Source organism: Ipomoea triloba, chromosome 9, assembly GCF_003576645.1.
Source record: "Ipomoea triloba cultivar NCNSP0323 chromosome 9, ASM357664v1".
Lineage (NCBI taxonomy): Eukaryota > Viridiplantae > Streptophyta > Magnoliopsida > Solanales > Convolvulaceae > Ipomoea > Ipomoea triloba.
Window position 1 is genome coordinate 28715727 of NC_044924.1, and position 72089 is coordinate 28787815.

Sequence of the window (72089 nt, forward strand, 5' to 3'; positions counted from 1 at the left end):
AGTGACCAATTTGCACCTTATTCTTTTATTTAATTATTTATTTTTGTACTCATTTTCAAATACTTTTCAAGGTTGGATTGTAAAACAATGAAGCCTTTGAAGAAGAAAATGTGGAAAATTCTAAAGAAGAAAGTGTGGAAAACTCTAAAGAAAAAAAGTGGGAAGTCTCTAATTCCATGTATTAATTTAATTATTTATTTTTGTACTTATTTTCAATTATGGTGTGCTTATTATTGTAGCGGAAAAAGAAGACTGGATCACTATAAATTAAGAGTCAAAATTGTCATTTTGTAATTAAATATTTATCAAAGTGTACCAAAAATTGGCAAGTTGGTAATGGTGAGTTGGTGACAAATCATGCGTACATTTTATTCTAACATTTATATTCATAATGCATCTTTTCTTGCTGTACTTCCATAAATTATTCAACAATTAACGTAACTCATATCTCTCATCTCTCTCAACTTCCATTTCATCTCATCTGAGTTTCAATTCAGAAACACCGGACCTGATCGAGATTAGTTGAATTGAAGTTGGCATATATATATTTAATTTTCTCTGCTCTGCTCTGCTCTAAGCTACTCCATAAATTCAACAACGAACTCCATCTCCATCCTCATCAACCTAAGGTATGCATCTTTTACACTCTCTCCAACATCACTCATCAATTCCTTTTCTGCTTTCATATATATATATAGTTTAGCATTCTGTTTTGCCCTCTCAATTCCTTTACCTTTTGCTGCTACACATTTATTCACTAACAGTTTGCTCCATAGAAGTCACCTTCCGTCGGGGAAGGCAGTCAGTTGGTCGGTAGATGGCAACCGGCGAGTCGGTCGCCGGATTTTTACCAAAAATGATGTAGGAACTGAAATGACTTTAATAGTAGGTCATTTACAGGTTTTTGGATTTCATTGCGTCAATATAACAGGTATAATTGCACTTTTTAAAAATTTAAAAACCTAATTGACTTTTCAAGTAAAATGTAGGGTTTATTTGACAATTTTTTTTTCCTTTTATTTTCATTTGTAATATAATAGATTTAAAAAAACTCATGGGTGCAAATGATCAAGTCTCTCAAACATAGGCACCGACAACTATATATATATATATAGAGGCTAATGTTCGGTGAGATCACCTCTTCCCATGAGTCCCTTGAGACCTTTCATAAATGCACACATTCTACTATACGAATGCACAGAAAGTATATTGTGTGCATTCATGCGAGGCAAATTGCACACAATGCAATGAAAATGTTTTCATTTCATCATTTGTAATATAGAACATTTCTATATAAACAATTTAATAGCCCTCAGCATACAAACAATTGAAAAACTTGTAATGGTAACAAACTTTGCATTTTTTTTGTTGAATCACATGAATTTTAGAAACTTGCAATGGTTTTGGTGAGTATACTATAATAATTGAGCTAGCAGATTAGATTTTAACCCATCTTGCATTGCATATATGCACCATCTCTGTTAATTATAATCATTCATTCCATTTAATTATTTCCAGAAACACTTTAGAGAATTGAATTGAATGGCTTTAGATGGTGTAACCACTCTAATCAAAATAGTAGAGCAAGTCCTTATGGAGCCGAAACTAGTTTCGATTTTTGATGCTGGAGGAATGAAGGTGTGGCTGCTCGAAACCATCGAGTTGCTGTCTGCCAAGCTCTGCATTCTGCAAGCATTTTTGGAGGAGAGAAAAATGGGGAATGGCAGCTGGTTTGAAGATAACGTTGTTGGAATATATGACAATTCCAAGTATGAAATCAAATCTAAACTGGGACTAGTCTATTCGGAAGCTAAATGCGGGCATCTTCTTGGGACCTTGAAACAAATGGTAACACAAATTGAGAAAATTGAAAATTGGATGCTGATGATAAAAAAAGCAGCTGCTGATGAGGAAAAGAACACCATGGTTTGCGATACCTACCAAAGTGCTTTAGAGCTTGAGAATGAAGTAATTGTAGGAATCCACAATGATATAGAGAAGATAGTTAACCGCCTCTGTTATTCACACTTTATGAGATCAGTTTTCACCATTTTGAAGAATAATAACATTCACAAGTTTCAGAAATACGTTGAAAACACTGTGCTTAAACTACAAGTTATTCCACTCGTTGGGGAAGGAGGCATAGGAAAAACTACATTAGCCAAAAGAGTCTATGCACATCCAACTACTATTGCTAGCTTTGACATTCGAGCCTGGGTAGTTTTGTCTCAGCTTCCTAACCTCAAAGAGATTCTCATTGGTCTATTACGTTGTATTTCACCAATAACAAGTGAAATCTACACCATAGATGATGCTCAAATAGCTGAGAAATTATGCACAAGTTTGATGGGCAAGAAGTATTTAGTTTTCTTGGATGATATGTGGACCACTTGTGCATGGGATGTCATCAAAGGATATTTTCCAGAGAATTTTAATGGAAGCCGAATCTTAGTAACTACTCGGTTCACAAATGTGGCTGAATACTTAAGTGCAGATCCCTACCATGTGAAATATCAAAGTGTAGAGAATCTATGGGAATTACTTTCAAGGAAAGTATTTAGGCAAAGCCAATGGGTTGAATCCGTGGACAACGGAGACATGAGGAGCAAACTTCGTATTGCAAAAAGGATTGTTTTTGGTTGCAGTGGATTACCACTAGAAGTTGTTGTGATTGCTGGACTTTTAGCGGCAACAAAAGAGTCGCTAGAAATATGGAGAGATGTTGGGGAAACTTTGGATAGAGTTGATAATGACAACAGAATTTCAAAAATACTTTCATTGAGCTACAACTACTTACCTCCTCACTTGAAACCTTGCTTTCATTATTTTGGTGTGTTTCCTGAAGACAACGTCATTCCCGTTAAGAGATTAATCAACTTATGGATTGCAGAGGGGTTTTTAATGCCACATGAAAATATGAGTTTGGAAGAAGTGGCAGAGAGTAGTTACTTGCGTGATCTCATTAATAGAGGTTTAGTTCAGATTAATGAGCTAAGTATTTATGGGAAAGTTAAATCATGTAAAGTTCATGATCGAGTGCACGAGGTCTGTGTGAGACAAGCCATAAAGGGGAATGGTTTGTGCATTATCAATGACAACCATGTTCCAAAGGCTAGACATTGGTTAAGCTGTCAAACAAGTCATTGGCCAATCACTCGATCGAGTTATGGGAATTGTAGTCCTGATGAAATCCATTCTGTTCTCTGGTTTGGTAAAGATGTATACCATTCAAAATGCAAGTTGGTATACCCATGTTTGAAATTGCTAAAAGTATTGGATTTATCATTAGTTAAATGGTCACGAGGCATGCCTCGTGAAATAACAGACTTGGTTCATTTGAGATACTTGGCTTTAAATACCATTGGTTCTCTTTACAAGTTTCAGTTTTTTAAGCTTAAAAATTTGCTTACTCTCATAGTTACTTCATGGATGGAAAAATGTCCTTTGCAACTGCGATGTAATATTTTGGATTTGCCACAATTGAGGCATTTGCATGTTGACAAGAGATGTTCACAGTATCTCCCTTGCTTAGTCAAAAAGAATCTGCAAACTCTTTATTGGTTGAAAGTTGCTAGCTCTGACAGAAAACCAAACTTTAGAATGGTTCCAAACCTAAAGGAACTTGGGATTTACATTGAAGGGCAATTGGCGCCTAGCTATCTTGGGAGCCTTGTGCATTTACATCTACTTGAGAAGTTGAAGTTTGAAGTAGGAAGAGTTGAGCGCTTTTGTCTTCCAACAGGATTTCCACCAAACCTTAAGAAGTTGACACTTAGCTATACTTATCTTCCATGGAATGAGATAGACACAATTGGGGAGTTGCCGCACCTTGAGGTGCTTAAACTAAAAGATTTTGCCTTCTGTGGCTCAATGTGGAAACCATCGAAGCAGGGCTTTCGGGAATTAAAGGCACTTCTTATTTCACGATCAAATCTCAAACATTGGTATGCAAGTTCTAATAATTTTCCAGTTTTGGAGCGCCTAGTCTTAAGATATTGTTGGGAATTGAAACAAATTCCAATTAATTTTGCAAAAATTGAAACACTGAAGTTAATTGTATTAGAATGCTGTTATTCTTCTCTTGTGACTTCTGCAACGCAGATTTCTTCTGTAAAAAGCATAATATTAAAGGGAAAGGGAGGTTGTCCACTTCGTGTTCGTAAAGTTGGAACTAAGGTTTCTCTCTATTTCTTGTTCATTATTTGAAACTATTAGTTTTAATTTCTGCCTTCTAATTCCTTGTGTTAATTTAATTATTTATTTTTGTACTCATTTTCAATTACTTTTTAAGGTTGAAATGCCAAATTATGAAAGCTTTGAAGAAGAAAGTGTGGGAAGCTCTAACGAATTGAGTGTGAGGAAATATCTAAAGGAGAAGGTTTCGAAATCTCTGAATGCATTCAAAGAATTGAAGAGGAAAGTGTTGTAAGCTCTAAGAAGAAAGTGACTGAGGAATTTGTTAATTTTGGGCTTAATATGAACTTTTATAAAAGCCAAGGTATGTATATACCTATGAAACTTATACTTAAACTCCATATTAACTTTTGCAATTGCCAATTACTTTCTAGTTTTATTTAAAGAGTTATTTCCAACTTTAATAAATGAACTATTTGATTGGTACTTCCCATCATCAACCTCAAAATCAATAAAAAAAAAATTTGGTACCTGAGTTTTTAAAACTTGCCACTAGCTTTATAGTCCTATAGTCAGGTACTAAATCTAGCACTAAATTTTGTTCTTCTTGGACTAAAAGTGGAAAGTTTTCAAAGTCGTTAGGCACTAAATGTAGTCAATTTTGGAAGTTGGTAACCACAAAAGTGAAAAATCCAACAGTCGTCTAGTCGAGGGACTAAAACAGGAATCCAATAGTTGATAAATGCACCATTTATTGTAACTTTGTCCAAAGAGGTTATTCTGATATGTTGCAATTGAATTTGAGCTTCACTTTATCTTTCAGCTTGTAGGTTCTGGCTGCAGTTTATAAGGTCTTCATTGCTGAATAAGTTTTTTGTTGCTTTCACGAGTTCATGCACGGGATAATGTTGATAAATATAGCCACTTGTCCAGTCCAATCTAGATTGGTGGTGATCTGTCTCTTTGGTTCGGAATTTGCCTAATCACTTTCGGGAGAAAACAAACAGAAAAGATTTCTCGCTGTAATTCTTCAAGTGCAGCTCAGAGATGCATCAATATAAGATGTTGTATTTTTGGTTTCCATTTGATCTCAACAATTCAGTTGTGTGTTATGATGTTTTTGTGCTCCAATGACACCATGGCTAAGTTGTAATAATCCACTGTTCAATTCAATATTCTTTTACAACATATTAGAATGCCTTTTGGTGCCAATGAAACCTGCATTCATGAAGGCTTAAAAAGAGACACTACAAATTGCTTGAGAGCTTCATTCCATAAACTTCTATCATTCCAAAATCTGCGATAAGTCTTTCTCAAGTTATGGAAATGCATAGAACTATGCACATATGCATTATCTACCCTTTGAGTGGTACTTATACTTGAGATCAATTAAACTCTTCATTTAGACTTGAGGATGTAATAATTTTAAAAAATTATTTAACCATTTTTTCCAAATTTTGACAGTTATGTATGTAACTAATTGAGGATGTAATAATTTTAAAAAATTGAATTTTATTTTTCTGGTGACCAACTATTCTTAATCAGAGTTCTCAAAATCTTAAAATTTGTGAACTTTGACAAGAGACTAGGTCCTTTGGAAACTTGAAAAATGACTTCCATAAGTTATTTTTTGAATTTTTTAGTGTTAGCTATCAGCGGACAATACTCATTTAGTCATTTTAATAAAAGAAAAAATGATTTATTTTGGCGAAAAATGTCACATTTTCAACTTTTTTTACTCGAAGACATTTTTATGGATTCTTATCCACACTTAGTTCTCTCTCTTTCTCTTCCTTTTAGTGGTGTAAACTGTCAAATCACAAGTTGAGCCATCATATGTATGATTATTATTTAAATTGAATTGTGTTAGTCTAGTTAAAATATGAATATGATTGGACTGGACTAATCAATAAAAAAAACTTAGCTCAGCTTGGCCTAGAACCCAAAACGTTAAAAACAAAATTTCAATTTCTTTAATTTAGCTTAGAAATATTACATTTATCAATAACCGATTAAAATACAGATTGAGCTAACCCGAACGAAGTAATAAAAATCTTAACTCAACCTACAACATAAAAATATATATATATATTTTTTGTTCTTCAATTTTGTTAGTTAAGAGTCACTACATTTAACAATTTTTTATTAAATATGGGAGTATGAATTTGGCGAGGCCAAACTAACATTATAAAAATCTTGATTTCACCGACCCACATCTTAAAAAAAAAACATTTCTTCAATTTATTCAGTTCATGATTATTATATTTATCAATTTATAAATTTATTATTATTATTATTATTATTATTATTATTATTATTATTATTATTATTATTATTATTATTATTATATGTTAGTATGTTACAAGTTAACAATTATTTTATTTACATCTTTTTTAAGTGTTGTAAAAATCCCGGCTGTGCACCGATTAATCTGCGCCTAGACACTGGCCAGCCGCCTAGCGTATCACCATAATCGGTGGTCTATGCGGTTGGTCGACTAGGCTGCCTAGGCACTGACCACCTAGGCCTCCTAGGCACCAACTAGGCCGCCTAGGCACCGACTAGGTCGCCTAGTTGGCCGATTAACTATTATCCCCTTCTTATTAAAATGAGTTATTTCACACAAAATGATGTCGTTTTGAGCGAAATAATCCTAAATTGTTCAAACTCTAAATATTTTTAAGGTTAATATTTAATATTTTAGTATTAACTATTAAAGCATTAAATATTTTATAATTACCAAGTGTTAAAAATTAAAATATTTTAAACAAATTTTTAACAAAATAAAAAATAAAAAATACACGAGCACTTAGGCACCGATCAATCCCCGCCTAGGGCCCCTGATCGCCCAAGAAATGCCTAGCGATCATGTTTTTTATATATATATAATTATTATTAGTCTTTATAAGTTATAACGGTTAGTTTTATGACTTTTGGGTAGGCCAACACTACCGCTAAGATAACGAGAATATAGGGAAAATATATAGATAATATGGAGAGAATTTAGAGAGAGAATATAGGTATTGTATTATTCAGAATTGCCTCATCTTCCCATGTAAGGGGGTCTATTTATACATATTTTGGGCCTAGTGCCCTGCAAGGAATAAGAATCCTAGACTGCCTCATATTGGGAGTCCTAGTTACATTACGAGTGATAAGCCCTATCCTTACTACAAATATTAAGCCTAATCCTTATTAAACTCTTCAGTGGCTTTGTATTGGGTATCCTTCTTCGACCTTTTTGATCCAGTTATTTTCTTGGGCCGGTCTATGTATCTTAGGCCTAATTTACTATCCATTATCTAGTCCCCAACTTTCTTGAGATTTTGCAAAGTCGATGTCTCAGGAAAGTATCTCAAAAGTCAATTACTTCATTCCAAGACATCTTTTGGATAGGGTCACCGTTCGGTTGGCGGTCCTTTTGGACGCAACTGTCAAACCGCGGAAAGCCATGGTGAGCCCCCTAAGTCAAAGCTGAGTATAGGGGGCTCAGATTATGCTGGTTGCCTCGTTAAAAACCTTAGACTAAGAAAAACCTAGTGGGAAAAACTTAGCTAAGGGAAAAAAGTACAACCATAGGCGCAATATTCAACTAGTGTGAAAATTCCGACCATTGAGTTTGTAAGCCCATCATTGAGCACTTTATTATCCTGCACAAACTTGGAAACTAGTTAAGTTAAAAGAAAACATGCAAGGTGTGTAACTTCCTTATGCGCTCTAACTTTTGGCACTTGAAAATGATAGAAGTAAAATGTGAGCCCTTCGACCACGTAGCATTTCAACATCCTACAAATTTTTAAGATACTAATTAAGTAATAAAAAGCATCTTCATGAGATACGCCCCACCAAGTGGATATGGTCTTGACCAGTTAGTTTTCCTATCCTAAGTTAGTTGACCACTCCTAGTACATGACAGTTCCTCAAGATAAACACTAATTTCATACAAATACAAAAATAGGCACACACGCACATAGAAAAATATTAAAGAAATAATTACTCCGTATAAGATTACGTAAATATCAAGAATCAAGAATATACATAAGATACGAAAAGGCTTGAAAAAGCCTAGTCAGCCGGTCTCGTTGCGAGGGGTGACTTAGGCTAACCACTACACTCCGAGTGGTGCTTCCCTTATGTCTCTAGTGTGATAAGCACTAATCCTTACTATATTACAAATATGGAATAAGGGTCAAATATGCCACTGAACTACACACCAATATGCAATTAGGTCATCGAACTCAAAAACAATACAATTGGGGTCCTGAACTACACAAATTCATGCAATTTAATCCAAAATGACTTGTTTTACCTACTGTGCTGATTACCAATTTTAAAAATAATATTTTAATATAATTAATTAAAATTAAAAATTAAATAAAAAGACTTCCGACCGGAAACAAAATGTCTCTGACGGGCTTCGTCTCCATGGCTGGACACGAAGGTCATCGTCTCCATGGCTAGAGACAAAGATCTTCGTCTCCATGTCTAGGGAGATGAAGGTTCCTTCGCCTTCTGGCCATGGAGACGAAGGTCTTCGTGTCCGGTAGAAAGTTTTTATATTTTTAATTTTTAATTTTTTAATTTTAATTTTAATTAGTTATTTTATTTAAAATTATTTTAAAATATTATTTTTTTAATTAGTAATTGACACAGCAGGTAAAACAAGTCATTTTAGATTAAATTGCATGAATTTGTGTAGTTCAGGGACCTAATTATATTATTTTTTAGTTAGATGGCCTAATTGAATTTTGGTGTGTAGTTCAGTGGTCTATTTGACCCTTATTCCTACAAATATTAAGCTCAATCCTTATTAAACTGGCTCTGTATTGGGTATCTTTCTTAATCCAATACCCAAACATTAAAAAATACAATTTTAATTTTCAGTCAAACAAAAAATTATCATTTTTTTTTTTACTTTAAGCAACACACAAGAGAGTGAAAATATTTCTCAAAAAATATATCATTTTCAGATCAAATAATTATTATTTCGTACTATCTATTTAATGTTAACCACTAAATATTAAATTCATTAATATCTAAAAATCCTCTCCCATAAGGTTGAATCCCCAATCCTAAGGGCTCCTCTCAGCCCAACTCAACAGAGCATTTGGGAGGATGTAGATCACAGTAACTTATTGGATCAATAAATAGAGCCAAATACAAATGCACATAAGAGATTTACTCACTTTAAACATAATTTTCACATTGTCGTTGTTGAGTTTCAAACCTATATGTGTAAATGCATGTTATGTCCTAATTTATGTTCTCTCAAAAAAAAAAAAAAGACTTGTATATTGTGCATAACGTATTGTACATTACAAATGTCGTGGACCGAATTAAATGACCTTGTTACCTATCATTATTGTGAGTGTTATTAATCCATTTCACCTTGCATTGATTTCCCATAACGTTATAATGAAACTATAATTGATCAAACTCATGTAGTTAAATAAAAGAGTTAATATCCAATATAGTCCTCGACTATAGTGGTTTTACTCGATTTAGTCCTAAATGACTTTTTGTGCTTAATTTAGCCCTCGACTTTGATGGTTTTACACAATTTAGTCCTCTGTTAGTAATTTCGTCAGTTGGCTGTTAGAAAAAGGGTTAACATGGTAATTTTCCCTTCTTTTTTTATTTTTATTTTTATTGTCATGTCTTCTTTTCCCGTTACTAACCTTGCTACCCAAGTACTGGACGGTGTCGTTTGGTGACGATCGAAGGAAGGAAATGGGACTTTCGGAGGGTTTCGATTCGGCGTTGTTGTTCGAAATGGTTTATGCGTATGTGAAAATGGACGCCGGCAGCAGATACGGACCTAGACCATGAATGATGACTCCTTAATCTTCATGGAAAGAAGTATGCATTTTTTTTCGTTTGCTCCATTTTCTGTTCACCACTACCAATACTACATTTGGATATACGAGTGATTTTAATGTTTATTGTTCAGTTTCTTACGCCATCCATTACTTGGGCAACAAGGTCAATAATGGGAAGAAGAATGCAATCTGACCCCCAAAAAAAAAAAGGAAGAAAAATTACCATGTTAACCTTGTTTCTAACGGTTGACAAACGGAATTGTTAACAAAGGACTAAATTGAGTAAAATCATCAAAGTCTATAACTAAATTAAGCACAGAAAGTCACTTAGGACTAAATCGAGTAAAACCACTATAGTTGAGGACTATATTGGGTATTAACTCTTAAATAAAACAAATAACCATATCTAAATCAAAAAATATAAAATGTGTCAATCTAGGTTATGTCATTGATTTTTGTTTTTGTTTTGTTTTGTTTTGTTTTTGTTTTTGTTTTTTTGCTAAATTACTAATAGATGTATACATTTGACTTTAAGTGTTGTACATTTCATTTTAGTAAGCAAAATTATCATTCTTGTATTTTTGTTAGACAAAACTATTTTTACACCGTTATAATTCCGTTATTATTTAATAATAATAATAACTCCTTCACTATTACTATACGCCTACATCCATCAACCATCGTACCTTTTTCCTATTCTTCAATTATACTTTTATTAAAATTATCATATAACGTAACATTTAATTTAATTATAGATTATATTTGAATTAAATATCTATGAATGTTAAATCATTTGGATATAATACATATATTATTTATGCATATATCTACATTTACGATCTACATCTACATTATCAATAAGAGCCAATAAAGTTAGGACTCTAACGTGAATAAAAAAAAATGTTGGTGGTAATTATTTGACTTAAACGAATTGTTCATATTATTTTGATTTTAGTAATTTTTTATGATTTTTATTTTTTACCCTCTACTGTATTATTTTCTTCCCTTAAACGAATGGTTCATATTATTTTGTGTATAAACTAACTTTAGTAACAGAATATTCTGTTAACACTATCTTGTAATTAAATACTCCGTATCAAAGTTATAAAATAAAATAATGTTATATATTTATTACCAAGTATTCTATTAATAACATAGAGAAATTTTTTTAAAAAAATAATAATTTGAAGCAAATCATATTAACTACTTGGGGAGGATTTGTTGACAAAGAATGACATTCAAATAACTCAATAAATTGAAGCAGGAAACTACTCCGTAATATTTGTTGGACTACATCACACTTGTTCACTTTAAAGGTAAATCGTATTTCTTTATTAATATGATTTAAAATGTACGGAGTATAAAAGTTTATTACCAAAAGTAGTATTTGTTTATACTATCATTTTTAGACTAAGTATTTAGACTATCGTTTTTTAAAAATTGTAAACATTTATTTTAGTGATGACAATTATAATCAACCTCTCATATATTATCTTGCATTCATATACTTTGAATTACCAATTTAAATAAACAAATTCAACATTCAATTACATATGCATAAACATCTCATATATAATCTTATATTGATATACTTTGAAGTTCTTATCTAAAAATAAATATTGGACATTATCCTATTCGCGCAATGCGCGTGAAAAAACTAGTACAAATATATGTGGGTATTAGCATATAGTATTATAGTTTTTTTTTTATATAAATAATTTTGTTTGTTAATACGGAGTATAAATTTTACGGAAATTGTGTACATTATTATTAACCAAAAAAAACATAAATTCTTCCTCTCTCTCTATGTTGTTGTTGCCTCACTGAGGCTCAATCTCATGACCTCCCAAGAACCACTACATGCCATTTGAGCACAAGGCTAATAACTTTTCTCTCTATGTTATTCATATATGATAATTAAAAAATATATTTATACATATAGAAATGAGTTCTCGTGCGGTTGACCTTCTTCGGTGCAGTTGTGCGGTAGATTTATGTGCGTAATTTTCCTTTTAAGGTGCATGATTTTTCTTCTTAAGGCACATGGTTTGTATGCTTAAGGTGCGCCAGTGTTGAAACTTAAGGTGCGCAATTTTAAAACCTTAGGTGTGTGGTTTGTGTTATTAAGGTGCGTTATTTGTGTACTTAAGGACGTTAAGGTGCGTCGGCCTAAAACTTTAGGTGTGCGTGATTTGTATTTTAATGTGCTTTGTTTGTGTGTTTAAGATGCATGATTTGTGTATTTAAAATGCGTCATTGTAATGCTTAAGGTGCGTAACCGCACGAGAAACCTTTCCCGGACCTGAATCCTTCCCTATATATAGATACACACAGAGAGATACATACATACATACTTGCATACATATATATGCACATAATATTTCTTAATATATATTTAGGCAAATTCTATAATATAATTTTCATAATTATAATTTATATTGCAAGATTTATTATTTAAATAATTTCATATAAAAATTAACAAAAGTATTTTAATTTTGTATGACTAATATAGTGCATAAGTATATGTATATATATTTAATACAATTTTTAAATATTCATGAACACACATTTAGGGTCCGTTTGAAAATATGAAAATATTTTTCAAAAAAATAATTTTCAGAAAATGACTCATTTTTCAAAAAATAATTTAATTTTCTAATGTTTGGTTGAATGTCACAAAAATATCTTCTTTTTTTTTTGTTTTGTTGAAAAGTTAAGGAAATACATTTTTCTGTTTTGTTCATTTTCTTGAAAATAAATATAATAATAATAATAATAATAATAATAATAATAATAATAATAAGTAATGGTGGTGGCAGTGGAAGTGAAATAGTGATGGTGATAGTAATAATAATTAAAAAAACTAGTTTGAAAAAACGATGAGAGAGAATATAAATACGAGAAAATAAAGAATTATTTTTTGACTACAAATCTAAGAAAATATTTATTTATAAAGACTCGAACCCCCTCCCATCATCCATGTGAGAGTGTAAATTGAGACATTGGGTGCCACTAGACCACAAAGTCTTTGGTGATTACAATGAATATTTTGATTTAACTTTATTTTTTTATTTTTTGAGAATTGACTTTATTTTCTTTGAATATGGAAACTACACAAATTGGGATATTAACTCAAACAGGGAAAGTAGGGATTCACTGAACCGCCGAACCGGGTAAATTGGGTTTTACAACCCGGTTAAACTTATATACCATAATATAAATACACAAATACACTGCAATTTTACGCTTTAGTCGGGTTTAAGGGCAGACGACACAGCGGCGAGCAGGTCAGGTATCTCCTATCTCCTATCCTTTCTCTTCCTTCCCTAACTCCGCCGCCAACCGCCGTATCTACGCCGGTACTTTGTAGATTCAGCTTCTAGATTCTTTGTATCGATGCCGTTTTTGTTCTCAGATATGCTTTTGATATATATATATATACGTCGTTTTTGCCTATGTATCAGTTTAAATCTGTAGATTTGGGGGGTTTTTAATGCACTTTTGGCAACCTTGTTCGATTAAATTTTGTTAGATGAACGGTTAAATTAGGGGAAAAAAGGAGTGTTTTTTCATGTAGTTTTTTAAAAGTTTCTGATAGATTGACGATTAGCTCGATTATTTTTCTGGTTATGATTCTGATTTCTGATTATTTGGGACACATGTATGTGCATGGGCCATGGTATTTTAATTCTTAATGTTCAGAACCTTTAAAGATTTTATTTGTATTATAGTTAGTAAATTACTACCAATTTCATTTTTTTTTTTCTGAGATTAAGCATACAATTCTGGTGCCTGATTATATGGGAACAAATACAAGATCCTTAGTTTTACTACATTATTTATTTTAACAAATATAGTGTTTGTTTCTATACAAATGTTGTGTTTTTATTTTAATCTTATAGTCTTACATGGTGTGTTCCTATGCAGGTGATACGTCTTCCTTCTTGATTCTTCAAAATGGCTACTTTTGCCAAACCTGAGAATGCCTTAAAGCGAGCTGAAGGTTTGTGTTGTCACCGCTTTCTACTTATTCCTTATCATCAAAATCATTTGTTGATGTTTTTTTAAAATTTCTTCTTGAGACAAAAAATAATTTCTTTTTCCTGTTCTACTTGAGAACTAGAGACTGAATGTTTTATAAGAATGGTGGAAGTTCTATTGTTTGATTGGATCCACTCTGGAATTTTTAATTATTTCCTTGAGTGATTTACATATTCATGACTTTTTTTTATGTGTTGGTGCAGAGTTAATTAATGTTGGTCAGAATCAAGAAGCCCTACAGTCTCTTCATGATCTTATCACCTCAAGGAGGTATAGGGCATGGCAAAAGACACTTGAGAAAATAATGTTTAAGCATGTAGAGTTGTGTGTTGAAATGAGAAGAGGAAGGTTTGCCAAGGATGGTCTAATTCAATATCGAATTGTCTGCCAGCAAGTCAATGTTAACTCACTGGAGGAGGTGATAAAGCATTTTGTCCATCTGGCCACTGAGAGAGCTGAATTGGCACGCAGCCAGACACAGGCTCTAGAGGAAGCTCTGGATGTGGATGATTTGGAAGCAGATAAAAGGCCTGAAGATTTGATGTTGAGTTATGTTAGTGGGGAGAAAGGAAAAGACAGATCTGATCGCGAACTTGTCACTCCCTGGTTTAAATTCTTGTGGGAGACATACAGAACTGTGCTGGAAATCTTGCGAAACAATTCCAGGCTGGAGGCTCTATATGCTGTAAGCCCCCTACCAAACACCTGTTGCATTAAACAAAAGAATTACAATTTACAAATACTAAACAAGAAGGGAAATACATGCAAAACCTTTAGTATCATATAGATCGTATATTTGCTGGACAAAACCACTAAGAACCAGCTTTGTTCCTTAGTTTCTTAACAAAATGAGGTACTTATAAAGGACGAAGAGAAAGGGCAGATATGTTAAATGAAATTACTGCTTATAAAACAAGTCTATATTGATGCATCTAATTCTGTCTGCTGTTCTATAGAACCCTGTCTTCTATAAGAGTTGTGAATTGTGAACTAGTTTTGACTTGTTTGAAAGATGTTTCCTTATTCTCTTTTTTAAGGGAGGCTGCATTGAGCCATTGACTAATCTTATGAAGAATTAGGATGTTATGTGTGGCTTCATTTATTTTTGAAAGATAATCTAGTTCTTTATGCCATCCTGTTTGGTAATCATCCCTTCTTTATAGTTTCTATGAAGCTACTTCCATTGCATTTTTGTGTTGAATTATTTCCTACTTGTGATACACTATAGGCTTAACTGTGCTTCAACTTGATGATAGATGATAGCGCATCGCGCCTTCCAGTTTTGCAAGCAGTACAAACGTACAACAGAATTTCGCCGTCTTTGTGAGATCATAAGAAACCATCTAGCAAACCTCAACAAATATAGAGATCAAAGAGACCGCCCTGATCTGTCTGCTCCAGAAAGTTTGCAGTTGTATCTGGACACAAGATTTGAGCAGCTAAAAGTTGCCACTGAGCTTAATCTATGGCAGGTCTGTGTAGTTTTCTTGGTATATGTGTTTATGATTATGTTGATTGGTTACAGCTAGTGCCTAAAACTTCTCTCTGCTGTAGACAAATTTATTCCTTCCAATTATTCTAAGAAGCATAGAGTTGTTTTTATGATCTGGTACCCCTTGCCTTTCTCGCAGGAAGCTTTTCGGTCAATTGAAGACATTTATGGACTAATGTGCCTTGTTAAGAAAACCCCTAAACCATCTTTGTTGGTTGTTTACTACGCCAAGCTTACTGAGATATTTTGGATATCATCCAGCCATCTCTATCATGCTTATGCATGGCTCAAGCTTTTCTCTATCCAAAAAAGTTTTAATAAGAACTTGAGCCAGAAAGATTTACAGGTTATAGCATCATCTGTCGTTTTAGCAGCACTTTCGGTGCCACCCTATGATCGGTTCTATGGTGCATCTCATTCGGAGCTTGAAAATGAGAAAGAGCGGAGTTTGCGGGTGGCTAATTTGATTGCGTTTGATGTTGAACCAAAAGCTGAGAGCAGAGAAGTGGTAATTTTAAGTGTTTCATTTTCTTCTCTATGTGTCTATACAACCATTATGTGTTCATATATTAGCTGATGGAATCTTTTCTTGTTCTCCAGCTTTCCCGATCATCACTTCTCTCAGAATTGGTAAGCTATTTATTTCGTATTTGACATTCATTTTAGCTATTAATGTCATGGTATACTTTTTAATCAACTTATACTCTGTAGACTGTAGGAAAGACACCCATGTTTTACTGAATGTGAGAGGCAAGACAGTTTGTTAAAAATACGAAATGAACATCATATGGATCTTTGTAATTGTGCTTTGATTTTCCTTGTGTAGTAACTTATATTTTGTTTCCATATTTTCTGATACTTTCTTGCAGGTGTCCAAAGGTGTAATGACATGTGTTACACAAGAAGTGAAAGATCTTTACTATTTGCTAGAACATGAGTTTCTTCCTTTGGATCTAGCATTGAAAGCACAACCGTTGTTGAACAAAATCTCAAAGCTTGGGGGTAAACTATCTTCAGCTTCTAATGTTCCTGAAGTGCAATTGTCTCAGTATGTTCCTGCCTTGGAAAAACATGTTACTTTGAGGTTGCTGCAGCAGGTGATCAGACTCACATGTACTTTTCACAATGAATATCTAATGTTGTTTCTGAGAAATTGAATTGTTGTCTTGTTTTCTTCCATTTCATGTTTTCAGGTATCTCAGGTGTATCAGACAATACAGATTGACAATCTATCAAGAATGGTCCCTTTTTTTGACTTTGCTGCTGTTGAGAGGATTTCAGTGGATGCTGTTAAGCATAACTTTATAGCCATAAAAGTTGATCATATGAAGGGTGCTGTACTCTTTGGCAAACAGGTTCACATATTATATTCTACAAATAATTTCTGTTTCTTTTTCATGACTTAGAAACTGATAACTTATCTTTTTGGAGTCTGGAATCTGGATGATATCTTGTTTATTGTTATTACTATTATTATTATTATTATTATTTTTTTTTCTTCTTACTCTTTGCAAAGGAATAAATTTCTGACACGTCATTTGGCTCTTATACCTTTGTTTTTAGAGTATTGAAGCAGTCGGTCTTCGGGATCACTTATCTGCTCTAGCAGAATCTCTAAGCAAAGCAAGGATAACGATCTACCCACCTATGGCAAAAGCTGCTAAACTTGGGGAGATGTTATCAGGTTTGGGAGAAGTAGTTGAGAAGGAACACAGGAGACTTCTTGCCCGGAAGTCAATAATTGAGAAGCGCAAGGAAGACCAAGAGCGGTTGCTCTTGGAAAAGGTATCTCCCTATTTATTCTTTTTTTTGGGTGTAGCCCAGGGTTTCCACCGTCGGACACAGTGACTAATCCCCTCGTTGGATTGGTTTCTCCCTATTTATTCTGTGTTTACTCACATATTTCATAATTATTTTTACATATAATTGATCTTGCCATTAATATGAAGGAACGTGAGGAAGAGTCAAAGAGACTAAAACAACAAAAGATAACTGAAGAGGCTGAGCAGAGAAGGCTTGCTGCTGAGTTTGAGCAGAGAAAGAATCAAAGAATTCTAAGGGAAATTGAGGAGAGAGAACTTGAAGAGGCCCAGGCTTTACTGGAAGAAGCTCAAAAAGGCGTTAAGAAGAAGGGGAAAAAACCAATTTTAGAGGGAGTGCGTACACTATCTCAACGTTTTTTCATGTCTTCTTTTTCCATCATCTTAAAAACTTAGTTTGTTCTCTTTGGTTTTAGGAAAAAATAACTAAACAGACTGTTATGGAATTGGCTCTGAGTGAGCAATTGAGAGAGAGGCAAGAGATGGAGAAAAAACTGCAAAAGCTTGCCAAAACTATGGATCATTTTGAGAGAGCTAAACGAGAAGAGTCAGCACCAGTGATGCAAGCTGCATTTGAACAGCAGTTAGCTGCAGATGCTGCTCTTCATGAACAGGAGCAACAGGTTTGCATAAAAATGATCTTACTGTAATACACATTTCACCAGTAATAATAAGATTTATACTTGATATTATTTGTTTCTATTCTATTTCCTTGAAACTAATGTTATTAGAGGATGATATGATGCATATTCTGTATTTTAAACACTTTGATGAATTGATTCTCTCTACTATTACTCTTTTGCAGCAAGAGGTTGAACTAAGCAAACAAAGACATACTGGTGATGTTTTAGAGAAGAGGAGGCTGGGCCGCATGATGGAAAATAAGGTGTGTATCTTATTCTTTGGTTGATCTCTATTTATGGACTAACATATAATGATCTATAGTTTATTCGAGAAGTGCCATTTAGTGGAGTATATTCTTAGTGAGCTTCATTATTCTTGTATAGAAAATTTTTGAAGCAACGGTTGTCAGTCATAGAGAGTCTGAACACAATAGACTGAAACGGGAGAGGCAGGAACGAATTGACCAGATTATCCAGTCACGGAAGCAAGAAAGGGAGGCTAGGAGGAAGATGATATTCTTTTTGAGGGCTGAGGAGGAGCGGCTAAATAAGTTACGTGAAGAGGAGGAAGCTCGGAAGCATGAAGGTACTTTTCTTTAGTTAAAATTCTGAAACATTCTGTATGGTATTCTTTCTGGGTGGTGCAAACTACAAACGTTGAGCTTCACTATGATGCATTCAAATCTTAACTGGCTTTGTTTCTGTATATGTTCATGAACTATCACTTTCCTCTTTTATCTCTTGGATTGTTTGGTTTATATATTTAATGTGTTCTATGTGGTTCAAAAAATATATTTTCTTTGTATTCTCCTTGTGGCAGTAAGTAATAGAGATAATTTTATGAAAATTGGCAGAAATGGAGAGACGTAAGAAAGAAGAAGCTGAGCGCAAGGCCAAACTGGATGAGATTGCAGAAAGGCAGCGGCAAAGAGAGCTGGAATTGGAAGAGAAAGAGAGGAAGAGGAAAGAAGAGCTCTTGGGGAAATCCACAGCTCTGCCAGCTAGGCCAACTGAGCCTTTATCACGCCCCCCTGAGACAGGAGCCACTGCTCCAGCAGCTGCAGCAGCAGCTGCTGCTTCGGCACCTACTAAGTATGTGCCCAAGTTCAAGCGCGGGGGAATGGCGGAAGGTGCTTCCCAGGCTCCACCCCCTGAAACGGACAAATGGGGTGGCAACCGTCAAGATGACCGTCCTTCCGACAGATGGGGCAGCAGGCCAGCAGATGATAGATGGCGTGATCGTGATGACCGTGATCGTGAGCGGAGACCTTTTGGTGCTGGCTCAAGGCCCGGAACTTGGTCTTCTTCTAGGAGCCGCGGGGAACGCTAAAGACAAAATTTTGAGGATGCTGTACTAGAATGCAGACTGCAATTTTCCTGAGAGCCTTTTTGTTTCAGTGCCATCATCTTCCATTAAAGCCATATACTTGAGTTGAAGAAATCGGCATTTCTTATTTATCATTGCATCTCTCTAGTTTTCTAATGATTGAATTGTGTATGTCTGAAGTTTCTTTTGAATAGTTATGTTTCGTATGGACGATTCCTCATTTTAAATTTTGCAATGTTGTATAATCCATGACTGGATGCTGCAATGTAGTGCTCTCATTGAGAGTCCATATTTAAGCTTAACTCTTGCTCCAAATCCTCCCTACTAACATCAAGCTGTGATAGTCTTGTTAATAAAACATAGTAGCAAATTTGACTTTTAATTTTCGTTTATTGTGATATTGTCATTTTCTAATTTTTTTTATATATTTGACTTTTGCTCGTTTGTCACAATAATTAGTTTGAAAATAATATTTTAAACTTTCTTAATATATAATTTTATATAAAATATATGTTGAAAATACTAATCATCTTACAATTGTCACTTACAAACAATTGGTGTGACAAAAGTTATATTACAAACATGTAGGTCCTCTTTGGTAAAATAGTTAGCCTATCAATTAATTTTTACTTATTTGACCATTATTTGACTTGGTTTAAAAGAGTGTTTGGTTAGTCAGCTTTAACTAACAGTAGGCCGTAATAACTATACTAACATGCAAATACCCTCTAATTCAGTTAGCTATAAACCATAACTGTCCTAACATGCAATTTTTACTTCACGCACATGAAATTAACACATCATTTTAGACCGCATGGACTTAGTTCACTGATTCAGTAGATAATATTTGAGATAAGAGACTAACGTTTGAAACTTGATAATGTGGAGATTATACTCACAGAAGAGTGCTAATATATTTTTTTAACCAAGTTTTTTTTTTTTAAAAAAAACAAGTAAAAATTAGAAATAGAGATTATAATCCGGCATATTCCCCCGCCTATTTTCCTCCCTTAATGCATAGATGCCTCTAAGGCATCCAATTGAATTCTCCATGAATTTAAACTGGTGTTGTGGATTGCTCGCTTGGCCATGGAACCTCTAACTCCGTCGGAAGTATGCGGTCATGGGGCATTGGGTGTTAAGCTCCAACAATGTCTAATAGGAACTGCAGATAATGTACAACATATAAAGCTCAATGTATTACACGCTGACAAAAATTTCCTCTTTCAGCTCTAATTATAGCCGTCTGGGTTGTCTCTATCTTATATTATTATCTGATTCCTATTATCAGATTCCTCGTCAGAATCTTCAAAATCGAAGCTTTTCTTAATGTCGTCTCTAAGCCGGCGAACCCACTTACTCTTTTGTCTTGTTTGTTGTTTGTAAAAACTCTGGATATATAAGAATATAATGTGTGTATATAAGTTGTAGGGGGTGTAAATTGGTATATTTTGCGGATTGGGGGTTTTCTAGAATGGCTATCGATGTAGAATCAGAATCACCCCTTGTTGGGGATTATGAGAATCATCAAAGGGGATCTGTGAATCATGAAAGGGATGTTCATATTCTGAGCTGTGCCTTCTTGTTAATCTTCTTGGCTTATGGGGCTGCTCAGAATCTTGAGAGCACAATTAATACTGTGAGTTTCATTTTTTATTTCTCTGTTTGTTGAACCTAAATATTTTTGTTTGTTTGTATTGAAAATAGAGATTTTGGGTTTTTCCAGGAGGCAGATTTGGGGACAATATCTCTGGGGGTGTTGTATTTGTCATTTACTGTTTTCTCCATAGTTGCTTCTTTAGTGGTTAAGAAGATTGGGTCAAAGAATGCTCTGCTTCTTGGTACTACTGGCTATTGGTTGTTTATAGCTGCAAATTTGAAGCCCACATGGTAAAGCTCCTTTTTTTTTTTTTTTTTTTTTTTTTTGGCTCTTAAAGTAATACAGTTTTGAGTACTGAAATTACTTGAATGTGGGGTGGATCATGTTGGTTTGCTTTAATTTGTTAGCTTTCCATGAAATATGCTGTGAGATTACTACTTTAATTTGATCATGAGGGTGCAGCAAATGCTACCTGCTAAGTGCCTAAAGCTTATATTACATTTAATAAGTTTGAAGAAATTTTGAATCTTGAAAAAGTGACTCTGCAGGTATACAATGATACCTGCTTCATTGTACCTGGGGTTTGCTGCGGCAATAATATGGGTTGGGCAGGCAAGAAACTAATTTTATTTTCATGTTTCAGCTGTTGATTTGCTGGTTTCTTTAATAGTAATCTTAACGTTGTTTGTCCTTGTCAGGGGACATATCTTACCTCCACAGCGGAGAGTCATGCAAGTGACCATAACCTTCATGAGGGGACTGTTATTGGTAAATTTAATGGAGAATTTTGGGGGATTTTCGCAAGTCACCAGGTGGATTTTTAAATACTAGTGCAATAGGATTTTTTTTTTTTGCCGTGGAGTTTCCAGTCATATATGTGAGGTTTTCATGTAAAACGTTGCAGGTTGTTGGAAACCTTATCACTCTTGCTCTGTTGAGAGATGGAACGGTATGCGTGCAAGTCATGAGCTTTTGTTTCTCGATTCGTTCTTGTCATTGTTCAAACGTTTTCTGAACATTCATTTGTTGGTTATGGTTTTGCTTCAGGGAGGAGGCTCCGGTGACACGACTGTACTCTTCATTGTATTTCTTTGTAGTATGACATTAGGTACTATTCTTATGTGCTTTCTAAGTAGGAGAAATGCTAAAGAGGAGGCTTCACCGCAACATTCTTCTGTCAGTTTTCTCTCGTCCGTGGTCTCCTCGTCCAAGTCTATCATCTCGTTATTGCTTGACATTAGAATGCTGTTGGTCGTCCCCCTCATTGCATATTCGGGCTTACAACAAGCGTTCGTGTGGTAAACAGATGTGCTTTTGTATTTAGGCAATGCGTAATGTACTATGTAGCCTGATGTTTCTCACTGTTACTTGTTTCGTACTTGTTTATTTTCCAGGGCTGAATTCACTAAGTATCTTGTACAGCCTAAAATGGGCGAGAGTGGCGTTGGTGGTGCAATGGCCATATATGGACTCTTCGATGCAATTGTATGTCTTGTCTCGTCCCTTCACAACGTGTAGTCTTGAAAATTGAAATTCCTTACGCTTCATTTTGCCTTAGATGTTAAGCGCGTTTTTGCTTCATTTATGAACTTTTTTCTCAGTGTTCACTAGCTGCTGGTCGTTTCACCTTTGGTCTAAAATCAATCACTATGATAGTGTCCGGTGGGGGTATTATTCAAGCTGTTGTATTGCTTTGGATTCTGCTAAATCACAGGTTTGGCGAAATCAGCTATTACTTTTACTTCCTTCGAACTAGCTGTTTTGGCTTTCTGCGCGCTCATCTTTCGGAACAAATGTCAAATAAGTCACTGAACTTATTGCTTTTTGTGCAATTGGGTCATCGAACTTAAAAAGTGTGCAATCGAATCATCAACAAGCAAAATATGTGCAATTGAGACATTTTTTATGATTTCTTTTGATGTAGTTTAAGTTGAAAACATTTCATTCTTTCATCCCAACAAGTATGACAGTGGAAATGACGATTCTTAGTACATACCAGGCAATTAATATGATTGAATTTGACCAAGGAAAATTGGAAAAATGTCACAATTGCACATATTTTACTTGTTTAATGGTTTAATTGCATACTTTTTAAGTTCAGTGACCCAATTGCACAAAAGGGGTAAGTTTAGTGGCGTATTTGACACTTTGTCCCTCATTTTTCTCTCTACTTGCAGTGTCGATTATGGAATAGTTGGCATACTTGTAATAGCAGGTTTGTGGGGAATCGGAGATGGAGTTCTCAATACCCAATTAAGTGCTTTGCTCGGGATACTGTACAAGCATGATTTGGTAATAGCTCTTATACGATCATTTATTGTGCCTTAATTCTTTACCCAAATAGTTTTGTCATCTTTATAACCGTTACAATGCGATCTCTCTGATTGTGGAACAAGCTCGGGCTACTATGTGCTTCGTCTATAATGGCTAATGTGATGCATTTTCACCTTGACTCTCACGTCGTGCCTCAAATATTTGATAGGCTTTTGGCTTGTGTTAACAGGAAGGAGCGTTTTCTCAGCTTAAGCTTTGGCAGAGCTTTACAATTGCGCTCGTATTCTTCTTTAGCCCGCTCATCTCTTTGAAAGCAATGCTAGTGATCATGTTTGCTGCACTTTGCATCTCCATGGTTGCAGTGCTTTTTCTGATGCTCAAGGTAGAAAAAGCGTTTTCGGATCCTGATTCTTTGTAGATGCCAAGAACCATACGAGTTGTTACCAACTTCATCGCATCTATCACCGTTTGGTTTGTTTTCAGTTGAATTGCAGTGTTTTATATATCACAATGCATTCAACTTTTCAATGTGGATCTGTCATAGCTTAAATACCAAGAAGCTTTCTAAGTTTTGAAAATGTCAAATTGAAGGGTTGTGACTTGTGAGAATATATATTTGCAACTTGATGTTCATCTTTGTAATAGATTTATTCGACTGCTCCATCTTCCATATGTATTTGAAAGGTGGCCATGGGTCAGTCCAAAACCAAACCGGTTCTGAACCGGCTCGAGCAAAAAGGACTTGGGCCTGGGATTTCTCAGGCTCAAACCGAGACCAACCTGAGGAGGCCTGGACTCTATAGAGGATAGAGGTGGCCATGGGCCGGTTCAAGATTGAACCAGTCTTGAATTGACCCGGGAAAAAAAAAGCGTCTTGAATTGACCCGGAAAAAAAAAAAAGCGATTCTGGGCTTCACAAGGTTTGGGAAGGCTTAGTCCAAACTTGAATTGGCTTATAGAGGGCTAGTTTAGGTCTTATAAAGATAGTCCGAAGCCTAACTCGAAATCGGCCTATGCTCGGACAAAATTTCGCATGAACTTTATAAATTATATGCACTTTATAATATTTATAAGTGTTATCAAATAATATTACAAGTGTTATAAAAAATTTTAATAGTACAAGTTCAAATGTTATTAAAGTCTTATAAATTTTTAATTTTGTAGAAAATCATATTAATTTTTATTTTTAGATTAATGGTTAAAATATTATTTTAAACAAAAATTTAAATTTGAAAAGTGCGTGTAAGTGTGTGTGTATATATTAGCATTATTATATCAAAAGGTTGAAGTAGTTTAAGTGGTAAGAACTTCCGTTGTTAATCATGAAGTCAATGATTTAAATTTTATTTCAAACAATTTATAAATATTTTATATAAAAAATTCTGAGCTTAGCGCGGGGTAGGCCTGGCGTGGGACCAACTCAAGTTATCCTGGTCTGGTCCTGATTAGTGCTAACCTAGGCCAAGGTTCGTACCTGACTTGAAATTTGGCCACCTCTAATAGAGGACTGAGGTTTGGCCACCTCTATTTCTACTATACCATTTAGAATAGGATTTTTAGAAAACTCAACTGCTGAATTATTATCATAGAAATAGAGAAGTTGTTTATATCGTAATGTCTAATATATAGTTTATCTACCTTTCTAGCCACCTTTTCCTCTATACTTCCAACCATTATATTTTCTTGATATATTGAATAAAATAGGAAGTTTGTAAATGGATCAAACAAAAATGGATAGATTTTGAATCTTGGACAATTTGAGGGATGACTGTAAAGCCTATCAAAAAAATGTGTTTCATAAACATGTTTGACATGATGATGAAAACTGTAAATTGTATTGACAGAACTTGATTACTTGAGTACATGCATATGGATATATATATTTCTATTCAAATGTGGTCGTGCCTTCCCGTGCGACCGTGCGGTTTACACCACTCAATATTAAGAAATGCACCACTCAATGTTACGAAATGCACCACAATGAAAATGCATTTCTTAATATGAAATGCACCCCTCATTGTTATTTGTGTGGTGCATTTCTTAATATTAAGTGGTGCATTTCTTAACATTGAGTGGTGTAAACCGCACGGGAAGGCGCGACCACACCTGAATATATATATATATATATATATATATATATATATATAAGGAGAATAATAGGAAGACTAGGATAAGTAATCATACTTTGACTCAAATACATAGAGTCCTAATACTCCCATTCAAGCACAGGGTATACTAGTAACCTGTAGCTTGCCTCTAAGAAAAGAAAATATAGGACCAGGTAAAGCTTTTGTAAATATGTCAACAAGTTGATTCTTTGTTGAAATAAAGTTTACTTGATTTTCTCCATTGGCAACTCCATCTCTAACAAAATGATGATCAATTTCGACATGCTTGGTTCTTGCATGCATGAAAGATAGGATTTGCACACATGTACGTAGCACCAAGATTATCACACCAAAATTTGCAAACTGAGATACCGGGCACATTGATCTCTTTTAGTAAAGATAAAACCCAAATTACCTCAGCACAGAAATATGCTAGAGCCTTATATTCAGTTTTTAGTGGAGGATCTGACAACAGTTCTTTGTTTCTTGCAAACCCAATATACAGGATTTGACCCATGGAACATAGCATAGCCACTAGTAGATTTTTGATATTGGGGACAACCAGCCCAATCATAATCAGAGAAGGCATGAATTCCTCTTGATGATGACTTTCTTATATGCAAACCAAGGTTAACTGTTCCTTTAACATGCCTCAAGACTCTTTTTAGTTACTTCCAGTCTGAATACCAAGAAAGAAACTAAGTTCACCAAGACCTCTAATCTTAAATGCAGTAGATAATTTGGATAACAAACTAGTTATAGGATCAGAATCACTCTCCGTGACAAGTATATCATCCACATAAACCAAGAGATACATATAAGCAGAATCTTGAGAGAAATAAAATAAAGACACATCCGTTTTTTATACTTGAAAATTAACAGAGAGCAAAAATGAGTGTAAACGATTAAACCATTCTCTAGGAACCTGCTTTAAGTCATATAAAGAGCGTTTAATTAGGAAAGTGATTGGATTTTGAGACCCCAGTGTGATAGAGCCCAAAACAGGAAAATCATAATTAGGAAAGCCAACTTTACCAACTTTACTTTCCGGCATGCACTAATTACCAGTACGATATGATGCGCTGAATTGATATAATATATACAAGTGCAAGCCTGTAGATTGTAGTGACCACCATAATGGGGCTTCTGATCTATATTGCACTGTACTTCAACATTTATTATGGATCAACTTTAACATTTATGGATCAACTTTTTCGTGAACTAACAATTCAAACTTTTATGGAGTGTAATAATTGTGATCCAATCTGCCCAGGACTACACTACCACATAAAATAGATACTACTACGAATTTTTCTTTTTACACATATGCCACGGTTTACTAAGTGACGTATAGGTGATCGACGTAGTAAATCAATACTATATACGACGATTGTTTTGAACTGTCATATATTAAATACTATATACTGCGGTTGTTTAAAACAGACGTAAATATATTAAATATCTTATATGATTGATAATTTAATATTAAAATTTAAAATAATTCTATAGTTTTAGCTAAACTTTTAACTTGATCGAACTAAGAATGACTCAAACTTTGTTTAGTTTGCAATTTTATAAGAATCAATCAAATTCATTATAAAATAATTAAATAAATAAATTCAATTTATTTTCCCATATTTAATTTATAACCCTATTTGGTAAATGGTTGTTAGTTGATTGAGTTAGAGGATATGATTATTCCATAAAATTAACTGATTGTGGAAAGGTGTTTGGTAAATTAGCTATTAGTTATTTGGTAAAATTTATTTTCTAAAAAAGTTAATTGAAAAAGTTATTTTGAGCGGTTTTTTGAATTTTAGCATTCTGAAGTTACAAAAAATTGAATAACCAAATACTTATATTGATTTTTTAACCAAATCAAACAACTAATAATAGTCAAATAAGCTAAAATTGACTGATAAACTAACTATTTTAGCAAACAAAGTCTATATCTTGCAAATGTAGTGTTTTATATCGACACACTTTTTTTTCCAAAGTTTTCACGTGGCCATGGTAATTAATACTTTTTTTTTTTTGTTATAAAAGTAATTAATACTTTTTCCTTCATTTTTTACACTACTTGTTTGTCAATGTGTCTTATTAAGGGTGTGTTTGGTTCCCACATGAGAATCAGAATCAGAATACGATACTTGTTATGGTATGTTTGGTATTAGGGTGAAATTGGAATGATTACTAATCTTGATGTTTGGTTATGTATGTCTCTATAATGGGAATAAAGGTTTTAAAAATACAAAAACAAAAAGTTAAGTCAATTACCTTAATATAATGACATCCAAAGCACTAATATGAACAAAAAAAATCAAAACAAATATCTAAAAATACTAATCCAAACTTAAAAAATTAAATTACCAATAAGATGGAATGATACCCATTTTTAATTAAGGAATGGAGTTTTTAATTGAAGGCCAGGAATAATGAAATCCTATAGTTGTGTTTCAAAAAGTATAGTTGTGTTTCAAAAAGTTGTTAACCAAACATTAAGTATGATTGTAATTTTCATTTCTGGTATGAAAACCAATGAACCAAACACACCCTAGGTTTGGTATGAATTCTAAAAAAAAATTTTCAAGAAACTCATTAGAATTTAGGCAAAAGACATTGGGACGAAGGCAAAGTTCTACAAAGGATTTTGAGAAGTATAACTCTATTAATGTTTTGACATCTTAGTTTCTAAATAAGAATTATGTTTTTATTTATTGGAATAGAGATAAAATATATAGAAGTACATTTTTAGAAAATAAATAAATAAAAATAAATATTATGGAGCTGCACCATATCAATTTTGATAAAAATTGCAAGAACGACAATAAAAGAAAATAATTCCAATATACTCTATAGGCCTTTTGTTAAATGTGGAAAGATAGAGAGAAGTACATATATTTTCACTCCTTTACTGTACATGGCTTATACCTATTTATACACATAGGGAAAAGACTATTGCCACATAATTCAAAAGAAGGAAAGGAAAGGTGGGGAGGAAAGATAGCTAACAATCCTTGTTTATCTAACACTCCCCCTCAAGTTGGAGCATAAATATTAATCATGCCCAACTTGTTACAAATAAATTCAACCCNCTTATATGATTGATAATTTAATATTAAAATTTAAAATAATTCTATAGTTTTAGCTAAACTTTTAACTTGATCGAACTAAGAATGACTCAAACTTTGTTTAGTTTGCAATTTTATAAGAATCAATCAAATTCATTATAAAATAATTAAATAAATAAATTCAATTTATTTTCCCATATTTAATTTATAACCCTATTTGGTAAATGGTTGTTAGTTGATTGAGTTAGAGGATATGATTATTCCATAAAATTAACTGATTGTGGAAAGGTGTTTGGTAAATTAGCTATTAGTTATTTGGTAAAATTTATTTTCTAAAAAAGTTAATTGAAAAAGTTATTTTGAGCGGTTTTTTGAATTTTAGCATTCTGAAGTTACAAAAAATTGAATAACCAAATACTTATATTGATTTTTTAACCAAATCAAACAACTAATAATAGTCAAATAAGCTAAAATTGACTGATAAACTAACTATTTTAGCAAACAAAGTCTATATCTTGCAAATGTAGTGTTTTATATCGACACACTTTTTTTTCCAAAGTTTTCACGTGGCCATGGTAATTAATACTTTTTTTTTTTTGTTATAAAAGTAATTAATACTTTTTCCTTCATTTTTTACACTACTTGTTTGTCAATGTGTCTTATTAAGGGTGTGTTTGGTTCCCACATGAGAATCAGAATCAGAATACGATACTTGTTATGGTATGTTTGGTATTAGGGTGAAATTGGAATGATTACTAATCTTGATGTTTGGTTATGTATGTCTCTATAATGGGAATAAAGGTTTTAAAAATACAAAAACAAAAAGTTAAGTCAATTACCTTAATATAATGACATCCAAAGCACTAATATGAACAAAAAAAATCAAAACAAATATCTAAAAATACTAATCCAAACTTAAAAAATTAAATTACCAATAAGATGGAATGATACCCATTTTTAATTAAGGAATGGAGTTTTTAATTGAAGGCCAGGAATAATGAAATCCTATAGTTGTGTTTCAAAAAGTATAGTTGTGTTTCAAAAAGTTGTTAACCAAACATTAAGTATGATTGTAATTTTCATTTCTGGTATGAAAACCAATGAACCAAACACACCCTAGGTTTGGTATGAATTCTAAAAAAAAATTTTCAAGAAACTCATTAGAATTTAGGCAAAAGACATTGGGACGAAGGCAAAGTTCTACAAAGGATTTTGAGAAGTATAACTCTATTAATGTTAGTTCTACAAAGGATTTTGAGAAGTATAACTCTATTAATGTTTTGACATCTTAGTTTCTAAATAAGAATTATGTTTTTATTTATTGGAATAGAGATAAAATATATAGAAGTACATTTTTAGAAAATAAATAAATAAAAATAAATATTATGGAGCTGCACCATATCAATTTTGATAAAAATTGCAAGAACGACAATAAAAGAAAATAATTCCAATATACTCTATAGGCCTTTTGTTAAATGTGGAAAGATAGCCAATATACTCTATAGGCCTTTTGTTAAATGTGGAAAGATAGAGAGAAGTACATATATTTTCACTCCTTTACTGTACATGGCTTATACCTATTTATACACATAGGGAAAAGACTATTGCCACATAATTCAAAAGAAGGAAAGGAAAGGTGGGGAGGAAAGATAGCTAACAATCCTTGTTTATCTAACACTCCCCCTCAAGTTGGAGCATAAATATTAATCATGCCCAACTTGTTACAAATAAATTCAACCCTGACCCTACTAAGACCTTTAGTGAACAAGTCTGCCAATTGATCACCGCTTCGAACATGAACGGTCGAAAGTAACCCCTGTTGAACCTTGTCCCGCACGAAGTGGCAATCTACCTCAATATACTTAGTGCGTTCATGAAACACCAGATTATTTGAGATATGTATAGCCGCTTTATTGTCACACCATAGAGGAACGGTTTACTCACCTCTACACCAATCTCCCCAAGAACATTACACATCCATGTTACTTCACAAGCGACGTGAGCCATCGCCCTATATTCAGATTCTGCACTCGAACGAGACACAACACTCTGCTTCTTACTCTTCCACGAGACCATATTGCCACCGAAGAACACACAATATCCAGTCGTGGACCTCCTGTCACTCGGTGACCCAACCCAATCAGCGTCAGAAAAAGCTTCAACCCTCATATGCCCATGGCTGGCATATAAGATTCCTTTCCCAGGAGCACCTTTCAAATACTTTATAACCCGGACTACAGCTTCCCAATGAAGTTTAGTAGGGGATGCCATAAACTGACTTACCACACTTACAAGAAAGGCAATATCAGGACGGGTGATAGTCAGATAGTTCAACTTACCAACCAGTCTCCTATACCTCTCTGGGTCTTCAAGAAGCTCCCCCTCGCCAGCTATAAGTTTAACACTCTGGTCCATAGGAGTCTCACAAGGCTTGGACCCTAACAGCCCAGAGTCTTCAAGTAAATCTAGCACATATTTTCGTTGCGACAGAAATATGCCCTTCTTAGAACGAACCACTTCAATCCCAAGGAAGTACTTCAACATCCCCAAATCTTTCGTATGGAATTTCTCCTTAAGAAAAGACTTGAGCGCATCAACTCCTTTGGCATCATCACCTGTTATCACTATATCATCAACGTAGACAATTAACAAAATATTGCCATGGTTAGAGTGCTTGTAAAACAAAGTATGATCATAGGAACTACGGCGCATGCCAAACTCAGTGATTGCACCACTGAACCTCCCAAACCACGCTCTCGGAGACTGCTTTAACCCATACAACGACTTCCTTAGCCTACACACCTTCCCGTTCTCCCCCTGAGCAACAAACCCAGGTGGTTGCTCCATATAGACTTCTTCAACCAAATCACCGTGTAAAAAAGCATTCTTAACATCTAACTGATATAACGGCCATCCGTTAACAGCAGCTAGAGAAATAAAAATCCGCACAGAAGTCAACCTAGCAACCGGTGAGAATGTTTCTGTGTAATCAATTCCATACGTTTGTGCATACCCTTTCGCTACCAGGCGCGCTTTAAGTCGAGCCACCGAACCATCGGGGTTTGTCTTGACAACATAAACCCATTTACAACCAATTGCAGCTTTTCCGGCCGGGAGATGGACCAGATCCCAAGTGTGATTATGTTCCAATGCTNGAGGAAAGATAGCTAACAATCCTTGTTTATCTAACACTCCCCCTCAAGTTGGAGCATAAATATTAATCATGCCCAACTTGTTACAAATAAATTCAACCCTGACCCTACTAAGACCTTTAGTGAACAAGTCTGCCAATTGATCACCGCTTCGAACATGAACGGTCGAAAGTAACCCCTGTTGAACCTTGTCCCGCACGAAGTGGCAATCTACCTCAATATACTTAGTGCGTTCATGAAACACCAGATTATTTGAGATATGTATAGCCGCTTTATTGTCACACCATAGAGGAACGGTTTACTCACCTCTACACCAATCTCCCCAAGAACATTACACATCCATGTTACTTCACAAGCGACGTGAGCCATCGCCCTATATTCAGATTCTGCACTCGAACGAGACACAACACTCTGCTTCTTACTCTTCCACGAGACCATATTGCCACCGAAGAACACACAATATCCAGTCGTGGACCTCCTGTCACTCGGTGACCCAACCCAATCAGCGTCAGAAAAAGCTTCAACCCTCATATGCCCATGGCTGGCATATAAGATTCCTTTCCCAGGAGCACCTTTCAAATACTTTATAACCCGGACTACAGCTTCCCAATGAAGTTTAGTAGGGGATGCCATAAACTGACTTACCACACTTACAAGAAAGGCAATATCAGGACGGGTGATAGTCAGATAGTTCAACTTACCAACCAGTCTCCTATACCTCTCTGGGTCTTCAAGAAGCTCCCCCTCGCCAGCTATAAGTTTAACACTCTGGTCCATAGGAGTCTCACAAGGCTTGGACCCTAACAGCCCAGAGTCTTCAAGTAAATCTAGCACATATTTTCGTTGCGACAGAAATATGCCCTTCTTAGAACGAACCACTTCAATCCCAAGGAAGTACTTCAACATCCCCAAATCTTTCGTATGGAATTTCTCCTTAAGAAAAGACTTGAGCGCATCAACTCCTTTGGCATCATCACCTGTTATCACTATATCATCAACGTAGACAATTAACAAAATATTGCCATGGTTAGAGTGCTTGTAAAACAAAGTATGATCATAGGAACTACGGCGCATGCCAAACTCAGTGATTGCACCACTGAACCTCCCAAACCACGCTCTCGGAGACTGCTTTAACCCATACAACGACTTCCTTAGCCTACACACCTTCCCGTTCTCCCCCTGAGCAACAAACCCAGGTGGTTGCTCCATATAGACTTCTTCAACCAAATCACCGTGTAAAAAAGCATTCTTAACATCTAACTGATATAACGGCCATCCGTTAACAGCAGCTAGAGAAATAAAAATCCGCACAGAAGTCAACCTAGCAACCGGTGAGAATGTTTCTGTGTAATCAATTCCATACGTTTGTGCATACCCTTTCGCTACCAGGCGCGCTTTAAGTCGAGCCACCGAACCATCGGGGTTTGTCTTGACAACATAAACCCATTTACAACCAATTGCAGCTTTTCCGGCCGGGAGATGGACCAGATCCCAAGTGTGATTATGTTTTCCGGCCGGGAGATGGACCAGATCCCAAGTGTGATTATGTTCCAATGCTGCCATTTCCTCTTCCATAGCAGATCTCCACTGTTCCAATGCTGCCATTTCCTCTTCCATAGCAGATCTCCACCCATCATGAGACATCGCCTGGCACAACGTTTTAGGAACAGACACAGAATCTAGCTGGGATATAAAAGTACGGGGAGACTCTGACAAATGACCGTAGAAAACATATGATGGAAGGGGATGATAACAACTACGTTTACCTTTCCGTATGGCAATCGGGGGTTCATGATCATTTGACGGAGGAGGATTCTCTTGGCCCACTACCGGTGTGACCACATCTCGGGGTCGCCGAGAGTACACTTGCGTAACAGGTGGTATCTCCCTAGAAACAGACTCCGTTGTAGGAACAGGAATAGTAATGGTATACACAAGAAAATCATCTTCTAATACTGGGGTCGTATTCCCAGTAATACTGTCAGGAAACACAGTGCCCTCAAAGAAAGTGACATCGGTGGAAACCAAATACCTACCCAAATCAGGAGAGTAACACCTATACCCTTTCTGAGTCCGAGAATATCCCAAAAAGACACACTTGAGTGATTTAGGATCAAGTTTCCCCCTTAGTGGACGAACATCCTGCACGAAACATGTACATCTGAAAACTTTGAGGGGTAAGGAAAATAAAGACTTGGATGTATATACAACTGAATACGGGACTCGACCTTGGAGTATAGAGGAAGGCATCCTGTTAATGTAGAAACAAGCAGTGTGAACAGCATCTGCCCAAAACACTTTAGGTACTTTCATCTGAAACAAAAGAGCACGGGCAATTTCCAACAAATGGCGATTCTTTCTCTCTGCAACACCATTTTGTTGGGGTGTGTAACTACACGAGGTTTGATGAATAATGCCATTTTGACTCATAAAGCTAGAAAACGACTTAAGGAGGTATTCTCGAGCATTGTCACTTCTCAAACACTGTATATAGGGATGTCAACGGGGCGGGGTGGGGGCGGCATACCCTCCAACCCCACCCCCGACTTTCTCCCCCAATCCCCATCCCCGCCGGGGAAGGAAAAAATCTCCCCATCTCCATCGCCATGGGGATTATTCGGGGACGGGGAATCCCCGACCCCATTTCTAATTTATAAATATTGAAAAATATATATTCATCTTCAATATAAGTATTACTAAATATTTTACAATTAAGAAATTTATCAAAAATACACTTCATAAGTATGACATACATACATAGTCTTCAAGGAATCCTTACATAAGTGGAAATAATAACATAAAGTTATTTATCCCCTACATCAAAATACACACTGCAAAATGCTATTATGCCTACACAAAAAAAAATATTAACAGTTTTATACAATGAATTCCCAAGTCATATCAATAAAAGTGTAGGAGTCACACTGCCATAATGCCACCAAAAAACAACAATACCACAAATGCAATACATTCCTTGAAGGTTAGATCATATCAACAAAAAGTCAAGTTCTTAAATTATATTAACAAAAACCAAGGTGCCATGCTAGTTAAGATGCCAAGTCTTCCACAGTAATCTGAAAAGAAAAATAAAATTCAACATTAATAAATCAATATAGTATTTCTTGCATGAATAAAAATTAACAAGTACTCGCATATTCATATATAGATTTCATTATGTTATTTATAATTAAATACCTTAATACATAAATTATATTTGTAAGGCATACTTTAATATATACCTCAATTTCTTCTGCTTCTTCTTCACTCTCACAGTCATCATGAATAGTTCCACATGCATCTTTGTCCTCAGAACACTTACCTACAAAACAAAATAATTTATCATCACTTTAAATGAAATAAAAAAAAGTCAGTAAGTATTTCAGACTAAGTTTTATTGCCTTTGAAATCTTTCACTAACCAATTTTGAGCACACATCAATGCTTCCAAAGTATTTGGATGAAGTCTACTTCGGATAGAACTTACCAATCTACCACCTGTACTAAAAATAGACTCCGAAGCCACGGAAGAAATTGGAATAGCTAAGATATCCTTAGCCATTTTTTGCAACAATGGATAACGGCTGCCAACACATTTCCACCAAGCTATTATGTCAAAGTCACTAGTATTGGACAAAGGCTCTTCCTCTAAATAATAATCCAACTCAGATTTCAAGACTTTTTTTTTTGGAAGTCTTCACATAAGAATGAAACCCAGAGAGAAAACAGTTTTCTTCAACTTTATCCACATTTTTGCTACTAGATGATGCTTGGTTGGTCTTACTAACTTGAGAAGAACTTTCATATTCATGCAATAGCTCATAACAATAGTTTTTAACCCTTTCAACCTCAGTATTAGACCTTTCTCCATAAAATGCAGGAAAGAAATACTCCATTACCACTAATTCATATCTTGGATCAAGTACAGTAGCAACTGCCATAATCCCATGAACTATTTCCCAATATTTCTCAAATTTTATTAACATGCTTGTGGCCATATTTGCAACAATCAAATTAGAAGATTCACTCCAAGCATGCAAAGAAAACTTGATCTCACACATCAATGGAAAAAATACATTAGATGTTGGGTATTTAGTCCCTGAAAATGCATTTGTGGTAGTGTAAAACAGCTTTAATCTCTCACAAATATCATGAGCTATATCCCAATCCTCATCATTTGGTGCACAAGTGAAAAGAGGTTCTCTTTGTTGCAACCGATAAAACACATCTTTATATTCTAAAGCAACCGTAAGCATGAAATAGGTAGAATTCCAACGGGTCTTACAATCAAACACTAATTGTTTGGAATAATCTAAACCCAAATGCCTCACATTTTCCTTAAAAGTTTGCAACCTTTTTGGTGTGGCTGTCCAAAAGGAAACACTACCTCTAACCCTTTCAATTCCATCACCAATGACCCTCAACCCATCTTGGACAATTAGATTTAAAATGTGAGCACAACAACGCATGTGAATTAGCTTCCCACGCAACAAAAGATGGCTAGGATTTAGCTTAGACATAATAATATCAACCATACCATCATTTGTGGAACAATTATCAAGAGTCAATGTTGACAATTTTCTCTCTAAATTCCAATCAAATATGCAATTCAACAATTCTTTAGAAAGAACAGCCGATGTATGTGGACAAGGCACATAAGCAAACCTAAGAATTAAAAAATATTGCATAAAAAAGTATAAGATATAATTTATAAGAAATAATTTATGTAGAGATAGTTAAAGTGATATACCTTAAGATCAAACTTTGTAGATTCCAATTGTTGTCAATGAAATGTGCCGTGACTGCCATATATCCTTTCTTTTGGTTTGAAGCTGTCCACATGTCGGTAGTCATTGCAACCCTACTTGAATTTTTCTTCAAAACATCCATTATGTTGGACTTTTCCGAAATATAGATCTTCATGATATCACTTCTAATTGTATTTCGGGAAGGAATCTTGAACAATGGTTGAAGGGCAGCTGAATATCTTTTAAAACCAAAATGACCAACCATTGATATTGGATATTCATGCATAATAATCATATTAGCAAGCTCTTTCCTTGTAGCTTCTTGGTCAAATGTGTAATTACTTATACACATTTTACCATTTGCTTTCCATTGTTGCTGCAACAAAGCCTGTTTTCTTACATTTTGAAAGGGTCTCATTTTGCAAACCTTGTGGTGGTCATGTAAATGTTTAGTTCCATTTTTGCTTTGTCCTCCTAGAAGCTTTTTATAGTAATTGCATTCTGCCTTATCTAATCCATCCACCTTAACCTTCTTAAAATGCTGCCAAACTACTGATTTCAGTCTCTTATCACCAACTTTAACTTCACAATTAGTTGCAATGTCTGTTGGAGGTTCAAGTTCATTATTTTGAACAGGAGAGTCTTTTGGTGAATTTATAGGTGATGGTGACTCAAGAGTAATATTAGTATCTAACCCACCAACTGCCATTATAGACTGACTACTAGCTACCTGAGTAGAAGAATTCCCACAATTCATTTCTTGAGATTCCATTCACTGGTTTAAAGAAAAAAAAATCACAGACACACACTGATGAGCAATGGATATTGAATTTTCAACTCATTTGATAGAGAATTAGAGATATCAAACTATTAAAAAAACATAAATCAAAGATGGGTTTCAAAAAATAAAAAACACTTGCATATAAACCTAAAAAAAACTAATTAGAAAAAACTAAATACTAATGGCTTAAGTTTAAAAAGTAGATGATCAAATAAACTTGTTGTAATAGGTGAGATATTGAGATATGTTAGAGATCAGATATAGACCTACGGTGGTGTTTCATACCTTATAGTTTCGCGAGATCGGCGTAAGTCCTTCGTGCCTTCAAAAATTGATTCAAGAGTTTGTTGCTTTAATCATAGCTGAGCCAAAGGTCGCCGGCGAGATCCAAGGTTGACAGTGAGCTTGGATATGGAAGAGGAGGTGAGGCAAGTCACAAGTAGAGCTGGAGTTGATGACTTGATGTTGAAATGAAATTTGAAAGCAGGGTTCAACTTTAGAAGACACTAGAAGAAAAGGATTCAGCTTTACAGCTTTTACTTTCATATCCCAAGACAAGAAAATCAATGGCTAGAATAACTTTAAAAATTATATATGTAGTATATACGTCATGTGTAGCTTATTGCCTTAATTAAGCATTTAAATGCATTATATATATATATATGTGTGTGTGTGTGTGTGTGTGTGTGTTCTGCGGCTTCCTGCCTTAATTAAGTATTTAAATTTTATATATATATATATATATATATATATATATATATATATTCGGGGACGGGACGGGGCGGGGCGGGGAGACTACTCCCCATCCCCGTCCCCGTCCCCGCCGGGGAATTAAATATTCTCCCCATCCTCGTCCCCATTCCCCTATTTTTGTCCCCATCCCCGTCCCCGTCGGGGTGGGGAGTTGGGTTCCCCATCGCGTACGGGTACAATTGACATCCCTAACTGTATAGTTTTATTAAACTGAGTTCTAATCTCAGCACAAAAATTTTGAAAGATACCAAACAACTCATCCCTAGATTTCATGAGATACAACCATGTACATCTAGAGAAATCATCAACAAATGTTACAAAATACCTGAAACCACTTTTGGACGTGACTCGACACGGCCCTCACACATCAGAATGAACTAATTCAAATAAGGTGTCTACTCTATTATTTACCCGAGGAATATAGGAGATACGATGATGTTTTGCAAACTCACATGACTCACATTGCAAAACATTCACAGACTCTAAACCAGGACACATCTTCTTTAAGGTTGACAGGGACGGATGACCATACCGACAGTGCAGCTGAAAGGGAGAAACAACGCTCGCCAAGCCTATAGGTTTATTCTCAAGAGACGTAGACTGGTCTAAGACATACAAGCCGCCAACCTCCTTCCCCTTACCAATAATCCTCCTCGTCAAAAGATCCTGGAATAGACAGTAGCCAGGAAAGAACACAACAGAACAATTTAGGTCACGAGTAATTTGGCTAATAGAAAGCAAACTGAAAGGGAACTTTGGGAGATATAACACAGAAGTAAGGGGTAAAGATGGAGTTGCAAACGTACTACCCTTACCCACGACATTGGCTACAGACCCATCTGCTAGAGTAACAGTATGACCAGAAGTTATGGGTAGACATGTAGAAAGAACACTAGAATTACCTGTCATATGCTCAGAAGCTCCTGAGTCAATGACCCACTGTCGAGATGTAGAAGAAACACAAGCAACTGGATTACCTGTTTGGACAAACGTTGCGCAGGAAGACATTTCATTAGTCGGAGACTGCGAGGAAGAGGGAATCTTCGTTTGGTTGTACTTAGCAAATTTTTCATCTGTCATCACCACCACATGACCTTCTGACGCGGAAGCAATGCTAGCAACCACTTGTTGCCTTGGTGGCTTAGGACATTGATTTCGAAAGTGTCCTGGATCTCCACATTTAAAACAAACCCGTGGGCTTCCACGTCCTCCACGTCCTCTCCAAGAACCCCCACGTCCTCGATAGCGATTGTTACTTCCTCCTCGGCCATAGCTCTCATTAGTGTTCCCTCCGTGTGATACGAGGGCATTCAGATCAACACCACCTCCTTGTGACATAAAAACATTATTCTCATGGAGCTCTGTTGAACCAGTATTTCCCGATGCATTTTGAAGCGTGGAAAATACCTGATCCAAAGACTCTAAGTCCTTATTCCCCAATAGTTGGGACTTAAGGACGTCATATTCTTTGTCTAACCCACATATCCAACTAAAAACAAGTAATTTGTCACGTTGCTTTTTCATTTCATCCAAATCAGTCGTTAATGGCATAGCAACACACAAAGTAACACATTGACTCTTAAAATCATAGTAATAGTCTCTAAGTTCACGCCCTTTCTGACTTGAACAATATACCTCCTGAGACAGTTGATATAATTTTCTCAAATTACTTGTTCCACTAAACCAGTTGTTTACCAATTCCCAAACCTCTTTTACAGTCTTGCAATGTTGCATGGATAAAATAATCTTCCTATCAATGCAGTTAATTATTCTTGACAATAAAGCCTTATCAGTATTTGCCCAATCTGTATTCCCTTCCGGACATAACTTATCTAGATGGTCACCCTTTCCCATATCATCTATATTTACCCTAATCAGAAATTTCCATTCAGGAAAATTAGACCCATCCGAAGCCAAAACAACATCAATCAACTTAGACGGGGTAGAAATCACAATAATATTCCTTTCTTGTGCCATTTTAATCTTTAACCCACAAACAATTAAGCTTTACCCAGTACTAAAGGTTACCAAACACCCAAACCACAACAATTTACGCAGAAAACATACTGGGCAGCGTAACTTTTTAACAAAACGACCCAAACAACATCAACAAATTTCAACACAGCCTACCATTCTGGACTCAGCGTGACGAGGCGACTCAACCGGTGCAAACCTCTTCCGGCGACGTCGCCGGAAAACTCCTCACGCGCCGGCGCGTGGCGGCGGACCTTGGCAGCGACGGCGGCGCGTGGCGGTGGCGGCGGCGACCGGACTCCTCTTGGCGGCGACGCCCCTGCTCCCCAACCCTAGCCCAGGCACTCACTCTCACAAACTTGGCTTTGATACCATGAGAATCAGAATCAGAATCAGAATACGATACTTGTTATGGTATGTTTGGTATTAGGGTGAAATTGGAATGATTACTAATCTTGATGTTTGGTTATGTATGTCTCTATAATGGGAATAAAGGTTTTAAAAATACAAAAACAAAAAGTTAAGTCAATTACCTTAATATAATGACATCCAAAGCACTAATATGAACAAAAAAAATCAAAACAAATATCTAAAAATACTAATCCAAACTTAAAAAATTAAATTACCAATAAGATGGAATGATACCCATTTTTAATTAAGGAATGGAGTTTTTAATTGAAGGCCAGGGATAATGAAATCCTATAGTTGTGTTTCAAAAAGTTGTTAACCAAACATTAAGTATGATTGTAATTTTCATTTCTGGTATGAAAACCAATGAACCAAACACACCCTAAGTTTGGTATGAATTCTAAAAGAAAATTTTCAAGAAACTCATTAGAATTTAGGCAAAAGACATTGGGACGAAGGCAAAGTTCTACAAAGGATTTTGAGAAGTATAACTCTATTAATGTTTTGACATCTTAGTTTCTAAATAAGAATTATGTTTTTATTTATTGGAATAGAGATAAAATATATAGAAGTACATTTTTAGAAAATAAATAAATAAAAATAAATATTATGGAGCTGCACCATATCAATTTTGATAAAAATTGCAAGAACGACAATAAAAGAAAATAATTCCAATATACTCTATAGGCCTTTTGTTAAATGTGGAAAGATAGGGAGAAGTACATATATTTTCACTCCTTTACTGTACCTGGCTTATACCTATTTATACACATAGGGAAAAGACTACTGCCACATAATTCAAAAGAAGGAAAGGAAAGGTGGGGAGGAAAGATAGCTAACAATCCTTGTTTATCTAACACCTTTAAAGTTTAAATTGAATATATAATTAGATTGAAAAAAAATGAAATTTTCTTTTCTTTTCAAGTTATTAAGTCATGATTTGAAGGAGAAGAAATGGTGGGTAGCAACACTAGTTATATATGATGGTCCCAACATACATTACTTGGTTGTCTCTTTTGAGGAAAAAAAAGTTGTTGGGCGGAGGCTTGTAGCTAGAGCAGAATTCAGCGTCTTGTCATTGAAATGTAGTACTGACTGCTATTAGGTATAACAATTTTTTTTTTAAAGAAATAGCAACGCCTCCACTGAAGCTCAAACCCATCCCCTTCCACATAAGGGCACAACTAGGTGCCACCAGACCATAAAGTTATTGGCATTTGTTTTTTTAAATAAGAAACCATGTTTGATTTCAATCCTTTTTCAAATGTACAAACAAAAAGAGACCTTATAAATTTCTATACTAATAGGCATATTTATTTCACTTTCTAATCGTTAAATTTACCTACCTAGAAGTAGAGTTGAAAATTGGATCAACCTAACACATCCAACTTGTTTAATGTGACCTTAATACAAAATTGAGACCACCAAATGGTTTGGGATGATGGCCTAGCAACTAGGGTATTTGGGACCACTTGATTTGGTATTACACATTTGGGACCATGAACTGGTTTGGTACCACCCCGGTTGAGGTCCCAAATGAACACAAGGCTAAGTCCATTTCAACCCAAATTTGGGACATGCAAATAGTTACTATGTATCCAATTTTTTTATGCACCAAAATTTTCAAGAATGAGCATTTATGTATTTTAGAAATGTTTTCACATTAAAATTTGGCTAAAATGTGTCAAGGTCGTTTCGTAATTAAAAAAAAATTCAGAAATGCATTTTAAGGATTGAAATTATTTTTAAAAATGGGTCAAAGTGAAAAATCATCATTACATATTATGTCTAAACTAGAGCATCTATATCTGTAGTTTTTTGAGAGATAATGTCATAACAATAACTGCAGCTTGAAGAAAGAAGCTGATGTGAAGCTAAGTTTATTCTGAGTTTGTTCTCCTGCAAATTCAAGGATCTTGCAGGAGAAGAAAATAATAAAATAAGAAAAACCAGCGCAGCGCACAAGCCAAGGACTTTTCTTTTTGTTTCGTTTTTTTTTTCTTCTTTTGCTTTCATTTCTGTTTTGGTTCATTTGTCTTTTGTTTTTTATTGTTTATTATTTTTGTTTCAATTTTTTTAATAAAATATCAAATTTAATATTTTGAATGATTTAATTATAATTAAACTTTTAAAATGATTAAAAAAATAACAATGAAAATTAATTTAAATGTTTGTAATTATCATTTTAATTAAATATATGTATGTTTATTTTAATTAATTTTTATAATTATAAATTTATAATTCAAATAAATGAATAATTAATTAAAATATAGGATAGAAAATGGTGGATCCACGATAAACTGAGAAAAAACTTTAAGATGTGGAGAAGAGTTTTTGTGATTAAGTGAGATAGTGCATGATGAGGTGGATGTTGGGGCCCACAAAAAAATGGGGAAAAAACCCCAACTGATAAGGATGCTCTAATTAGAGCTCCGATGCTAGCCATTATTTTAAAGTGAAAACTATTGGATGTTGCAACTTCTATCTTCGATTTGATTCATAGACTTTGTAATATTTAACTATTTTAGTAGCGAATTACTTTTTATGGAACTGATATATAATTAATATTTTATATTTATACATATTTAAGAAAAACTATTTGTAAACACACACACACACAATATATATATATATATATATATATATATATATATATATAGTAGAGTTCAAGTGCAGCCGCGCCTTCCCGTGCGGTCGGTGCAGTTTACACCACTAGTGTTAACAAAATACATCACTCAATGTTAGAAAATGCACACCACAAATATACACCATTAGGTATGCATCACCAAAAAATACACCACTAGGTATGTAAATAAGTACCACACAGTGTTTGGTGGAAGTCATGGGGCTGTTTTTGTGCATTTTCCTATTACTAGTGGTGTACTTTGTTAACTCTAGTGGTGTAAATCGTACCAACCACATGGGAAGGCGCGACAGCATTTGAGCAGACTTTTATATATATTTGTAGACTTCCCCATGTATCATCTCATACATTTTAAAAAGTTTCGTTTTCCTATTTAATTTTCAATTGTTGTATTATCGTATTATATAATTATTCATTAATCAAACAAATTCTTCTTTGTCTATTTTTTAAAAAATTCTTATAACTTTTAAATTTAGTGTTTAAATTTACATTAGATCTTCTAGTGTAGCTTTTAAATATATATAATTATTTTTTTTATTAATACTAAATTAAATAGTAGAAAGAATTAAATTGCAAACAAGTTGAGTTTTTTTTTGAAGATCAAACAAGTTGAGTTAAACTCCAATAGTTGAACAAAACGTATAAAATAAGATGGAGAAAGTAATATATAAGTTTTGTGTTATGATGATTTTGTTATTGCTGTAAGAATTGAAAAAGTAATACCATGTGATGGGTTGATTAATTACATTTGTCATTAGCTAGGTTTTTTTTTTGGAAAAATAAAGAAGTATTTAATATATCAAAAATAAGTACGAATAGGGGAAAATAAATCATTAAGTTGAACTATCTAAGAGTGACGAGGGGACGAGGGAGATTTACAATCACTACTCAAAGATGCAGTAAGTAAATTCTACTTTTATAAAATAATTCTCAAATCACAAAAGAGATGTAAATCGTAAATAATCCAGACCAGTATTCTTATCATTACTTAATAATTGCAATAGAAAGATAATTTCATGCCCTCAATGCAGGCTACAACCAACCAACCACCAATATAATAATATATTTAAAAGCACTATAATTATTTTTAGACACAACAAATTAAATAATTATGTGATAAGGAAGCACATTGTTCACTTCTTTTGAGCTTCTTGAATCAGCTGGTTGCTGAAATCCCAAAGCTCTTTTCCCAAAGCTTCACTTCTGGCCAGCTTCGTTGGCTTGCACTCGTTGCAGTCAACGAAGTACTTTCCCGTGACGCCCTTGAGATCCGGATGAAGTGCCACGTAACAAGTTGTAGCTGCCCCCTGCAACATCATACCATAATTTTTATATGTGTGATTCAAATTATTAAAAAAATTAATTTTTCACAATATTACGTTAAAATATACGCCTTTAATGATACATGATGGGTGGGCGGAAATATTTTGCTAAATGTATCAATTGATAATAAGATAACAATTAACCCGTTCGCTTTAACGGATAATTATTATTTCTTGACGTGTAAGTAGTAATAATCAGAAAAATTCACAATTATTATTTAAAGATGTATACTGTGTAAATTCTACTCTTGTAATATAAAAATTATGCTTCACTCACTCGAACAATCCTTTCAAGACAAAATATAGAGTTCTTTTCACATACCTAACTTGATTCAATTTTTTACCAACCTGACTTAACCTAACTCGTTTTCAACTCACTAGAGTCCCCCCATTCACTCATTTGTCACATGTGCACCGAAGGGACATTAAGACAAGTAGTATATAAATTTTGACAGAGTAGTAAGTGTTTGATCTTGACAAGAAGTACAAGGCACAAACTGTTATGCAAGTATAAAAAATAAAGTTGAATATATAAACAATTTGAATGGAAAAAATAACAAATTTTAAAGATACAATTTTCGTTGTCTCTTTATATGACATCCGTTGTTTTAAGTAAGAAACCGTTTGATTTCAATCCTTTTTGAGATGTACAAACAAAAAGAGAACTTATAGATTTCTATAGTAATAGGTATATTTATTTCACTCTCTATTCGTTAACTTGACCTACCTAGAAGTAGAGTTGAAAATTGGATGAATCTAACACGTCGGACTTGTTTAATGTGACCAAAATTGAGACCACCAAATGGCTTGGGATGATGGCCTATGAGCTAGATAGGGTATTTGGGAATTGGGACCACTTGTTGATTTGGGACCATGAACCGGTTTGGTACCACCCCGGTTGAGGTCCCAAATGACTGAATCAGCCCATGGCTAAGTCCATTATTTCAACCTAAATTTGGGACAAATAGTTAATTACTATCCATTAAATTGCAAACAAGTTGAGTTAAACTCCAATAGTTGAACAAAACGTATAAAATAAGATGGAGAGAGTAATATATAAGTTTTGTGTTATGTGTTGTGTTATTGTAAGAACTGAAAATTAATACTGTGAGATGAGTTGATTACATTTGTCATTAGGTTTTATTTGAAAAAATAAAGAAGCAAGAAAAGAGGAGTAAAAAGATTAAAATACCTTCATTATTTTACCTATTAATATTTTTCGGTGAATTTTGGCTGGGAATTTGATCGGTGTGATCAAAATTGATAAAAGTTGAATAATTAATGAATTAAATTGACAGTTTTGAAAGTCATGAATTGAAATTAGTAAGACATCAATAGTCATAGGACTAAAAGTGAAATTAACTCCCATAAGTAGGTGAATTAGGGAAAATATATTGTTAAGTTGATTATATTAATTCGATCTATAGTTAAATTGATACAAAGATTGGTTTAGTTCTTGTGTTTTAGTTATTGTAGAATAAATCCTTAATTTCATTTTAAAAGACTATTTTTGGCTTCCAATAAATAAAATTGTGAACTTTCATTAACAAATAAAAGAAAATAAAAGAGGTCAAAACATGAATGTTATCATAAACTCATGTTAACAAGATATATAATATGAATCAATTCGAAATTGAGGTTTATAATTTTGTTGCTTGATGAATGAAAATGACTACATTTTTTTAAAATATAAAATTAGGGACATATTTTACAATGACTAAATGACGACTTGAGCTGTTTTCAAAAAAAATAAAAAATGACTTGAGCTAAAATCACATGAGTTGCATAATTGAGGTACTCAAAACATATTTATTTATTTTTAATTTAAAGCTGAGAATATGAAATAATGTTGATGCTATTTTTTTTTAATTATTAAAAAGTGGTTTTCACTTTAAAAAAGTCACACCTTAAAAAAATTCATACCAAAACTTTGCAAAAATCTTTCGAAGCTTTCTTGGAGTAGCAAATGAAATTCTTGAACTATCTGAAAGTGACGAGAGAAACTTACCGTCATTACCTTAAGATGCATTAAGTAAATTCTACTTTTTTATAATAATTCTCAAATCACAAAAGAGAAATAAATCGTAAATTGAATAATAATCCATCATTCCTTCCATTGCTTAATAGTTACAATAAAAAAGATTATTTCATGCCCTCAATGCAGGCTACAACCAACCAACCATCAATGCAGGCCGGGGTACGAGGCCCTTGACCCTTGGGTTGAAGATTCAACCTTTTGGTAATAATATATTTAAAAGCATAATAAATATTTTTAGACACAACAAATTAAATAATTATGTGATAAGGAAGCACATTGTTCACTTCTTTTGAGCTTCTTGAATCAGCTGGTTGCTGAAATCCCAAAGCTCTTTTCCCAAAGCTTCACTTCTGGCCAGCTTCGTTGGCTTGCACTCGTTGCAGTCCACGAAGTACTTTCCCGTGACGCCCTTCATATCCGGATGAAGTGCCACATAACAAGTTGTAGCTGCCCCCTGCAACATCATACCATAAATCCCCTAATTAATATATATATATTCATCCCATTTATTTTATGTGTGATTCAAATAAATACTAATTTAAACGCCTTTAATGATACATGATGGGTGGTTGGAAATATTTTGCTAAATGTATCAATTGATAATGAGATGTCAATTAATCCGTTCACTTTAATGGATATTTATTATTTTTTGACGCATAGGTAATTATAATCAGAAAAAATCACAACTTTAAAGGTGTGTACTATGTAAACTCTACTTCTGTAAAATAAAAATTATGCTTCATTTACTCGGACCCTTTTTTTGAAACAAAATATAGAGTTCTTTTCACATACATTTAATTTTTTACCAACCTAACTTATCCTAAGTCGTTTTCAACTCACTAGAGTCCCCCCCCCATTCACTCATTTGTCATATGTGCACCGAAGGGACATTAAGACACGTAGTATATATGGACCACCGGCAAGAACAAAAATGTTCCTAATATATAGGAAATAGATTAAACAATCTTTATCTTTGCTCATTTCATGACTTCGATAATATCCATAAGACATCCTAAATAGTTTTATAATTTACCTGAGGAACATTCTTCCAAATCACTGAAGTGAAAACCCTCAAAATATCTGCAAATATAAAATAAATATAAATAAAAATATATAAGTGCATTTAAGTTTGTATAGATCAGATGATGTGTTGATACATACTCATAGTAATGGTAGAGTGTCTCATCAGATTTGTCATTATCACCCCTGGATGAACTGAATTAACAGTAATATTTGCTCCCTCTTCCTACAAATAAAAACAGATAAATATTACCAAATTAAAATAATTCAACTTTGTATGTCTTTAAACGTGACACGTACGTTTTGTGAGACAAATGGACTATAATAATAATATATGTTACCTGTAAACGTCGAGAAAGCTCATTGGCATGTAATATGTTGGCTAGCTTTGATTGCCCATATGCCATTTTGTCATCATAACTGATCCAAAGTGACAAAGTTGATGAGTACAAGGATAACAGTATAACAACCATGAAAAAAAATAAAAAGATCCTAATGGTCGTAGCCATCGCAGTGTGAGAATTTTACCCTCTTGTGAAGGCAGCTCCTTGTGAGCACCATACACTAATCTTACTACTTAATGAGTTACTGAACTACCATAATTTACTCCTCTAAAATCCTGTCAGGCCAAGATATAAGGCCATAAGGCGTGGGTTTCACCTTCGGTGGGAAAGGATAACGCCTTTGGAAAATAAAAAAATAAAACCCTAATAATGATCCTGACAGACACAGCATAACAGTTTCACCCTCTTATGGGTAAATCCGTGTGCGCATTATATATTGATCATTTCACCTAATGGGTCACTGAATTACGGTAATTTGTCCCTCCACAATTTTGTAAGCTAAGATTGGGATGTGAGGATTCCAAGCTAAGGAATTTTGCTTTTTGTGAGCAAGGATAACACTCATGAAAAATAAAAAAAAAACTTAAAAAAACAGTGGCAAATAGTATAGTAAAAAAACTTAGACGTCGTTAATTCCCTAGGACCTTAGGTCCCTCCCTTTCACCAAAAAAAAGAGAAGATAGTATAGTAAATACCTTTTCTTGTCATTAATCTTGTCAAATCTTATCCCTTTTCTGTAAGGATAACGGTGAGCGATTGATGACAGGTTCACAATCCTGCCCTCAATGCCAGTGGCTTTTGCAGTTTCCTTCATTCTATCTAGGAGGAGATTTGTCAAGTAAAAATGACCTGGAAAAAGACAACATTAACAACCAAACAGCTTTACAACAGTCCAATCGCATCATACTATGTTGTGTTTATGTATAGTAGCTGTAAAAAGAGAATAATGCAGTGTCACACACCGAGATGGTTCGTCGCGAATTGCATCTCATATCCATCCTCTGAGAGCTGAAATGGGCAGAACATGATTCCCGCATTGTTTCTGCAAATCCCAAAATTTATTATGAGGAATTGAAGGCCCAATAAAATTCATCCTAATGACTTTTACTCATTAGCTCTCATACTATTTTTATTATCAAACGTTTACCATTAAGCCAAAAACTATAGCTCACAATAGCACTTGACCTTTAATTAATCTCCGCCTAATAATTACTGGACTTGACCCTTTTACCAGCCTCTATCCAATAGTCTCTTTATACGTTTATGATGAAGAGAAGAGATGTGTAGCTTACATTAAGATGTTGAGGGGAAGTCTAAGAGCTTTGAAATCATCAGCAAAAGCCTTGATTGATCTGATTGAGTTGAGGTCAAGTTTCATGATATCAACTTTAGCTGTTCTGTTGTCTCTGAGGATAAGGTCTTTTGCGTCTTTTGCAGCGTCTGTGTTCCTCGCAGCTATGATCACATGCACTTTCCTTTGGGCTAAAACTCTCACGGTTTCTAACCCAATGCCACTTGCACCACCTGCACCGCCAAAACCATAATTACTTCCCTACGTTCTAGGGTGTTCGGTAAATGGCCAAACCTAATTATTTTAAAATTTGGTGTAATGGTCTAAAAATTTGGACCACCTTATTTTAGTGATAAGTGATACTGGTCACTACTTTGAGGTTCTATCCGTCAATTCTAGCCCTATAAATGACCACAAGTTAGGAGGTAAACCAACCTATATTGCCCCTGATTGTTTCAAACTATATAAGAGCACCCTTATCAACAGATATTGTAAGAGTTATTGCAGAAAAAGTACCATGTGGAAAGAGAGAGGGGAGGAGAGAGCCTCTCATTAACTGCAGCAGCACAAATGTGGTTGGGCGCGTGCCCAGGTGCGCCTGACATTTGCTTATTTTATTTTATTTTTCTTTTTTAAATTAAATTTGTTTTTTTTTTTTCATCTCCTCTCATCTTCTCTTTCCTAATCACACTTACAAAAACCACTCAATTATCGCGAAAAAACTCCATTGATTAGGATGCTGAGATTTGAACCCGTGATCTTGTAGTACAAGTTTGTATCTTGAGTCATTTTAAGTGGGTTATCTCAGATGGCTGCTAGCACTATTGAATGTTGGTTGAAAATATCTACTAATTTTAGACCACTTTTTAAGATGTATGGGAAAAAGTTCGGTCGAATTTTTAAGGTGCGTGGTTGATATAGTGAAGGCAAGATTTCTAGGAAGGAGTCATATTGGTGCTACTAATTGCCTTCCATATTTGACCTTATTTCTCTATTTTCACATCTGTGTGGGTCTCAAGTTTTTTCAAAGTTGGAAAACATGCAAGGGATGACATTGCACCTAACAGGGAAATATAGTACACATACATACTATGTCCTACTAAAGCTGATCATCTCTTGTCTTTGAAGGATCATAAGTCAAATCTCAGATTGCTTCTATGTTAATTTTACTCACCATATATAAAGTTTTCTATATGTATATATAGAGAATGTTTGGAGATCCGGGTTACCCTTTACAACTAAAAAAGAAAAAAAAATTAGCAGCTTTTGAGTAGGTTAAACGAGTTAAGAAGAAAAATCATACTCCGTATAATTTATCAACTCGTTCAAAGAAATAATTTTGACAACTTAGGTTGGTTAAACGGTTTAAAAAGGAAAATGGGATGATTTATTAATTAACTCGTTTAAATTAATTACTGTGCCTTGTATTAAGGAATAAAATAATTTGATGAAGCAACAGAACTGCAGAAGTTTGAGCAGTACAATTAAGTTAGTTCAACATCCCAATATTGAATCATTCTTCACCTGTCCCCTTCTACCCTTCCCCCACAAACTTGGCCCCATCTACACCTTTCGTTCACAAAATTTTTCCAAGTACCTAATAGAGCTAAATAGCTTAGGACGGTAGCTAAAATGAACACATTCTTTTTTTTTTTTTTTTTTTTGGCACAAGGAAAATCTATAACCATTTCTCAAGTGTCGGTACTCGATAAATTTCAAAGTATATAAACCAATTTAGGTCGTTCAAAGCTGACCGGTTCGAACTAAGAAGGTCAATAGACCGATAGTGAAACTTAGAAGAACATGTAGTTGTCAAACTAACAGTTTGACTAACTTGCTGATTTTACGTGCATAGTACTGATTAAAATTACCCGAGAAAACAAAAAGTTAAGTGCAAATTGTCAAGTTAAATTTTATGCAACATGTTTTCGCCCGCTCTAACAACATGTTAGAGTAGAGGCTGTTTGAAATATAAACCGTTTAAATTATGAATATGAGCAAGATATGAAGAAATGTGAAACTAAGAAGAAAGAAGCTTATCAAACCTGTAACAATGGCAGTGAGGTTGGAAGCATCAATGCCCAGAGTGACTTGGTCAGCAGTTGAAGCAGAACCAAACCCACTTGGCCCTGGAATGCCTGTGATTGACCTAATCATCTTTCTTTCTTTCTTTCTTTCTTTCTTTCCTTCTCTGATCTACAACTTAACAGACAAGCCAAGCCAAAATGGTGTGTGCCTTGAAATAAGGGAAATTCTCTCTCAACTTCTTGTGCTGGACAAACCGCATACAATCCCATATATATAGGAGCTAGCTTGGAAGTGTTATGGGGTGGGGGTGGGGGGTGGAGGGGTAGATTGGACATTATATATGCAAGCAGCCCAAATTGCCATATTGTGTGTGTAATTAATGATCCATTCTTAAATCTTCTCCTAATCCGCCGCCAAGTACATGCAAGTGTCTACATGAACTATAATACTAATTGGAAATTTTCTTCAAATAATATTAGGGAATTCTTTTTTTTTTTCTTTCCAATTATTCATGATCAATTGTTTTGCTTTTCTACTATTAAATTTGACAAAACATATCAATGTTCACCATACGTGTGGACCCTATTTAGATGATGTACATGCAATTAACATATTGTATACATAATAAGTTATATGCATGTTGCAATTAACATATTATGTACTTTCAGATTATTTACACATACATAATCTATCTATTAATTAGAAGTACATAATATATTAATTGCAATAGGTACATAAGCTGGACCAGAATCCACAATATGCACAGTAAATCCTAGTTCACAATATAATTTGTGCAAAAAAAAAAACACACACACACACACAAGGTCAGGTTCTCATGCGGACAGGGCTTCCCGTGCGCCCATGCAGACGGTGCAGTCACCCACCATTAGGTACGCATAGATGCACCACAAAGTATTCGAAAATGCACCCTTATGTGTATTTTTTGGTGTGTGGTGCAGTTGTGCATTTCATTCTGGTATATTTCCGAACACTGTGTAGTGTATTTATGCATACCTATTGTTGCAATCTGCACTGGCCGCATGGAAAACACTGTCCATATTTAAACCAATATATATATATATACCATCAACTAGTTGTAAGATTATGGCAGCTTTGGTTCTATAATGAACAAAAATGTAAAGATTGTTTCTTTATAGCTTAGTCATTTCACCCAAAAAAAAAAAAAAAACTAAAACAGTAAAATATTCATAAAAATATCTGAATCTTAACGCGGTGTTACATTTATGTTCATGGAGGGCCAAAGCTGCTTAAGTCCTGCATAATTCCATATGATGTGACATTGGCTTAATCAAAAAAATCATGTATTTTTTTTTTTTGAAGACCAAAAAAAAAAAATCATGTATTACTTGTGAATTAATTGGTCCTCCCATAAGCTAAGTAATAAAGAATTTATGTAATAATAAAATAAAAAAATATTTAATAAAATAGTGACACATCACGTAGTAATAATTATTAGTGAGTGACTTATTTTTAAGGGTGTTCAATATTATTGATGAAATACTTTTTTCCTTTTTATTAATAATGTTAATTGATAAAAAAAATGTAAAGATTTGTAATTATTTGACATATAGTTTTACATAATTAATTCATGGTAGAATTAACAAATTCACGAGTAATATAATTTAGGAGTGGGGTTTACCTAGTGGACAGTACACACCTCCAGTGGATGTCAATCTTAGCCAAAAATTGTCAGGGTGACTCGATAAAATGGAAAATTTTAAACATTAGGGCCAAAAAAATTTGTTTGACAAAAATTCAGCACAATTAACACGAAACCAATAAACCCAACAATTCGAAGGTTTGGGATTAAGATTAAAAGTTTTCAACCCGATAAGCTCGAAATTAGTATGTTCGACAAAGTTGACTTAAAACTGATAAAGTTGTACCGATTGATATCGCTATATTCAAGGGTAATGACTACAAGTTTTTCTCGTCTAAATGTAAAAATATGTGTGCACACTGCACAACTTGCGCCCACCTATCTATCATAGTCAATTTATGGTAAATTCATATATGATTAAGTAACATCAACATATGCACCCATCTATCCATTATGGTAATGGTATATATAGTACTGTTTATGTTTATGTTTATGTTTATGTTTCTATCTTGATTTTCTAGTGATTAAAACAATTGCGATTTATACGTGATGAGAATTTTCACAATAAATAAATAAATAAAATAAATAAAATAAAATAAAATAAAAAAATCGCTTGTATAGTGTATGTGAGTCCATGTCAATTATTATCACACATTCATATATACTCAAGCTGTACAGTATGTGAAATTTTTATTTTTTATTTTTAAAAAGAGGGAGTTGCTTGATGTTTAAAAATATGCAGGATGGTGCATCAAAATAAAAAATATCTGTTCTTGTACGAGTGTAGTACGATTTAACATTAAAAAATAAAAAACAAAAAATAAAAAATAAAACAAAAGGAGCATGTTATACTATACTATATATGTTAATTAATAAATTGAATTGTTGAGTTTTCAGAATCCTCATTTCTTAGTTTTTTTTTTTTTATTTATTAAATAACTGAAGTTTCTCCGTTGTCCACTCTACCTGGGACCCATGAGAAAGTAAATAAAGTCAATATTTTTTTGTTACAGAAGAGCGATCACTCGAAACAATCGATATCGACATGTATCACCCTTCAGTCAAATTGATCAACATCATCGCCCTAAATAATTCTGGCAACGGTCTATGGTGGGGTCTTCAACCCCCTAGCTTGGGTCGTCATTATATTGCTTCTCTTGCTAACTAGTCAGTCACTTTGTTTTGGCCACCTTAAACGTGATTAATTCTAACTTCCTAGTTCATTTTCATAGCCAAAGACCTTATGGTCAAGTGGCATAGTTGTGACCCTTTTAAGGGAGAGATCACAGGTTTGGCTCTTTGTGATTCAGTAGGTAGAGAAAAGTATTTTTGAACATACACTACCCTAGAGCATTCGTAACAGTCAAGATCTTTGTCAATTTTTTTTTATTAAAATTAACCGTTTATGATGCGAGTACGCGACTAGTAGTTTTAGTTTTTTTTTTTTTTTTTTTTTTTTTTTTTTTTCACACAAAATCCAATTAAAAAAAAAAAGAAGTAAAAGCTTGCACTTGCGAGACTATCTTTTCGATTCTCTCTCCATTACTAGACCAAAAAAAAAAAAATTTAAAAAAAAACTTGAAAAAAATTGAGCAAAAATTATCATTGGTGATGCTCTTACCAAAGGAATTGAACGAACATTTTACTAGGAAACCTAATGTTGGTACTTGGTACACGCTTTCAGTAGAAGTTCTTTTCATTCTAAAAATACATGGATGAGTTGGTGTTCAACAGTGTCGGAGTTAGTACACCTTAGATTTTAAACATTTCCACGGCACATGCTGTGTGATTATGTGAATCCACGTTAACCTTTTAATATATTTTATTAGTGTCATAAAAATCTCATTTTCACCTTATAAATAATACAAAAACTTGTATTCAATTATCTCGCACAAAAAATATAGCATATGTTTATATGTAAAAATAATAAGAAATTATATTTTTGTTAAATTAAAAAAAGTACATATTAAAAATTCATTTCAGATGGTTGATTTAGTAATTACAATATTTTAAGTTCGATCCCCCGTGAGAGTGACTTGTTGACCTTTCTTATTTGAGTCAGTTAACTATGGGCAACCTAGACTGTTTTACCTCATTGTTGTCCTTTGTTGGTTAGGATTACAAGGTGGAGTTTACTCTGCGCTCATAATCAGATAGTAATTACATGATTTTCTTCCCCGTTGACTTCTAAGTGGGAGTTGCCTATTGACCTTTTTTTATTTGAGTCGGTCAACTATGAACAACCTAGGTTGATTTATCTCTTGTGGTCCTTTGCTGGCTAGAGTTACAAGACGGAGTTTATTTAGTGCTCATAATCAGATAGTGACTACAGGTTCTTCCCCCCACTCCCCCACCCTCCCAAAAAAGAGTCTTACTTAAGACTAGCTTATAGTGATAAAGTGGGACTTTGATTCATGTTACGAACATTGAAGATTTGTGTTTGGATTGAATTTTCTGTGAGTAGAAGTGTACACTTCTAATGGGCGTGAGGCGAATTCATGAAATCTGGAGTTATCAAGATAATAAATAATAGTGATACATATATACCAGGTCTTCTAAGGGGAAAGATGTAGTCCAAGTCCATTCAAAGAATGAATGGAAGACCGAGACGCCATTATATTGCCATTTCAACGGCATATATTATCAAAACCAAACACCATCTTTCTCCCTCCATTCTATTGTCCAATCATCACTTGGTGTACTTAAAACACGCCCTTCCTCTCTGGTGGTCCATCATCAATATACTGATGTTATCAATAATATTTTTTATTTTGTTATTTAATTTCTTTTTCTAATTTTATCTTCAATATTACATTACACTATCTATGAGGCTTTAAAAAATACTTCTTCTTTTTTTTTTTTTTTGAAAAAAATGCTATTTTAATCCCGACAAAAACTTGTGTGAGACCGTCTCACCATGAGACGGGTCGGGTCGAGTCAAGATGCAAATGTAACACTTATATGCACAAATGCCATACTTATATGCTCAAATGTAATACTAATCAGGAATAAAATTTTTGTTACTTATTAGGGTAAATGTAATACTTTTAAGGAAAAATACAATACTTTTACATTTTGATTTAAAAGTATTACATTTTTCCTCAAAAGTATTATATTTGCCCTTATAAGTGAGAGGTACTTGTCAACATTACTTATTATGAAAAATGTATTACTTTTTCTCTTATAAGTAACAAAAATTGTATTTTTGATTAGTGTTATATTTGACCATATAAGTGTGAGATTTGCACATATAAATATGACATTTGCATGGTGCTTGCACATATAAGGTTGTGATTTTCTTCTATTCAGCAACGGAATAGTGAATCTTCGATCCATTGTAATTTGGCTCATAATCCATGTTTAATCATCATGTATTTTTTGACAAAAATTACATATGAATGTGTGTGTATTCTAATGGAGGTTTATAGTTCCGTTGTTCTACGCATGAAATTAATTTTTACAAACAAGGTTAGGGGTGTATTCTGCAACAACAGAAAGACATTGGTTAGAATAATTAAAGTTTCATATTGAGCAAATAAAAATACATTTTTTCAACTATTTATTTTCATTGGTTGTCAATGAATAAGTTGATGTTAGTGTAATCTATGCATTGATAATTTGTATATTTTGATTTATTCCTTGTACAATAATATATATTTCAAATGTTATCATATTTATCTTTTAACTTTTCTCTTTATATATAAACTTTGATGACTAAATATTCTTTTAACTTATTATTATTCTTTAACTTCATTTATTACAAAATTTTATTATTATTATTATTATTGAAAATTATTATTATTATTATTATTATTATTATTATTATATTATTATTATTATTATTATTATTATTATTATTATTATTATTATTATTATTATTACAATTAAATTATTGTACAAAAAAAACTTATTACATACATTTTTTCCTATTCTTTTTGCAACTCTTTTATCCTTTGTGGTATGAATTTAAATATAATAATATTTACTTAATTAATTTGATTTTTGTTTTTTCAACCATTATAAATGGTGAAGGATATTATTATTTTTTGAATCATCAGCTTAAAATAATATGAATGTCATATTATCATAAGAATATACGGTGTTTTCTTTTTTGCTTAGATCAAACATTATTTCATTGAGCACAAAATTTAACCTGGGGGGTGTGGTTGAGTGGAAGGGAGTTATTCATCCTTAACCAAAGGTCAATGGTTTGATCATTGGCATGTTTGATGGTGAAAATCCTGAGCTCCACCAAAAAATTAAACACACAATTTAATTTTATATTTCAAATTATATTGTTTCAATTAGAATGTACATTTTATTACAAGTTGATATACTATGTCTATGACAAAAATTTCTCTACTTTAATAATTTAAATGCAAAAATTTCATTATCTAGTAAATCTTATAGATTTGTCAAAAGAAAGAAAACAATAAATCTTATAGAGAAAAGATTAGTATTTGAAAATATCAATGAAAGTTTGCAAGATGAATAGGCTCACATATAACAACAATCGAAGTCTTAGTCATATACAATACATACGTAAAACCTATGAATTTGCATGCTATAAATTTATTGCATAACTCTTTAATTATTTTTCGACATCATCAATAAGTCTATTATAATCATGTCACGTTTTAACAAAAAAAAAAAAAAAAGGTTAATTTTTACCAAATTACCAATGGTCATCAAAATCTTATTAACAAGACTTAATTTAATTTAATATGCAAATGGTTAGGACATGGTTTTTATTTTCAATTATAACTATTTAAAACAATATTAATCTTTACTACTAGTTTTATCACAACTTGAAAACACTCATTTTGATTATATTAATTAACTTTCATATTTAAATATTATACTAATTATTTACTTATTCTAATTTTCATATTGGGCATTAGTTTAATCATGCAATGCAAGTATGATGACAAATTACTTAAATAAAGAAATATCATAAAAACGAGTGTATTGTGTTGAATGTAAAGTACCTATAATATCAAATGTGTACTCACAGTACTGTCACTTTAAAGTTTTAATTTAAACGAAATACCTCTTTCAGTTTAATATCAAAGCAAAAATATTTTAAGAGAAAAATATAACAATACTCTAATGTCAAGTTTCAATCCTAGACACATTTTCCTTCTTGTCGAAGAGTAATTATACTCTTACTTTTAATCCCATTGTTACTATTTGAAACACTTTATTTGCATCATGCTAACTACAATAAAAGAGTAAAATATTAACAAATTAAATAGTTATATATAGCTGGAACGTTTATGAGTTCCAATGTTTTATCTATAAAATTTTGTTATTAATTTAAATAATTACGAATTTAATAATTTTACAAGCAATTTTATATATATATATATATATATTTGATTTTTTAGTGCTTATTATTCTCGACCAAACAACAAACGACAGCTAAGCACATGAGATGACATGATGACATATTGATGGGTGAGTTGAAATTTAAAATGAAGGTAAGTTAAAGTTTGAAGCAATAAAGTAAAAGTTTGAAGGATTCTGAGTTGCATAATAAATAAACCTAGTAAGTTAAAACCACATTAAATGAATCAACCTCCCAGTCGGTGCCTTAATTTCACCCACCCCTTAACTATACCCCATATTTTATGTTCCAAAAGGAAAAATAATCATTTTTTTCTTTTTCCTGATCTATATTTAATTGATGCACGTAAATAATGCTAGCTTGTGCAAACACCCTAAAGATGTTTTCAGTCTGTCACCTGTTATTTACATCTTTTTTTTTTAATTTTTTTAATAAAGTTTGAATCCAAATTTACAATGATTAATCATGTAACATGGTGATTGTGAATTATGTATACATTATGGGGTATTTAGTAAATAGCTGTTAGCTTATAGCTATTAATTGATTGAGGTAGTGGATTTAACTAGTTGATAGCATTAGCTGATTGTAGAAAAGTGTTTGGTAAATTAGCTGTTAGCAAATAGCTTATTACATATGCAAAATGACTTTATCAAAAAACTTATCGAAAAAGCTGCTTTGAGCAGCTTTTGAATTTTAGTGTTTCGGAACAATAAGTTATTACAAAAAAAACTAATAGTTGTCAAATAAGCAAATTGACTTATAAGTTAACTATGTTATCAAACAGAATTTATGTATTTGCAATTAATATATTATGTATTATGTATATTCAATTAACATATTATGTACTTTCAGTTTATTTATAAATATATAATCTGTTAACTGAAAATACATAATATATTAACAAAAAGTACATATTCTGAACCAGGATGTATAATGCCCATGGTGAAATCTGATCATGATATAATTTGAGTCAAACTTAAAAGCCTCTCACCTAATCCAGAAAATTGATGGAAGCCTTAAATCAAAATATGTGATTCAACTGCATGTAGACCCCAAACTTAATTACTTATCACTTCTTTTGACCTATTATTTACTTTTCTTTATTGTTGTTGCATTTAATTTGTATTTTAGTTGCTTGGTTGTTAGTTTGACTTAATTTAGTCTTTTTACTTTTTGATTTGATTAAATTTGGTTCAAAATTTTCAAAATGTCTTACATATAAAAGAATGAAGTTCCGCAAAATATCTAAAAGATAAAGGTGTTTTTAACATTTTTAACTAAGGTTTTGTTTCCAAATCTATAAAATGATTTTCAAAAATGATTTTATTTTTTTAAAAAAATAATTTATTTTTTAATGTTTAGTTGATGGCCAGAATTTATTTTTTTTGTTTAGCTGAAATATAGAAATTGTATTTTTTTTTTCTTTTTGGTTCATTTTCCTGAAAATGAACATATTATTTGTAATATAATAAAAATAACCTAAAAATTAATAGTGTGAATGAAGTTTATGTCTGTTTTTCTGTTACTTATATATACTTATAACTTCCACTATCTTTCCAACTATTGTTACCATTCACAAGCATTCACTATATATTTCTTATCTTCTTCAATGGTAATAATATATAGACATTATATATTATAGTACTATAAGTTATTTCTTAAAATATAAATATAAATTTATAAAAATGGTTTACATTATTATTATTACTATTATTATTATTATTATTATTATTATTATTATTATACAATAATATAAATATCTAAAATCTAAATAAATCTAAAATTTTAATATTGCGTGGCATCTATTTTTATGCATCGAGCATAGAAACTACTTCTAAATTTGGTCAAATTGATAATTAAGAATTTAAAGTATATCATTATAGTTGATGAATCAAAAGTTAGTCAAATTGATAATTGAGAATTTAAAGTATATCACTATAGTTGATGAATCAAAAGTTTATTATTACGACTACTACTAATTTAAAGTATATTATACTACTGCTACTACTACTCATTGAGAATTTAAAGTATATTACTATAGTTGATGAATCAAACGTTGTTTTTTATTATTATTATTATTATTATTATTATTATTATTATTGTTGTTGTTGTTATTGTTATTGTTATTGTTATTGTTATTGTTATTGTTATTATTATTATTGTTATTATTATTATTATTATTATAATAATAATAAAGTAGTAAAATACCAACAGATTTAGAAATGAATTTAATAACTACAACTTAAATACATACAAATTTCAATTTTAACCCATGAAAATATGTTATTATGGATATTTTCCATCAGTAAATTTGATTTTTCTGATTATTTTTATGGGATGAGGGAAACTTGTAGGTAATTACTACTAGACCTAAGGTTGTACATTGAGTAAATCTCTATCTTGTGTAATAGCACATATACCACACAAAAGAGATAAATCATATTAGAAAGATCACGTGGTATATACTCAAGTTTTGCTTAAACATGCAAATCATAGGATTGAACAAACTAGCTAGGATAATGAATTGTTTTACCTACGAAATATAAAAATCTATTAAATAAAATATACTAATACATCCTGAAAAAAATGTTCATATTAAATAAAGTTTGAGTTTGAATCTTAACAAATAAACTGCTAGAATCAAGTGCTTATCATTACGTCAAAAGTTATATTGTATTTTCTTGTGTACCGCCGCCATATTTTCAAGAGGTAGAGTGTTGAACTTGATCCTTCACCTACCTCCGCCCGACAATCCCTCTAGCCACCAGCCTCTGCCTAATAATTATTTCCCCTCCCAACACTGATACCATTTGGTAGGATCAAGTGTTTATCACTACGCCAAAAGTTATAGATCACAGAGATGGCGCAACTTTATTTCCTTATATACCACTAGCATATTTTCGAAAGGCAGAGTGCAGAATTTGACCATTCATTGGTCTCCACCCAACAATCTCCTAGCCACCAATTATTATACTTAACCCTTTACTAACTTCCGTCTGAGATGAACTAATAGATATTGGGAGAGTTCTTCTAATTAAGAGACTACATCTATAACTCGATAAAGAATTAGAAAATTGATTACATTTAAATAAATAAAGAGTAAGATGGTATTTCAAAAAATAATAATAATAAAGAGTAAGATGGTATTTACGGAGTATAACTTACAGATAATTAATAGATTAAAAGTGCAAAATTTTACTATAAATGATAAAATAAAAAAAATTCTATTACCATAGAAAGCGAAACTGAAAACAACAAAAGAACAAATTAAAGATTATAGTCCAACACTCTCACATAGTAGCATAACACTATCAATCCAATTGTTATGATGAATTATTATACCTAATTTTCTCCTATTTTTTTATACAAGGAAAAATACTAATGCAAATTACATGACTTTAGTGTTAAATAGTAATAAAAATAATAATTAATTAAGAGTTGTTAAAGAAACTAGGAATAAGGTTCAAATTGGCCACTGAACGTAACCTGAAAGTGCAATTAGACCATTGAACAAAACAAAAGTGCAATTAGGCTATTGAACACTTTAAATGTATGCAATTTCACCTGATAGCATGTTACAATCCATTTCATCAAGTTAGTTGCTTACGTGGACAATGAGTTGACATTTTAAAATAATTTTTAATAATAAATTATTAAAAAAAAAAAAACACCGGCGACCACTCCATTCCCTCCTTAATAATACCCTTGTCATCTTGATAAGAAACCTGCGGACAAATCAAATTTAATTTTTTATTATTATTATTTACGAAAAGTCAATTTCTTTCACAAAACAACTGAAATCTTCATCCAAAATCATTAAAGCAAAAGTTGTTTTGTGAAAGAAGGTGACTTTCCGTAAATAATAATAATAATAATAATAATTAATTAATTAATTAAATTTGATTCATCCGCAAGTTTCCTATCAAGGTGCAAAGTTATTATTAAGGGGGTGGCCGTAGGTGTGTTTTTCTAATTATTTTTTAATTTTTTTAAATTTTTATTTTAATAGTTTATTATTAAAAAGTATTTTAAAATGTCAACTCACTGTTCACATAAGCAAGTAACCTGATGAAATGGCTGGTAACCTGCCATCAGGTGAAATTGCATACATTTGGAATGTTCAATTGCCTAATTGCATTTTTTTTTTATTCAATGACCTAATTGCACTTTTAGATTACGTTCTGTGGCCAATTTGAACCTTATTCCAAGAAACTAATACTAATGTGATTGGATCGAATTTGATGGTCCTCCAAATTTCATCCGGGAGAGCCTTGAGATGGTCAAGAGAAATTCTGTGTGTTTCTTTCCTTGTATGAGGCCTAGGAGCTAATTAACCTGGTCTCGGGGTCACCCCCTTCCCTTCATTCCAAAAAAAGAAAAAAGAAGAAGAAAATAATATACGGGTACTTGTATTTAAGTGATTTAACACTCCTCAAAGTGAAATTACTACTTTACTTTTGGTTGTAAGAATGGCTTGATTTAGATTTTTATAAATATTTTCTTCTCATGTATAAAAAAGGTATAACTTGTTAGGTGGATTAAATTAATAAACCATGTAACTCAAATTTCAAATAATTATGGTATGTCAGCATCCAATTAATATAGAAATTTACATTTCTATAGATATACTTAATGAGAAAACAAAAGTTAAACAAAATATTTGAGTCTGATGTTACTATGCACTAACTACATTAATAAGTCATAATCACATCCAAGACATTATAATGAAGAGTACGCTTGACACATTATGTTCATTAGATGTGTAATAATGAAGACACCTAAAAAAAAAAAAAAAAAGGAAAGTTGAAAACAACACCATTCCACAAAGCAAATTTTATGTGGACTGCGCATCAATATGACATCGTTTTGATTAATAAAAACAGACGGATGAAACGGCCCCCGTTCCATGCAACTGCAGTTCCATTTCAACACAATTGTAGTATCAATTCAACACAACTACAGTTCCAGACGGATGAAACGGCTTCCGTTCCGCGCAACTGCAGTTCCCTTTCAACACAACTGCAGTATTAGTTCAACGCAACTGCAGTATCAATTCAACACAACTACAGTATCAGTCATGACCATGGTGCAAGATATAAAAACTGTTCAACAATATGGCAGGGCAAATATTTAAGGTGACATGTGCTTTAAGTAGAAAGAGTTTGATTTCTCTATTAAAAGACAAAAAAAAAAAAAACAAAAAACAAAAAAAAAAAAAGGTTACAGTGTCACATAGTAGCATAACATTATTTATTGATTCATTATGATAGATTATTAGAATTGTATTTTCCTTTTTTTTTTTTATCCAATGAAAAGTAATAATAAAAAGTATTGTATATGATTTTATGTAAAGTCACTCTTAAAGTGTTAGATAGCTCTAATTTGTTGGAAAATAGCAAAACTTGACATTTTAAGTCGTCATCAGGTATTAATTTGAGTGAGCTCTATTTGTGATTTGGATTCGGTCAAAGTAGATTCGGATTCACCTAGTTGAGAGGATAAATTTGATAAATTTATTAAATTATATATATATTTTTTATTTTATTACTCTTTATAATAGTTACGATTTTTTTTTTTTTTTTTTGTGTAAATCAAAGAGTTTGAGACAAGATATGTAACAATATCACATCTGATCTGAAAAGAAACAACATGACTCTTTTCACAAGTCGACAAAGCATGTATTTATAGAAACATTTTTGCCCATCTATCCTACCATTTATAATCAAGACAGCTTAAATAACTGTACATTACTTATATTTAATTATCACCCATCCATCTTCCAATCAATTCATCTACATATCATACCAGGCTTGCCAGTTATATTCATACCATTTCTTGAGGATATACATCACACACTGCACATGGAAACATTAAATAATCAACTGGTTTACGTTGTACGACGTATATGTAATTAATAGTTGAAGTTCATAAAATTGAATGGCATCTTACATGTGTCAACCTATAGAGCACCAGAGCATGCATGCTTTTGTACACCATTATTGTTTGAGTGAATGTTGTATGTGACTGCTTTATATGAGATATGTAATATTTTTTTATTGAGATAATAATACTTTTAGTTCTTGAATTATTTCAATTTAAGAAATTTGATTCCTATATATTAATTTAAACAAATTTATCATCTTAATTGTCTATAATGTTACACTTTTAGTTCCTGTTGTTATATAATTGTCAAACTTCATTAATATATGAGTTTATTTTGTCATTTATAATTAACTTTTACGGTTAAAAATAGCGTTCACAAAGAGAAAATACAACTTTAACTATAGATGTTGATTTTAACTAACAAAGATAACCTTATAAAAAAGTTTTATAATGAAGTTTAATTTTATAATACTAGTGACATACTGAAAGTGCAACATAATAAATACTTAAAGGACTAAATTTGCTTAAATCCATTAACAGGTACCAAATTTTCAAAAATAAAACAACTCAGATGTTAAAAAATGTTGTTTTCCATATTGTTTAAATGTTGTTTATAGGTCAATAGAAAAATATTATGTCTTAATTGTTCTCTTCAAAATGATTTCTTTTCATTTGTCTCAATTGGTAATTGTTGTCCATCTGCAATTAAATTCTACAATAAGACGCAAAAAAGTCATAAATCAATTTACAAACTCAACTTAACCTTTTCCACTTTATATCCAAAAGTATGACCTTTAGAATTTACAAATGACAAAAAAAAAAAAAAAAAAAAAAAAAAAAAAAAAAAAAAAAAAAAAAAAAAAAAAAAACAAANAAAAAAAAAAAAAAAAAAAAACAAACATACATACAAACAAAACAAAAATAAAAACAAAAAACTTACTATATATAGAATTTCACACACACACACAAAACTTACCGAAGAGAAATCTTTACTAATGAAAAATTGATGAATATTTTTATTGAGGAAGAAGATTGACATATTGAGTTCTTATGAAATAGAACGTTTGAGTTTTGATGAATATATAATATTCGATCATTGACTATGAGTATGGAGTAGTCTTAAATCTTAAGGCTAGTTGTCTAACCCATTAGATGTGCCTACAATTTTGTGTGAGGATTAAGAGTTTAGGAGTTAAATAGATTTAGGGGTTTAGATAGATATAAGAAATTAGATAGTTTTTGTTAATTAAATGTAAAAAAGTTAATTATAATTATAATAATTTAGAAAGTAACATATTTTACGAATATAATAATTTAGAAAGCTATATATATTGAATACAATAGATATAAAGTAACATGGTACCGTATGAATAATGCTTCTAGTTGAAAACGCTAATCAATTCATTCATTGTACTTTAAATAATTTTTATGATAGATAATTTTTGTTATATGAATGAACCGTTTAATGATGCGTTTTATGGTGCATTTGTGCATTTTTTTGTTGTGTGTTTATTGTTGGTGCATTTTTGCATATCTAATGGTGCGGTCGCACGATGAGGGTTGGCCGCATTTGAGCTAACACACACACACACACACATATATATATATATATATATATATGACTTCAAAAAATGAGAGCTATTTTTTTTTTCATTTTTGAACATGATTTCATTTCTTAGTTTCCCTTCTAAAAAAAAAACAAAAGTAAAATTTTATGAGAAGAACTGTTTTCATTCATTTATATATGATTTGAATCGCATTCCAAAGTTTTAAAAAATATTAAAATAAATACAATAATTGAAGTTAAATATGGTTATAAAATTCAAAACTCATGAACCAGACGCAACCGTACCAAAGTCATGACAGTGAATGTTTCATGGGTTAGTTGTGAACTCGTTTAAGAAATCTTTAATTACCAGACATTTATGTTTGTTGCATATACATCTACAAGTCAACTCTGCAAAATACTTCTCTTTTTTATTTTTTCTCTCCCAATTAATACAAACCTTCTGATGGTAAATAAGATTAAGTGGAACTTGAATCCCGATGTTTCTCAATATCTTTTTATAGAGTGATTTTACTCAATTAATTAAAATCATGGATGACTTTTTCAAAATACAAATAGTACTTTTTGACGGTAAATAGGATCAAGTGGAATTTGAGTCTCGATGTCTCCCAAGATCTTTTTATAGAGAATGATTTTACTCGATTAATTAAATTCATCGATTACTTTTTTAGAATGACTTTAGAATTTTCAACTAGGAAAGTAAGAATTTAATGGAATTGATAAATCAATTGCATTGTCACTGACCAAAGCAGTTTCTCTGATCTAAGACACTGCACCACCAGTCACTAATACACTAATCAAGATGTTTTTAATAGATAATGATTTTTCTTGATTAATTATATCTATTTATGACTTTTCTAGAATAATTTAGAATTTTCAATTAGAAAAGTAAGAATTTAATGGCAAGTGAGCTCTCTTTGAAAGGAAGAATTTCATGAGAATTCGGGTTTGATTCTCACATGTGATGAGTCCTTTTGGGTCAGCTCTCGCGCCTCCCGGATCATCAATTCAGTTTCCCTAACACACCAACGATCACTAATTAACGGTATTCAAGGTCTTTTTAATAGAAAATAACATTACTCGATAAGTTATATTCACAAGGAACCCAATAAATATACAGATGAGATGGTAGGTAACTATTATTTTCTTTCTTGTGGTTTTCATCACTTCATGTGCGTAATGTTCCCCCGAATGATTTAAAGTTACATATATTTTATCTGATCATGCTGGTTTGAAATGACTTAAATATTTATAAGTTTTTTTTTTGTTTGACTTTTTCTCTCGTGAGAAAAAAATGTTTGTGAACATTAAAGTCGGAGACTTGGAGTAAATATGAACNAAAAAAAAAAAAAAAAAAAAACAAACATACATACAAACAAAACAAAAATAAAAACAAAAAACTTACTATATATAGAATTTCACACACACACACAAAACTTACCGAAGAGAAATCTTTACTAATGAAAAATTGATGAATATTTTTATTGAGGAAGAAGATTGACATATTGAGTTCTTATGAAATAGAACGTTTGAGTTTTGATGAATATATAATATTCGATCATTGACTATGAGTATGGAGTAGTCTTAAATCTTAAGGCTAGTTGTCTAACCCATTAGATGTGCCTACAATTTTGTGTGAGGATTAAGAGTTTAGGAGTTAAATAGATTTAGGGGTTTAGATAGATATAAGAAATTAGATAGTTTTTGTTAATTAAATGTAAAAAAGTTAATTATAATTATAATAATTTAGAAAGTAACATATTTTACGAATATAATAATTTAGAAAGCTATATATATTGAATACAATAGATATAAAGTAACATGGTACCGTATGAATAATGCTTCTAGTTGAAAACGCTAATCAATTCATTCATTGTACTTTAAATAATTTTTATGATAGATAATTTTTGTTATATGAATGAACCGTTTAATGATGCGTTTTATGGTGCATTTGTGCATTTTTTTGTTGTGTGTTTATTGTTGGTGCATTTTTGCATATCTAATGGTGCGGTCGCACGATGAGGGTTGGCCGCATTTGAGCTAACACACACACACACACACATATATATATATATATATATATATGACTTCAAAAAATGAGAGCTATTTTTTTTTTCATTTTTGAACATGATTTCATTTCTTAGTTTCCCTTCTAAAAAAAAAACAAAAGTAAAATTTTATGAGAAGAACTGTTTTCATTCATTTATATATGATTTGAATCGCATTCCAAAGTTTTAAAAAATATTAAAATAAATACAATAATTGAAGTTAAATATGGTTATAAAATTCAAAACTCATGAACCAGACGCAACCGTACCAAAGTCATGACAGTGAATGTTTCATGGGTTAGTTGTGAACTCGTTTAAGAAATCTTTAATTACCAGACATTTATGTTTGTTGCATATACATCTACAAGTCAACTCTGCAAAATACTTCTCTTTTTTATTTTTTCTCTCCCAATTAATACAAACCTTCTGATGGTAAATAAGATTAAGTGGAACTTGAATCCCGATGTTTCTCAATATCTTTTTATAGAGTGATTTTACTCAATTAATTAAAATCATGGATGACTTTTTCAAAATACAAATAGTACTTTTTGACGGTAAATAGGATCAAGTGGAATTTGAGTCTCGATGTCTCCCAAGATCTTTTTATAGAGAATGATTTTACTCGATTAATTAAATTCATCGATTACTTTTTTAGAATGACTTTAGAATTTTCAACTAGGAAAGTAAGAATTTAATGGAATTGATAAATCAATTGCATTGTCACTGACCAAAGCAGTTTCTCTGATCTAAGACACTGCACCACCAGTCACTAATACACTAATCAAGATGTTTTTAATAGATAATGATTTTTCTTGATTAATTATATCTATTTATGACTTTTCTAGAATAATTTAGAATTTTCAATTAGAAAAGTAAGAATTTAATGGCAAGTGAGCTCTCTTTGAAAGGAAGAATTTCATGAGAATTCGGGTTTGATTCTCACATGTGATGAGTCCTTTTGGGTCAGCTCTCGCGCCTCCCGGATCATCAATTCAGTTTCCCTAACACACCAACGATCACTAATTAACGGTATTCAAGGTCTTTTTAATAGAAAATAACATTACTCGATAAGTTATATTCACAAGGAACCCAATAAATATACAGATGAGATGGTAGGTAACTATTATTTTCTTTCTTGTGGTTTTCATCACTTCATGTGCGTAATGTTCCCCCGAATGATTTAAAGTTACATATATTTTATCTGATCATGCTGGTTTGAAATGACTTAAATATTTATAAGTTTTTTTTTTGTTTGACTTTTTCTCTCGTGAGAAAAAAATGTTTGTGAACATTAAAGTCGGAGACTTGGAGTAAATATGAACAATATGTGTTATTGTTTAAAAAATATGTAATTAAATGCAAGTGGGAATAAATAAAGATGAGAGTCAAATATATGGTGCTAGAGAGATAGGTAGTTGTTAGAGTAGTATTCAAACACGGCACGCCCATCAGCCCATGCCATTTGCGACCTACAAATGAGACCTTGTCGGTACATAAACCGTGTGTGTATGTATGTATGTATAGGAATGGGATAGCTTCAAATTAAATGAGTGTGGGATTGGGCGGTTTGCAGGTCAAGTGCGGTGGGATTACCATCCATCTACCACTTTATTATCATGCAACATTTCATGTTAACGTATAGGTTAAGCAACCTGTAATGAGCAAGGCAAACAAGGAATTTTTGTTGAGTTTTTTTTTTTTTTTTTTTTTTTTTGGGTTATATACTTTTATGGGTTTCATTGGAAAAAGGGAAAAAATTGGTGTGCGTTTTGTGCACTTAGAGCGCCTATTGGTAGTGTTGTGGTGGTGGTCAACGAGTGACCATCCGACCAACCTCGTTTTGTTTTGTTTTGTTTGAAGTTTGATTTTTCATTTATTAATTCTTAAAAAAAACATCATCAATTAATGTATGTAACTATTGTGGTTTCTCTAAGATAAAATCATTATACTTGCTTAAGTAATACTATATATACTCTCAGATCCTATTCCATTTTTATTCTCTACTTACGTGGCTTGTTCTGATTCATTCAGAAAAGGAGTGATCCACAACTTTTATTACCCTATTTCTCTTTTATAAGTTAAAAAAAAAATCAAAATACATGGTGAAAGTTTTACTGCGTGGGAGTTCATATACCATTTTCCTACTTACTCTTACTTTTTACTTTACTTCTATCTTCATTGATGTGACATGAATATAACAGCGTACCAATTTTTTTTTTTATTTTTTTTATGTATGTCTTTTATAGTGCTGCTTAATTTGACTTTTCGCTTGATGGCATACTTTTTTAGAATAAGAGTTAAATAGGTCATCGAACTACACACAAAAATGTAATTATTTATATGGATTCAATTGTAGGTTTTTTTAGGTTCAATGGTGTAATTATATTATCCTGTGATGACCTATTTGACCATTATTCTTATTTTTTTTTAATTGAAAAAGTAATACTACGTACCACATTTACTCTTATATTTAATTCTATTTTTATCCTTACTGGGCACAAAGTATTTTAACATGCTGCAAAAGGCAAATTATACCATGGAGCAAGGCCCACCTTACATTGTAGGCCTTGATCCAAAACGTCATTTAGATTATGTATTTTCAATTAACATTAACATATTATGTACTGCAGATAATATGGCTTCATGGCTATCGTCTCTAAGCCCCGTTTTCCTAATCTAAAGGAGTAATACTACATGAAAAATGATATATCGACTCTAAGAGAATAAAACTCATGTCACATGATATTTTATTGATATAAGAAAAAAAAAAGAATAATAAAAATTATAACCTACTATTTTTTTTGGATGAATCAGAACATGTTACATAAATTGAAAATAAAAAATGGAGTACAAATTAAAAGTACGTGTAGTATTACTCATACTACATTTATTCTAAACTTTTTTTTACCTTATTTTAATTTTTAGATCGACATGACATGCACAAGTTGATCTAGAAAAAAAAAAGAGTATATTGTAGTATTTGTATTTTTTTTTCCTTAAGATAAGCAGTGAAAGTTTTTGAGTTCTACTATGTGAACCCCCAAATTCTATTCCTTGATGTAGCAAGCATGAACAAGACATTTTCATTATGTGAATCCCAAAAAAATTTATCGACATCAAATGTTTGTGAGTATGGAGTAAAAGTTTGGAATACATGTAATATTTTTCAAAGTTCTATTTAATTTTTGAGAAAGGTGAATTTTATGGATTTTTAAACAATAAGAATGTAGGGATAAGGCTGTCATCATAATAATAACATTATAACAATAGAATAAATTAAACTAGGATAGTCATACAAAAACGAATGAGAATATGAGATAAAAGATTTAAAAAAAAAAAAAAGGGGAAAAACTTGTATGAGGCCGTTTCACCATGAGACGGGTCGGGTCGCGTCACGGTGCAACTATAACACTTATATGCACAAATATCATACTTATATGCTCAAATGTAATATTAATCATGAATAAAATTTTTGTTACTTATTAGGGCAAATGTAATACTTTTAAGGTAAAATACAATACTTTTAGATTTCGATTTAAAAGTATTACATTTTTCCTCAAAAGTATTATATTTGCACTTGTAAGTTAGAGACACTTGTCAACATTACTTATTATGAAAAATGTATTACTTTTTCTCTTATAAGTAACAAAAATTGTATTTTTGATTAGTGTTATATTTGAACATATAAGTATGAGATTTACACATATAAGTATGACATTTGCATGGTGCTTTGACCCGACGGGGCACGAATAAAGATCCGTGAGACGGTCTCACACAAGTGTGACCCAAAAAAAAAGGGTCACACTTGTGTGAGACCGTCTCACGGATCCTTATTTGTGAGACGAGTCGGGTCGGGTCAAAGCACCGTGCAAATGTCATACTTATATGTGCAAATCTCACACTTATATGCTCAAATATAACACTAATCAAAAATACAATTTTTGCTACTTATAAGAGAAAAAGTAATACATTTTTCATAATAAGTAATGTTGACAAGTACCTCTCACTTATAAGGGCAAATATAATACTTGTGAGGAAAAATGTAATACTTTTAAATCGAAATGTAAAAGTATTGTATTTTCCCTTAAAAGTATTACATTTACCCTAATAAGTAACAAAAATTTTATTCCTGATTAGTATTACATTTGAGCATATAAGTATGACATTTGTGTATATAAGCGTTACATTTGCATCTTGACCCGACCCGACCCGACTCGTCTCATGGTGAGACGGTCTCACAAGTTTTTGCCAAAAAAATAGTGGAAGAACAAAAATATAGATGTTTATTAATTAATTTCTATTGGCCCAATACAAGTCAATAGAGTACACTACTAAAGAGAACGAGAATAGAGTATATACGAATAACGCTTTGATTTCTAGAATGCTTGAATTGGTATGAAGACCGGGTCTTCACAACAAGATTAGTCAACTAGAGTGGATGTTATTATTATTATTATTTTCTTTTAATAACTCAGCTTTTTCGATTTTGTTAGACTATATCCTGAATCTTATAAACCCGCCCCAAACTCATGATGAAGTAAATCAAGTCAATTTAATAATTTTCAGACTCAACACAGAGCTTTACAATTTTGTGCACATGAATTCTATTTTAAACTCAAACCTCCAATGTTCATGATAGAGTGGAACCCACATTGTCGTGAGAAGCAAGTCTTACAGTCTTACCAGTGTGGTAATCTTGTTTTATTTATTTGTAATATTAACAATTTATTTGATAATATTGTTTTTTACATATTTGTATTTATTTTATGGCCGGAAAGGATGGGCTATTGAAGAAGTGTACAAGGATCATTGTTA

The 72089-nt window shown here is 32.6% G+C and overlaps 4 protein-coding genes across 6 annotated transcripts; 3 read left to right on the forward strand and 1 right to left on the reverse strand.

Annotated features, from left to right (window-relative positions):
• Nucleotides 1–432: 432 nt before the first annotated feature.
• Nucleotides 433–5322, forward strand: LOC116029158 (putative late blight resistance protein homolog R1B-14). Its single transcript, XM_031271062.1, has 4 exons — nt 433–629; nt 1519–4176; nt 4292–4498; nt 4958–5322. The coding sequence occupies exons 2-3, from the start codon at nt 1543–1545 to the stop codon at nt 4427–4429; spliced, it is 2772 nt and encodes a 923-aa protein (XP_031126922.1). The 5' UTR covers nt 433–629; nt 1519–1542; the 3' UTR covers nt 4430–4498; nt 4958–5322.
• A 7881-nt stretch (nt 5323–13203) lies between these two features.
• Nucleotides 13204–19571, forward strand: LOC116029293 (eukaryotic translation initiation factor 3 subunit A-like). 3 transcript variants are annotated; one of them, XM_031271224.1, is made up of 14 exons: nt 13204–13245; nt 13881–13956; nt 14198–14679; nt 15251–15466; nt 15626–15994; nt 16087–16116; nt 16356–16583; nt 16680–16841; nt 17050–17271; nt 17436–17642; nt 17723–17929; nt 18112–18192; nt 18314–18515; nt 18784–19571. In XM_031271224.1, exons 2-14 carry the CDS (start codon nt 13911–13913, stop codon nt 19257–19259), a joined length of 2928 nt encoding a protein of 975 aa, XP_031127084.1. In that variant the 5' UTR covers nt 13204–13245; nt 13881–13910; the 3' UTR covers nt 19260–19571. The 3 variants fall into 3 exon arrangements, with proteins under 3 accessions (XP_031127084.1, XP_031127085.1, XP_031127086.1); XM_031271225.1 differs by having other exon boundaries at nt 13204–13240; XM_031271226.1 differs by lacking the exon at nt 13204–13245 and adding an exon at nt 13259–13312.
• Nucleotides 19572–20335: 764 nt separating this feature from the next.
• Nucleotides 20336–23793, forward strand: LOC116031042 (UNC93-like protein 3). Its single transcript, XM_031273471.1, has 10 exons — nt 20336–20895; nt 20983–21146; nt 21405–21468; nt 21555–21668; nt 21761–21805; nt 21904–22154; nt 22251–22341; nt 22458–22570; nt 23034–23148; nt 23360–23793. The coding sequence occupies exons 1-10, from the start codon at nt 20731–20733 to the stop codon at nt 23546–23548; spliced, it is 1311 nt and encodes a 436-aa protein (XP_031129331.1). The 5' UTR covers nt 20336–20730; the 3' UTR covers nt 23549–23793.
• A 22366-nt stretch (nt 23794–46159) lies between these two features.
• LOC116030211 (short-chain dehydrogenase TIC 32, chloroplastic-like) lies at nt 46160–51052 on the reverse strand. The gene is made up of 8 exons (XM_031272386.1): nt 50826–51052; nt 48782–49013; nt 48452–48531; nt 48185–48338; nt 47487–47565; nt 47287–47371; nt 47159–47205; nt 46160–46579 (listed from the first exon to the last, which is right to left on the reverse strand). Exons 1-8 carry the CDS (start codon nt 50935–50937, stop codon nt 46406–46408), a joined length of 963 nt encoding a protein of 320 aa, XP_031128246.1. The 5' UTR covers nt 50938–51052; the 3' UTR covers nt 46160–46405.
• Nucleotides 51053–72089: the final 21037 nt, after the last annotated feature.

Bases quoted from the DNA above. Each gene is read 5' to 3' on its own strand.
- LOC116029158 (XM_031271062.1), top strand. From the start codon at position 1,543: ATGGCTTTAGATGGTGTAACCACTCTAATCAAAATAGTAGAGCAAGTC. The intron at 4,177-4,291 runs GTTTCTCTCTAT...TTACTTTTTAAG, and splicing joins TTCGTAAAGTTGGAACTAAG to GTTGAAATGCCAAATTATGA.
- LOC116029293 (XM_031271224.1), top strand. From the start codon at position 13,911: ATGGCTACTTTTGCCAAACCTGAGAATGCCTTAAAGCGAGCTGAAG. The intron at 17,272-17,435 runs GTATCTCCCTAT...ATTAATATGAAG, and splicing joins AGCGGTTGCTCTTGGAAAAG to GAACGTGAGGAAGAGTCAAA. The intron at 17,643-17,722 runs GTGCGTACACTA...CTTTGGTTTTAG, and splicing joins AAAAACCAATTTTAGAGGGA to GAAAAAATAACTAAACAGAC.
- LOC116031042 (XM_031273471.1), top strand. From the start codon at position 20,731: ATGGCTATCGATGTAGAATCAGAATCACCCCTTGTTGGGGATTATGAG. The intron at 21,147-21,404 runs GTAAAGCTCCTT...GTGACTCTGCAG, and splicing joins GCAAATTTGAAGCCCACATG to GTATACAATGATACCTGCTT. The intron at 21,806-21,903 runs GTATGCGTGCAA...GTTTTGCTTCAG, and splicing joins CTCTGTTGAGAGATGGAACG to GGAGGAGGCTCCGGTGACAC.
- LOC116030211 (XM_031272386.1), bottom strand. From the start codon at position 50,937: ATGATTAGGTCAATCACAGGCATTCCAGGGCCAAGTGGGTTTGGTTCT. The intron at 47,372-47,486 runs GTAACATATATT...TTTTATTTGTAG, and splicing joins AGCTTTCTCGACGTTTACAG to GAAGAGGGAGCAAATATTAC. The intron at 46,580-47,158 runs GTAAATTATAAA...ATGATGTTGCAG, and splicing joins TTTGGAAGAATGTTCCTCAG to GGGGCAGCTACAACTTGTTA.